The sequence below is a fragment of the Hyaena hyaena genome, unplaced genomic scaffold (genome assembly GCF_003009895.1).
Source record: "Hyaena hyaena isolate Hyena2069 unplaced genomic scaffold, ASM300989v1 scaffold_417, whole genome shotgun sequence".
In the NCBI taxonomy this organism is placed as follows: domain Eukaryota; kingdom Metazoa; phylum Chordata; class Mammalia; order Carnivora; family Hyaenidae; genus Hyaena; species Hyaena hyaena.
Genome location: NW_024081050.1, coordinates 420065 through 481012, shown reverse-complemented (window position 1 = coordinate 481012; position 60948 = coordinate 420065). Strand labels below are relative to the sequence as shown.

At 36.1% G+C, this 60948-nt stretch overlaps 1 protein-coding gene across 3 annotated transcripts; it reads left to right on the top strand.

Annotated features, from left to right (window-relative positions):
- Positions 1–8723: 8723 nt before the first annotated feature.
- On the top strand, positions 8724–58441 carry WASHC3 (WASH complex subunit 3). Of its 3 annotated transcripts, XM_039252497.1 has the most exons (8): positions 8724–8851; positions 9440–9538; positions 11117–11194; positions 16548–16613; positions 18883–18990; positions 22736–22846; positions 42758–42822; positions 57065–58441. In XM_039252497.1, the coding sequence occupies exons 1-8, from the start codon at positions 8801–8803 to the stop codon at positions 57147–57149; spliced, it is 663 nt and encodes a 220-aa protein (XP_039108428.1). In that variant the 5' UTR covers positions 8724–8800; the 3' UTR covers positions 57150–58441. The 3 variants fall into 3 exon arrangements, with proteins under 3 accessions (XP_039108428.1, XP_039108430.1, XP_039108429.1); XM_039252499.1 differs by lacking the exon at positions 11117–11194 and having other exon boundaries at positions 22739–22846; XM_039252498.1 differs by lacking the exon at positions 11117–11194.
- The last annotated feature ends 2507 nt before the right edge of the window (positions 58442–60948 follow it).

The window sequence follows — 60948 nt, the reverse complement described above, 5'->3', positions numbered from 1 at the left end:
TATAGAACTCTAATAAGATTTTCCTGGCACTTTATTTTGAGCAAGTACAAGACCTGGTAATAGATGTAGCTGCTTCAGAGGTCTCACCTCCTCCTGGACTTACCCCACAAATACATTAGATACCAAGGAGCAATTCTAGATTCTATCAGTGTTTTTGACTTAGTCTTTTCCCCATCATTCCACCCACCTGCCACAATAACTATGCTATGCTCTCATGTATATATAATTGTTACAAAACCTTGAGTCATTGTTTGCCAATCTGTTAATGGCAAATGGAGGAGCATGGAATTATTGTAAGGCTTCTCCGTATTATATTCATATTCCCACTATCAAAATCCTTTTTTACCTTTGAAATCATGACCTCCTGGGGTCCTGAAATATTATAAACAGCTCCAAAAATCAAACTTGCCCACAATTCTGGCAGATATTGATTTCAAGTGTTTTACTAATAGCCTCTTCCTCCCCAAAATGCTGTTAACAGGTAGTAAGAGTCGGAATGAGCCAGTCAATGAACCCTTCTCTCCAATTCAGTGAGAGTGGCTTTGAAGATCTCATTCAGAAATCTTGAGAGGGTTCCCACATACATCAAAAGTGTGCCTGTCATCTTGATATCTCTTATGTGACCCCCCCAGGTTTGGCTCTGGAGTTCAAATGAGAGCCAGAATACTTAAACAATTTCTGCAACAACAGATGTTGGCGAGGTTGTGGAGAAAGAGGACCTCTAGCACTGCTGGAATGCAAACTGGTGCTGCCACTCTGGAACACAGCATGGAAGTTCCTCAAAATGTTAATAGAACTGCCCTACGACCCAGTAATTGCACTACTAGGTGTTTATCCATGGATCCAAGTATGCTGTTTCAAAGGGACACATGCACCCCAATGTTTATAGCAGCACTATCAACAATAGCCAAAGTATGGAAGGAGCCCAAATGTCCACTGATGGGTGAATGGATAAAGAAAATGTGGTGTATATATATATACAACGGAGTATTACTTGGCAATCAAATGTATGGAACTAGAGGTTATTATGCTAGGTGAAATTAGAAAAAGACAAATACCATGACTTCACTCATAGGAGGACTTTCAGATACAAAACACGGACATAAGGGAAGGGAAGCAAAAATAATATAAAAACAGGGAGAGGGACAAAACATAAGAGACTCTTAAATGTAGAGAACAAATAGAGGGTTGCTCTATATAAATAGAGGGGTCATGGGAGAGGGGATGGGCTAAATGGGTGAGAGGCATTAAGGAATCTACTCCTGAAATCATTATTGTACCATGTGCCAACTAACTTGGATGTAAATTATAAAAAATAAATTATAGAAAGTTAAAAAAAAACAACAATTCCTGCCTATGTGACATATAAGAGGCAAGACTTTCTAAAGTAGGATGTATTATGGAAAACTAATAGCACCTAGCCTGGAAAATAAAAGGGAGCAAACTCCTATTTTGAATGAAAATTTGGGATTTTAAGATGAATTTCCCAATATACTTCATCATTTCCATTATTAGAATTTTTAATCCTCAACAATGTGTATGTATTCACTCAATGGATACTAAATGTTCAGCCACAATCATTTGGGGTTCCTCAAAATTGTTTTCTATTAAAAAAGTCTTCTCATACTGGAAAATATTGTAAACCACTTTCCTAGCTTGATTGGCTTATACCTTCTGGCCCCATCATTTTTTAAAGGATAATAGCAAAGGTTCTAACAAGATCATTTTGGACTCTGGAAACAAGGCCACAAGAAGAAATGTTGATGTTGAACTTCCAGAGTAGTGTTAAGTGATTTTATGTGGTTGTGATTCAAAATAACCTGACCGCTTTAAGAAGTCCAGGTGCTGAGTCATTTTCTGAAACAGCCAGGGGAGGTTAATTAGAAGCAGCTGATAGTGGCATCACTTGCTGCCTTTTTTTTTTTTTTTAATAAATCGAGAGGGTTATTCTATGAAGAAGACAGAGTGCTATAAAAGGTGTACAAAGCTAAGTAAAGACTCATTTATACTGCCACCAATGAGGAAAAAAATCTGACTTAGTGAATTTAAGATAAAGTACCTTGGCAATATAAGAGTCATAATGGTTACTTCTCTTTTTCATGTTTGTTTATTTTGAGAGAGAAAGAGCAAGAAAGTATGCATGGAGGAGCAGGTGAGAGAGAGAGAGAATCCCAAGCAGGTGCCTCACTGTTAGCAAACCAAACCGTGAGATCATAACCTGAGCCTAAATAAGAGTCAGGCCCTGGGGTGCCTGGGTGGCTCAGTCGGTTAAGCGTCAACTTCAGCTCAGGGCATGATCTCACAGTTCATGGGTTCAAGCCCCGCATCAGGCTCTGTGCTGACAGCCAGCTCAGAGCCTGGAGCCTATTTCAGATTCTGTGTCTCCCTCTCTCTCTGACCCTCCCCTGCTCATGCTGTCTCTCTGTCTCTCTCTCTCTCAGAAATAAATAAAAAACATAAAAAAAGAGGCAGAGAGAGAGGGAGACATAGAATCTTAAGCAGGCTCCAGGCTCTGAGTTGTCACCACACCCGACACAGGGCTGTGAGATCATGACCTGAGCCCCCTCCCCACCGGCGCCCCAGTAGTTCACTTTTATACTAAGTTCTTAACTTAAAAACCAGATATTAACTAACATGTGCATGGCAATGTAAAGAAATGGAAACTGGCCTCTGATCTCAAAGAAATTACAGAGGTTGGCAATATACCACGTGGTCACAAAAAGAATGGTAACATGTACTAGGTATCAAATGAGTGATGAAAGCAAGGAGTGTTGTAAGGATTGAAAGAAGAGAAGTGGCATCATCTTCTAAGGCAGTAAAGTTAAGACACTTGGATTTCTGGGGGCATCAGTTCCTCTGAAGGGGGTGCAGTGCTTCAGGGGTCACTAAAACAGAAAGCTTGATTGAGAGTGTGGATGAGGAGTAATTAGATACATCCCCTTCCAAATACCCTCCCCCTGGCTTGCATACCCAGACAGTTGCTCCTCCTTCCCTTCTGATCACTTGAGAAATTGAATGAGACTCTAGACTCAGGAGTGGGGTGCCTTGGTGAAATTATGACCTAAAACCCACATACTGAAAGGTGAGTATTCTCACTGCTTTCTTAGATTCTGTATTTGTCTTTTTAGCATCCATCACTAATTGTGATGGGCCAATTAACTATAGATTTTTTTTTAAATTTTCTGTATTCTTGAGGCTCTGACTTTTGTGACCTCAAGAGGAGAAACTGCCTCTTCTGGGGCTGGCTAATGCCTAAAAACAGTAAAACAACTTACTTGGAAATACATTTTTCAATATACAAGCCAACCAATCTGGAGTCCTTATCTAACTCGTATACACTGAGCCAACATTTCCCCTGCCCTGTATCAACTCAGGGCCAGGTACAGACAGCTAGGAACAGCTCCCATGCCTGAAAGCTCATCAGAATCATTCACACTGGTCAGTCTTCAACTGCTTCCCCTGCCTTGCTTTGCCTTTCCCACAGAAACCCCAATAACGACTGGCCTATGCTTTCCCCTGGCTTCTGCTTCTTTCTGCCTCCTTGCTAAAATCTGGCATTTTCCCTGTGGCCCTGTGTGGCATGGTGTGCCCCCTTCTCTTGGGAAATGTAAGTAATAAACTCTCAATAGCATTATTCTGTCATCAGTCACCTCCATGAATTAAAACTGGTGGGTACAAATGCAACAGTGAGAGCTTCCCCCACCCCATTCCCTCAAAGAAAGCAGGATCACTAGGCTATGCTGTTTTATTAGGGACCCCCTAACTAAATATCTTTCTATCTCTTCTCATGAAGTAGTCAGCTTTCTAGAGAAGAATCCGGTACCCTGCCATTAGGATATAGGCCTACAACTCAACTATCTGAGTTTGGAAGTTTGAAAAATCAAAACAATTAAAAGAAGTAGCCAAGACATTTAATTCTTAAAACAACTAAAATAATTAGGCTAGAATTCCTTCACTTAACCGAGTCCCAATAGATAATTTGCATCCCTTCATGAGCCATGGGGCAGAGAGAACAGATGAGGACATTTAATTTTATTTTCCCACTCTTATGAATAAACACCACACCCCTCTAACTGATCATCCTGAAGCAGAGCAGGAAGAAACACAGAAGAAAAATAGGAACCAAATTCTCCTTGTTCCACTTGCCTAAGAACCTATCCATGATAAAATTAAATAAGTTATTTTCCAGTAACCTGCTGTGAAAACAAACATACTATTGAAAAATTCATAAGATTTTATTGAAAAATTTCATAAGATATAAGCAGGTGTGTGTGTGTGTGTGTGTGTGCGCGCGTGTGTATAGCTTTGCCCTTTGAAATAAATATTCATTGTAATCTACTTGTTTCATCCTGCCTCCAAAATTCACTATAGTAAATGAAACCTGGTAACACATTCCCAATGAAAGCCTGGAGGAAGAAGTACATACTTCAGAGGATTTCTGGCAGTTAGCCAAGACTTCTAGCTATAGACTGTTTTTAGTAGTCCTGGGTATTCTGTTCTTAAACCGTGAATGGCACTGCTTTCAGGTGCTGTGGATGACTGATGAGCAGTAATCATCAAGGATCCCAGGAGGCAGAGAAGCTGCCACTCTTCTTTCTGTTAACTAGAAATCACATCTAGCATTATGTTTCTCCTTTTTTTTTTTTTAAGAAACCAAACCAGTTTGAAAAAAAATTTGTCACCTGGCCAACCGAGAACAAGTTCATGTTTCTGTAATCCTATATTATATATATGGATGCCTGCTTCTTATAGATGACATACATAACCATGAAGTGACTGGTTTTTTGTTTTTTTCTATTCCTGAGAGCCTCTCCTGGTTCTGAAGAGGAAAGCGAGACTGGCCAGTTGGGGACTTTGCTCAAGGATAGCTGATTGAATGAGTTTACCAAAAATTATGAGTGCCATCTAAATCAAAGAATCGTGGAAGATCAAGCAAGATATGGAAGCATAAGGGTCATTAGGCCCAAAAGTCATTTGACAGATTCTTAAGGATTTACCTTAGGTCAGTCATTGAGACAGGGCCTTACTAGTGAACAGGGCAGAATCTCTGCCTGGAATCAACACTCTAGTAGACGTTTAGGCAAATAGGCAAGTATAAAATGTGCTATGATAAAAGTGATCCAGAGGATGCTATAGAAGCATATATTCAGAGGGACAGTTAGCCTGATGTTGGTAGTTCAGGGAAAGCTTCTCTAAAGATAGGATGATAAGGCTTCTTTACTAGTTAGGACATAAAAAGATGCAAGAAAACTCACATCACTTGTAATAATGACCAGATAAAATAAAATGATAATCATAATTTTCCATGGGGCTGTTGGAAAGCAGTGGATGGAGTAAGACCTTAATGAACTAAATTCTGTAGAGATGTCTGGGTCCAGGGGGACATGAATGAGTAGAGAGGTGTGGCATTACCATAGAGAGAAGGGTCTGGTCTAAGTATAAGTAGGTGGAGGAGCAAGCCTGTGACACTCTGGGAAACTTTGGAGATTCGAGAAGAAACCAGCTGAGATTTTTTGCCAGCGGTATAAGCTGGGAGGACAGGCTTGGATCTAGAAAGACCTCAATTATGAAAACAAATCTCTTAGGACTACAGCCAACCCCCCAAATTTGCTAAGAAAGCAGCAGTAGAGAGAAAGTAAAGTCTTGCACATTCTCATGGTGCTTGGATTTTTGGGCCTTGCTGAAGTTGAAAACAAAGGTGAATCAAAATGTTTGGAAAACAGACTATTCCCCTCTAACTCAAACATTGACAAGATCAAAAAATTCAAGCCTTTGCAGAAGACCAGGAATTGGGCTAATTGCAGGTGAACTCAATCTAATTAAAACTATATCCTAGCCCCCGTTCAACTCAATTTGTAAAGGAGTTCCTCACTTAATTTCTATTGTTCCTTTTTTCCACCACAACATCCAGAATAAAAATTAAAATTATGTAACGTCCCAAAATGTAGGCAATACAATCCATAATCAATAAAAAGGCAATGGAAGCAGACATAATAGGTGAACCAGGTATTGGAATCATTATGTAAGGACTTGAAAGTGACAATTATAAATTTGTTTTAAAAAATATATAGAGGGAAAGATGGGATTCAGGGAATGTCAGGAGAGAAATAGAAACTCCTAAAAATGGACATTTTAGAACTGAAAAATCTAAAAAATTAATTGGATGAGTAGTGTCACAACAAACTTAACACTAGAAAACAAGGCATCAGTAAGTTTGAAGATAGATTGATAAGAATTATCTACTCAGAAGCACAGGGAGAAAAAAATGAGCAGAACACCGATGAACTGGACAGTATCAAGTGATCTAACATACATGTATTTTGGAGTCCCAGAAAAAAAGAAATATGACAGGAAAAAAACTTTGTTTTGAAAACGTAATGGCCAAAAAATCTTTCAAAATTTAATTTAAAACATCAAACCACAGATGTGAGCTCAGCAAACTTCAAGAAGGTTAAATACAAAGAAAATCACATCCAAGTACACAGTATTCAAACTGTTGAAAACAAGGATAAAGGAGATGAGAATAAGTAGGAGTTAGGCAGGCAAGGGTGGTCAGGGAACAAGGGAGATTGTATTCTAGGCAAAGGAGACAACATATTTAATGCCCAGAGAAATTCCTGGTTTTAAGAATTTAGAGAAATTTCGGGGGGTTAAGTGGAGATAATAGTGAAAAGTGAAGTTAGAGAGGTAAGCAAGAGCCATACAGAGGGCCTTCTAAGCACATTAAGGGAAATGAGAAGCAAAATTATATCCTGGATAATATAATCAGATTTGTCTTTATAAACAGTCACTATATGGCTACATTGTGTTTTGTTTGGAGCAACACAGATGGAGGCAGGAAGAGGCTATTACAGTAACCCAGTCATCAAAGAATGTTTAGAACTTGAGATGTGGCAGTGTAGATGGAGAGTTACAAATAGACTCAAGGGCTATGTAGGAGCTGGAAGACATACAGCCTCATGGATGTTTAAGTGCAAAGGAGAATGGAGTAAAAGGTGGCTGTTACAGCTGTCTAACTTTTCCGGGTTTGCCACCCTCATGTCACTCTTATTACTTCGTGCCAAATAGAATGATTGTCTTCAAATACAATTTTGATCATGCTACTTCCCTGCTTAAAGCTCTTCAGTGGCTCCTATTATGTTTCTGCTTGAAATCTTTCCATGACTTCCCACCTTACCCAGAAAGCTAGAGTCCTTACAATGGCTTACAAAGCTCTCCATGATCTGCCCCCGACATAACTCCCCACCTTGCTCACTCTGCTTCAGCTATACTGGTTTCCAATGTGAGATCTGGCCTAGATATAGAAATGTGGGAAACTCCAGAGGTTAGGAAAATGAGAAGGGACCAACAAAAGAAAAATCAGTGGCCAGAGAGCTAAAAGGAAAGTCATGGAAGAGTCAATCATGTCACTCTCCTGCCCAGAATTTCTAATGGCTCCCATCACCTACAGAAAAAACTTTCTAACCTTTCAGTTTAGAATAAGGGGGGAGAGGGACAGAGAGTTAAAATGCAGATTTCTAGACTCACCCCCAGAGGTCCTTGTTTATCTAAAGTTAATTGCTGGAATGTGTACTTTAAGAAGTACTGCCCATTCTCAAAAAATGGATGATGGTAGTCCATGGATCACATATTAGAGAAACATGGACTATAGTATCAAATCTCACACACAAGGCCCCTAATGAGTTGTTCTATGTCTCCTGACTCCTTTCCTACCATTCTCCATTTCTAGGATTTTCTCCTTCAACATTACAAAGCAGCTTTCCATTTCCCCTACATACCATACACCCATGCCTCTCTCTGTACAAAGGTTCACCTCAAATTGTCTGCCTGGATAACTCCATTCAAGTACCTGCTATAAAACTACCTTCTCTGGTTTTCTCAGAGGATTTAAGAGCACCCTTTATCTATGGTATGTTTGCTTGTTTGGGAGTATGCAAGAATACAACATTCTCAGTATTGTTAGCACATCTATGTAGATATGGCACTTCTAGACTCTGTATATCTGCCCTAGACTATAAACTTCATGAAGGCAGAGACTATTCTCCAATCTTTCCAGTACTGAGCATCTTGGTTGGTACATGGAAGGGGATCAATTTTTGGCTTAGTGGCTGTTCCTAGGTCCTATAGGTGCTAAGCTGAACAGTTAAAATCTGAGCCTAGATCTTCAAATTCCTGATGCAAAGTTCTGTCCAGGTGTCTGTTGTACCTTCTTGATGATCTAAGTGTATGTCACTTGCATCGGTCTTTGTCTCACTGGTAGCATTTGACATTTTATTTCATGTTTAAAGTCCTTAGGAAACAAGTTTTGTGTTCTGCTTCAGGGCATAAATCTCTCTAGTCCAGCAGGCTAAAACTGACAACCTCTGTGTTTCCCACAGGACCTAGGAGAGTATCCGGAACTTAGCAGAATTTTAAAAATGTATATTTTTTAATTAACGAATGATTTAGCAATTTATGTAACAGGGCTAAGCAAGGACAACCTCATCCGTACTCACTGTTTTATTATTTTTTTAACTTGCTTTTAAAGATTTTACTGCTAAACCCACAGCCTTGCCCCACCCCGCGCCTTTGCGTCTGACGTCACAGTCCCGACTTGAACTACCAATCCCAGAATGCCGCGCAAAGAGGCGGGTTCTACGGGAGCAGCCGCGTGATTGGCAAGCGGAGGCGTTTCCTTCCGGTGGGAAGGGCCCTGGAGGCGGGGACTAGGGGGAGGTATTTGAACATTATTACCGGGTTGGGCGGGACCCGTCTGGGAGGGGTTTGTGGGTGAGCCCTGGGTCCCCCGCCCGCTGAGGAGATGGATGAGGACGGGCTTCCTCTCATGGGGTCGGGCATAGACCTGACCAAGGTTTGTAAACGACCGAGTTGAACTTAGGCGACCTGGGAGGAGGATGGGGGAAGGAACCCTCGGTTCCCAGGGACACCCCATCTCTCCATATCCAACCGCGTCACTGGCCCCGGGCCTCTCCGGTCCTGCTCTCGGGAGGGAAGAGTCCCACAGTTCACCTTAAAAAGGGGTCCCTCCTGATCCGTTTAAAGGGGTGGTGTACCTTTCCTGCTCTTTGCTTCCCAAATTAGGAGTCGCTCTACGCTCGGGTTACACAGGTTACGCGCGGCGACAGAAGCAAGTTGCGACCTCTAACCCTACCTCTTTTATATGGTCCCCAAGTTTTTTGTGTGTTTATGTGTGTTGCCTTTTTATGTTAAAATTCACAAATATTTGTGAATCCAAAGCGCATACTCAAACTTTGCGGCTTCTGTCATCAGACACCCCACCCCACAGTTTAGGAAAACAGGTTAGTGACTATACGTAGTACTTAGAGTAACTCATGTAATACAGCAAAATGCCCCGTTATGATTATATATAATTGACGTCAAAGGGTTTGCATGGTGTACTTCTTCCTGTACAAATCATGTTTGTTTTTACATAACACAGGTGCCAGCTATTCAACAGAAAAGAACGGTGGCATTTCTAAACCAATTTGTGGTGCACACTGTACAGTTCCTCAACCGCTTTTCTACAGTTTGTGAGGAGGTAGGTCTGATGATACTGGTTTAATGAGGAGCCTAGAAATCATCTTGTACTTTTGAAGGTGGCAGATGAGTAAAACAAGAGTCAGTCTAGGTGCTCATGGACCATGACCTCTTGTCATCCAGTTATTGTGTTGACATACCATAAATCCTCTTTGATTATGTGTCATCAATCACCTTTATGTGCCTAAAGAGAACAAAAGGAATTCCAGGATTTCACAATTGAAAACATTTTTTTATTTTGAAATTTGTTTCTCTTACCCCAAAGATTTACATTTTTCCCCCAAGATATATATCTTTACATGCACATTGTTTTCAGTTCATATTAAAATTATTTTACACCCCTTGATCCAAAAGATGGTTGGGGAAGTAGCCTCAAAATATAACTTCAGTATCAAATATCATTATGAAAATAATAAAAATACTTTTAGCAAATGACTTGTGAAATGAGAATTGAGTACTTATTTAAGATTCAAGGACCCCTGTTTCTTCTTAAAAAGCCAATAAAGAGAATGGGGAAGTAAATGGGAACCCTGGGTTGAAATCAGGTTTAAGAAAGGAGAAAGAGGAGTAAAATGAGATCATTCACAGGTGAGTCAATAAAAATAACATTAATTCATTCTGTCTTATTTATAAGATATAGCTTTAGCAAGTATTTTTTGTTAGATGTGTTGTTATTAACAAAAATTGCTTGGAGACAGGAAAACTATTTTCATTTGTATCACATCTTATTTTTGTCTAGTTAACAATCTCTAGTTAAAATCTCTTCTGCCTTCTCGCTAAAAGAAAACAAAGTGAAATATGATAATCGATACAGTAAGAGACTCAGTTCATTATATATAGTTTTAATTTTTTTTTTATTTTTATTTATTTTTTTAATGTTTTATTTATTTCTAGGAGAGATAGAGAGACATGTGAGCAGGGGAGGGCCAGAGAGAGGGTGTCACAGACTGAAACAGGCTCCAGGCTCTGAGCTGGCAGTCAGCACAGAGCCCGACGCGGGGCTCGAACCCACAAACCGCGAGATCATGACCTAAGCGAAAGTCGGACGCTTAACCGACTAAGCCACCCAGGTGCCCCTATAGTTTTAATTTTTTAATGTTTTATTTATTTTTGAGAGAGAGAAAGCATGAGCAGGGGAGGGTCAGAGAGAGAGGGAGACAGAGAACCCAAAGATAGGCTCCAGGCTCTGAGCTGTCAGCACAGAGCCCGACCCGGGGCTCAAACCTAGGAACCGTGAGATCATGACTTGAGCTGAAGTCAGACGCTTAACCAACTGAGCCACCCATGTGCCCCTAGTTTTAATTTTTTACATGTTTATTTTTGAGATGGTGCATGAGCAGGGGAGGGGCAGAAAGAGGGGGAGACACAGAATCTCAAACACGCTCTAGGCTCAGAGCTGTCAGCACAGAATCCAATGCGATGCGGGGCTCAACCCCACAAACCAGGAGAGCCACCCAGGTATCTAACAGGCCCAGAGGCTAGGTGCTTTCTTCCAGGAGTTTTATCACCTACTGCTGCTTCTCTAAATGGGATATAGAATGGACTGACTAAGGATTTGGTCCTTCACTTTTTATACCAGGGTAGGGTGGAGAGAGACAATTCAAGGATTGTAAGCAGAAAGGAGCAAATACCCCATCCACATACTCCTCATCACCAGGTAAAACAACAACAACAACAACAACAACCAGCAAACACAGATGTGAAGGCAACTTGGTAAAGCTGCCCTGAGGCAGGGATAGCCTTTGCAGTGCTTAACACTTTTCACTGCCTAGGAAATGAGTGCTATTTGGTAAAGACTAAAGCCAATATAACAATAATCCCCTCTTTATTGATTGCTTATGCATTATCAGAGCCTCCTGATTCACTCTTTAACCCCCTTCTGTACCTCTCTCAACTGTCCCTCAACTGTTTTGAATATTTCACTATTCCTTTGTTCTTCCTTGAACCCTCGAAGAAAAAAGTTTCTTGACCAAAAACTCATGAAGTTTAGAGGTAGTTTATTGCCTTTTTCTCTTTAATGGGTGGTGGTCTAGGGTTGACTATAATGACTATAACCCATTATTTACAATTCATACTTTAGTAGTCTGGATATTTATGTCAGTTATAGACTGTTTGCTTGGTGTGATGACAATAACATTTATTTTTGTGTACTTGCTCTGTGTAGGTATTATACTATGTGCTCTACATGCATTTATTCATTACAGCCCAGCCCTGTGAGACAGGTCCAATTATCTCTTTTTTAGAAATATAGAAATTAAGGGGCGCCTGGGTGGCTCAGTGGGTTAAGCGTCCGACTTGACCTCAGGTCATCATCTCGCAGTTTGTGAGTTTGAGCCTGGCACCTGGCTCTGTGCTGACAGTGTGGAGCCTGGAACCTGCTTTAGATTCTGTGTCTCCTCTCTCTCTGCCCCTCCCCCACTTGCACTCAGTCGGTTTCTCTCAAAAATAAACATTTTTTAAAAATTAAAAAAAAAGAAATACATGGTGCAGCTTGTCGATGGTCTTGGGGACCGGCTGCTCCTGCAGGAGACGGTTAGTAGCTGTGGGGCAGAGGAGTGGGATGTTGGTGGAGAGGCTGGAACTGGGTGTGCGTTCCCTGCCTCCCCCCTGCTCCATCCCAACATCTGGAAGAGTTAAATCCAAGGAGGGGATCAAATTGATGGCATCATAGCCCTCACACATGTCTCCCCTCTGCTCTGGGAGAACACGGTCAGCATCCCTTCTTGGGCAAGGTGTGGTTTCTGTTATTAATTAATAAGCTTACATGTTTTTTTTTCTCACTTTGTTTCATTAATGAAATTCTGTTAGCTCATTGCATGTCACCAGTGAAAGAGAAATTCTATAATAAAAAAGTCTCTTTAAGAAAAAAAAAAAAAAAAAAAGAAATACAGAAATTAAGATGTAGAGAGATTTAAATCATTTGCTTACTCATTTATTCATTTATTAGACATATATTTGTTTACATATTATTTATAGCTGCAGTTGCTACTCTAACTTACCCACATTCAAACAGCTAGAAAGGAACAAAGTTGAGGTTCCAACTCTGATCTAATAACTGTAAAAACCAAAAGCATTTCACTCGTCTGTTACGTTGCCCCTTCTGATCTGGATAAGAGGCATGTTTACATCATTTCCAAGTGAGAGGTTGTAATGAGCTATTTCAAAATTTATTTTTTAGATTTGTATTCTCTTCTTTGCTATGCCATATCCATTTGATGTTATATCTTTTTCGATATGATATGATAAATTCCAAGGGCATAATATATGTATTCAAACATCAGGTGCCACTTTTTCCCCTCGAGTTAAGATCAATGTAATTTTTCAAAATGGGCTGTCATTTGTTAATAGCACCTATTAGACCTGTATTCTTGTTTAGTTAAAGCCTTAAGCAGGAGCCAAAATGACTGTTTTCCTCAGCAAAAAAGGAATAAATAAACAAATAGACTTTTTAAAAAAAGAAAGAGAAAAGTGAAAAACTTAACTTTTAAAAAACTTTCTGGACACCAGAGTACTTTATAACTCTTCTAATGACTGAAACCAGGATAAGTAGAAAGGTTGAAAGCCAGAGAAAGGAAGGTAGTTGAATCAGACCCAAGCTACAAAGTTCTTCCTTCACAAATCCCCAGTAAGCATTTCTATTCTGGGCCTCACTCAGAAAAAATCTTATGGTGGCCCATCGGGTGTGCGAATTTAAAACAGAATGGGGTAGAAAGTACAATGCAAGTTCTATGCATATTATAGATAAAACTGAGCAGAAATTTAACCTTATAATGAATTTTAAAGTCAAAGGTACTCTGTAAACAGGGCCATCATATGTGTTATTTTGACTCAGACTTGTAATATGCCTAAAATACTGAGTTCTTAATCATTTTTAAATATTCCAAACTTTTTTCTAAATTCTTTAAGAATAAGAAAAAAAATGCTGAGAATTCTCATATAACCTAAGAAATTTTAGTGTGCTTATCTTCTGCATCTAATTTTTAATCCCACCATCAGACTTAATCTTCAACCAAATAATCTTGCTATATTTACTGCTACAACTTTTACAACTGCTGGGTTTAAGTGCCAAATGAAGCTTAATAAAACCACTGATTGCTTCCCTTTCTGGCTTATAGGACATAACCAACCCAGTGTAATATACCAAGGGAGCCATGATTTTAAAATATTGTTTCTCTTGTTGAGAATTGGGTATGCAAACTGGATATTTTACAAACCTGAAAAGCCACAGTATTTTATTTTTGTTTCCATTTTCAACTATTAACTCCATATTTATTCCTTTCATCCTTTTTTTTGGTCACTTTAATGAATTTCACCACCTTAGAAAGAGGTAGGTGATAAATCAAGAAATTTTCAGCTTGTCTGACAAACTTCAGGTACCTTGCAAATTACCCTATGGTCCCAAAGCAAGACGTTTCACGTTTGCTTTAAATCCTTATAAAGATAGGAGTGCCTGGGTAGCTCAGGCTCAGGTCATGGTCTCACGGTTCATGGGTTTGAGTCCCCCATTGGGCTTTGTGCTTTGGGCCCTGTTCTGACAGCTCAGAGCCTGCTGCAGATTCTGTGTCTCTAGCTCTCTCCGCCCCTCCCCTACTCACGCTCTGTCTCTTCCTTCTCTCTCAAAAATAAACATTAAAAAATTTTTTTAAAAACTCCAGATAAATAACATCTATTTTCGAAAATAGGTCAGAGTAATTTGATTTCTTTTTTTTTTAAGCACTGTAGCATCTTAGTGTTTATAAGAAATGGATTGATTACCTATTAGCTTTGAATAACAAAATTTCTATGTATGCAATGCCTGGGAATTTTTCATCTTGATGTGTATTTTCCTAATTAATGTATATATACACAAATATATATGTGTGTGAATATATATATACACATGTACATACGTGTGTGTGTATATACATATATATTTTTTTTTTTGACAAGTTTTAAGTTCACAGCAATACTGAGCAGAAAGCATTGAGTTCCCATGTGCTCCTTGCTTCCCTGAGTTCAGCAAGCATAACTTCCCCCATTATCAACTTTCCTGGTCATTGTTGTTACACTGTACATTGACACATCGTCACCCAGAGTCTATGGCATCATGTTCTCACAATGTATAATTCTTTCAAACAATGTAAAAATTATTTCTGTCTTTGAAAGATAGTTACTAATTTTGTATCTGGATTTGGAGTTTTTAAGTTCAGATGGTTTTACTCGTATGAAAACTCAGTTTTCTGTTCTTTAAAATTGTCATGATAATAGTTCCTACTTTATGCATTTGGTGTGAGGTTTCAAATGATACATTGCATTTACAGTGTAGCATAGTAAGGTGGATGCTCACACATTTACAATGCTGGTGATTATTGCTTAAAAGTACATTTATATAGAGGCGCCTGGGTCGCTCAGTCAGTTATGCATCAAACTTCGGCTCAGGTCATGATCCTGCCCCACATTGGACTCTGTGCTGACAGCCTAGAGCCTGAAGCTTGCTTCAGGTTTTGTGTCTCCCTCTCTCTCTACCCCTCCCCTATTCACACTCTGTTTCTGTCTCTCTCTCAGAAATAAATAAAAATTTTGAAAAGTATATTATATAAATATACCTAAACAATTAATTCATCTTTTTCTTTTTATGTTTTCACTTTAATCACACCAATGCATGTATTTATAAATAAGCTAGAAATTATTTCACTTTACAAATTAATTTGTTATAGGATTTCTGCAGTTACTAAGCTTTTCTGTAAAATACTGACGAAATATGGAAAAACATAATTTTCATGATTTCCAGGAAAACTCTTATAATTTGGAGAGGAATTCATTCATCTGATGTTTCATAAACCTGTGTTTATATTTATTGTAAAGCATTATATGAACAAATGCTAGAAGTCAAAGTTAAAAGAAATCAAAGCTTTGAGTGCCATTAAAACTAGATTCTAGTGTTAGAAATAAAACATTATAAAATAAAAAAATATATAAAATAAAAAATTGTAGCTTTGTAGATACCAGGATGTTCATCTTAAAAATGTCTTGTGAAAAAGTTCTACATTGTGACTGCTTTCAAGGTTTTTCTCCCCTAAATGTGGACAAAATGACCATTGCTTGGAGTGTTAACATTCTGCTTGAGAGCTAGTCAGGATCTTGATCATAACCCAGAAAGCAGTCAGAATGCTGCATATCTGCCAACTGTCAATGGGCCAACTGCCTTGGGCTTGACACTGAATATAATAATGTTTAAGATTAGGGAGTTTTAAATAAATGCTCTAATGGATCATATTTTATGGTGTTACTTTTACTTGTGTGGCTATATATAGTGTATATACACACATGGGTAATTTAATTGTACAGAATAACTAGAGCATGGGAAGCTTTTGGTTCTGTTTTATCTTGGATGTTGATGGTAGGTTGATTCCTTTTGCTTTTTAGTACTGTTAATTTTTTCTCTTGGTTTTACTTCTTTCTAACATGAACTGCTCATCTGTTAATTTCATCTTCTTTTTATTTTCAGACTTAAAAATTTTTATTTTGGGACTAATTATATATATTTAAGTGTTTAAGTAACTTTTAAAGGCAAATCTTGTTCCAAGCTGTCTTGGGCTAATTTTTATTCTTTTCTGTGAAGAATTCCTTCATTCATCAACAAATAATTATTAGAGTCCTATTAAGTATCAAGTACTGTTCTGGGCATGAGGGATATAGCAGTGAACAAAAAACTCTGTCCCAGAAGAAGTTTACCTTCTGATTCCAATGACTGATTATAGATAGCTCTGATGAGTTTGATAAGGCTGAAAATACAATTTTTGCTTATCTGTGAATACAATTTTATAAAGTAGCTGTGAAGCATGCTAATGGAAGTTACAAAAATTCGTACTTGAGCTCCCATTCCTACTCCTATAAATAAAAGTGTAATACATTGGAAAATGACTAATATTTAAACCATAGTGGGTTCTTGTTGTTTTTCAAATCTGCCCTTTGTTACCCTTGTTAACAGCTCATTTCAGTCAGACTTTGTCCTTCTGATCTTTTTCCAGAAACTGGCAGATCTTTCTCTTCGTATCCAGCAAATTGAAACAACTCTCAATATTTTAGATGCAAAGGTTTGTATTTCTGAATAATTTATAGTATAAGCTTTGCATATACCAACTTTCTCAGTCATACTTAACTTTAATTGAATTGGAAATTAAATTTAGCTCCTGCATCCATGAGGTGGTACAGTGTTTTGTGTTTGTTTTTAATTCATTATAATTGCAAAGGAAATGATACTCATTATGAACTATTAACTGAGTCTGTTTAAATGTACACAGGAATTGAAATTTCTTTCATTATTCTAGTCAAAAGCATGTGAATAACATGTTAACAAATTGGGCTATTTCTATAGTTCATTTGATGGAAAATTCACAGTTATCTTAATAGTAATCATTTGGGGGGCACCTGGGTTGCTCAGTCCATTAAGCGTCCGACTTCGACTGAGGTCATGATCTCACAGTTTGTGGGTTCGAGCCCCACATCGGGCTCTGTGCTGACAGCTAGCTCAGAGCCTGGAGCCTGCTTCAGATTCTGTGTTTCCCTCTTCCTCTGACCCTCCCCTGCTCATGCTGTCTCTCTGTCTCTCAGAAATAAATAAAAACATTTAAAAAAAATTTTTTTTAAATAGTAATCATTTGGTAACACAGTACAAATTAATAAAAGTTCAGATGTCTCCAGAGCAAAATTTGGAGAAAATATCTATTTTCTGTTTTCAAATATCAAATATATTGAATGCTAATGAAGAATACCAGTTTTGAGGTCAGAAGTTACACAATATAACTAGCAAAAATAGAAAACTGTTTTGATTTGAAAGCTTTCAGGTTTTGTGTTTTCCCTGATTATAAAGTAATGGAGACCCTAGTATATTTTTGTCTTTTATAAAAAAAAAAATTGATCTGAAAAAAATGCTTATTGAATATTTATGAGGAAGTAAAATGGCTAATGTCATTAGCATAAAGATTAGAATGTCTAATTTGTACTTTCTACGTCTTGTGGACTTCAGCCGCTATGTTTCTCTCAGCACGTTTCTGTAGCTTGGAAAATTTAGGATACCTGGCCTTGACCATGTTTAAGATACTCTCCTAGCAGCCATACCTATTTGTAACTATTTGGGCCATAGCCACTATGCTAAGTATTGTCATCAGTCAGCAGTTCTCAATGAATATTGCTGCTTCAGACCTGTTTCTTTTCATTATTCTTCATTATGAGTATGTGTCTTATTTTAATGTTTGGGCAATTCTGGAGTTAAAGTCCATAGTCACAAGTTAAGTTACTGTGTAGCTAACTTTAATCATTTCCAGAACCTTAATTATTTCCATAACCATAAAATTAATCCCTAAAGTCAGCCAAACATCTGACAAACATCTATCACTGATAATCAGAACGAAATCAGAAAAGTGGGTTTGCATGGATCTTGCAGATCCAACCTGAAATATATAACCACTGACAACATGCCTATCTTTTGTGTATTAAAAATAACACATTTTAGTAATATTTGGTGATAAATGCTTAAAGAAAGAAAAAGAGAATGGGCTGTCAAACATTAAAATGTGATGACAAGAGTTTTGTCATTTCCCAGATCATTCACATTTAAAATGTGCTACAAAGGACTTTCTTTCTTTCTTTCTTTTTTTTTTTTTTTTTTTTACAAATCATGTTTAATAAAAATCTCTTTACAATAACTTTGTGAGTTAAGTTTTCTTATCCCCACTTTTCAGGGGAGAAAATTGAGGTCTAGGGAGATTTACAGAATGTCACATAGCTTGTGACTTAAACCTACACAATCTGACTCCAAAGCCCTTGCTTTTTATTCCCTGAACTAAGAATCCTTATATTTTAAAAGATAATTCCCAGGAAAAGAATGGTTATAAGCTAAGTCAGATTAATGGAAAATCATTCAGGAATATTTTACTTGTGAATGACTTTCACTTTTAAATAGTTTATGGCATGGAGAATTTCAGACACCAAAGATGAGATTTTATAAACCGTATTTCTTTTTTTTAATGTTTTTTAAAAATGTATTTATTTTTGAGAGAGAGAGAGAGCACGAGCAGGGGAGGGGCAGAGAGAGAGACTGAGACACAGAATCTGAAACAGTCTCCAGGCTTTGAGCTGTCAGCACAGAGCCTGACATGAGGCTCGAACTCACAAACCGTAATATCATGACCTGAGCCAAAGTCAGACGTTCAACCAACTGAGCCACCCAGGTGCCCCTATACACCCTATTTCTATAGGCTTAAGAACTTAAAATAGCTATTTAAAACACACACACCTAGAAACTTACAGTGTTTAAGAGCTAATCTTATCCTCATAATACCAACATTAATTTTCTTTTCTTAGTTGTCATCTATCCCAGGCCTAGATGATGTCACATTTGAAGTTTCTCCTGTAAACACCACTGGTATCACAAATGAATCACATTCTGAAACCACTTCAGAGAAATCACAGGTGAGCATTTTAAGTTCCAGGAAACATGACCAGCTTGTCTTGGTTAAACCAGATAAACATAGCAGCAGGTTTGAAGGAAGAAGCTAAATGAAGATGTAAAACTTTAAATAGTAAGATTTTAAACCCTTAAGATAGAAAATGAAATTTGAAAAGAAATGAGCTGTTTTATTATTATTTTGAGGATCTCTCTGAAGTTAATATTTTCCTTGCCTATGAAAGAGAAACTATTTACAGGACCAGAAGAAATCTTGAGCGTAATAATGTTCTTCAGGTTCTTTATGGACATTTTCCCTTCATTATTATCAGAAGTATACTTTTAAAATGTTTTACTATAAAAACTTTCAAACACACAATAATAAAATAGTACAGTGAATACTTAAATGCCCATTACCCACACTGATTCTCTAATAAAGATTTTGTTACATTTGCTTCATCTATCTTTTTTGTCCCTTGCTAAAACAATGAATCCTGGGCATCATACCATTTCACCACTGTGTAACTCCTTGAGCATCTCTGAAAAGTTCTGGCATTTTCCTGTATAACCACAATGCCTTTATCATACACGATATAATTAACAGTAATTCCCAAGTACCATCTTGTTACTCCAAGTATGCTCCAGGCACCAGCAGCATGGGCATTACCTGGGGAGCTTGTCAGCAACACAGACTCTCAGGCTCCATGCCAGACCTACTGAATCAGAATCTATATTATAAGAAGATACCCAGGGGATTTGTAGTCTCTTAAAATTTGAGAGTACTGGTTTAGAAATACCACACATCTAAAAAGTGTGGGTTTGGATTGATTTGCTCAAATCAGCATCCTAGGAAGGGCCACACTTTGCATTTGGTTCTTATGTCTTAAAGTGTTCATTTATGCTCTGTATACATTTCAATTTTATATTACTTTTTATTCCAAGAAATAAAAATTCTCATTGTTGAACAGACGATCTCTAGTGTATCTCAGTGGGGTATTAAAATGCAAAATAAAATAATCACTAAAATGGTGATCTGTCTAGTGATATTGAACATTTGTACGTTGAGATACTTTTCATAGGATATTTTTTAGGTTATGGTTACTTTGGCTGTGATGATAATGACTACCATGTGGAGGGTGCTTACTGCGTACCTACCAAGCATGCTTCTGAGTGCTTTTCAGAAATTAACTCATTTAATTCTCACAATAGCCCTGTGAAGTAAATACTTCACTTCACACTTCTACTTTACAGACGGGTGAAATGAGGTACATAGAGGTTAAGTAACTTGCCACGGGTCAGAAAATAAGAGTAAGAGCTGGAATTTCAATGCACGCAATCTGGTGCCAAGAGTCCTAGCTCTTATCTGCTAGACTACACTGTCTCCAGCACCTGTGTTGAATTCATTAAATAATATATTGAACACATATGGTACAAAGCTGTGGGAGGAGCCATAAATTTAGTTATAGCCTATATTTGGGGAATGAATTAGATGACCATTTACTTAACAATTAGATATTAGAAAATTAACTTCCATTTAATTTATATAGTAAATTTCATTATGATGGCCATTGGAATATATATAATACACAAGAAGAAATCCAGATGTGTTAGAAGAGTTTAACTTTACAAGGCCCTTTCAGTTAAATATGGACCATGCATTTTCTAAAATAAGGCATGTATAAAAAATATTAAGAAAATGTTTTCACTCTACCTAGTAGTTATTCTTTGGTGAATACCAGCTATCATATGTTTCTATAAATTTTTTAAATGGTATCTGTCTAATTTTGAATATTTTTCTGGGTGTTATTATGAATGCTACCTATAATATATACTTTAAAACTTTTGCAGTTGTGTTGATCCTGCCTATTTAAGGTCTCAAGAAATTGATTACAAGTAATCACAGTTAAATTTTCTAAAATTCAGAATGATTTGATACATTTTGACAATTTTATTTAAAAACTAATATATTAATTCATTTGGAGAATTTATGAAGTTCTTTTGGCTTCCTGAGTTTAAAAAATTGGAGCAAAGTTGCATGTTGATTAGTTTGATAAAATACCTATTCAGCATGTTCTTAATATTTAAATCAACTTCATATTTCTTTACTGTTATTGTTATGATTTATGTAAAATGTTTTGAAATGGACTTAACTACTGCTTAACACATAATTTCCACTGACATTGCAGTCAACTTATCTGATAAAGGGTAACGATACACTTTGTTAACCATTCATTCATTTCAGTCTCTAATCTATATGAGTCAAAGACTCAAGGTTTGCATACCGATTTTTTTGCAACTTTAATTTCATGGTTCAGATCTTATCATTACTCAAAATAGACCATCCAATTGTGCAGATTGAGAATAAAATGAAGGGCAGTTGAGAGATATGATAGAGGATTTAACGGGTCATTCAGATAGCAAAGGTGTAAGAGCTGACATAATTAAACCTTGTTGAGATCTTGGTTATTAGGCAAAGTTAACAGCTGAGTTTTGAAATTCATTGGTCCCATGTGTAATTATTATTTGTTCCATCGTGCTATTCTATGAGTTTATTGTCCGTAATGTTTCTAAAAACATACTTGGGTCATGTTTGAATTTTTTATTTAATTAAGGGTTTTGGGCTTTCTGTATTTATGTATTTTAAAGATGAATTGTATATATATATGGATATATATATCCTCACTTAGTGCCATATAACAGGAGAAATCTAAGGGACTTGCGATGTTTTATTTGCTTCAGAATTTTCAAAAGGTTTAATTTATATCTGAATTATCTGAGGAAAAAACTTAATATATAATTAACATTCATATTCTAAAAGCTATGAACATTTAAAGATAATCTTGATTTATCTACATTTCAGCATAGATATGTAGGCATACAATTGATTTCATTCTGTTAAGGAACTACCTTGTAATGCTAATACATAGATAATAAGTGAGAATTCACAAAAATAAATGTAACAAATGTTCAAGTTGATAGAAGAATCTAGAACTGTATACAGACAGTCCTACCTTTGCACTTTAGTGAGGACAGGATTCCAAAATGGACAATTTTCATTTAACACAGTCCCATACAAAGTGATAACTGCCTATATGATAAAAGCATTTTTATCTAAAAAGATCATTCCCCCATATTCTTCATTATAAGCAGTATTAACATTAATAGTTCCATCCGTGGCTGAAATATATAAAACCAGATAATTTACCTGAGAAATGGGCTACTCTTCCATAAATTCTCTAGGCATTGTTTTCCAGGATGTTAGAATAGCAGTAAGAGTAATCTTACTCATTCTGTTAAGGAACTACCTTAGAGTACGATTACTGAATAAATGAGGAATTCAATTCTATAGATGGTAGATACCTACAAAATCAATTTACTATATGCTAGAGTTGAATAATTGGCAAATCAAATAGTTTTATTAGCTGTATTAAAGGTTTTATTAAAATAACCTGTCCATCTGTAGTTCATATCCACACTCTGGGAACAACTAAAGTAGAATTCTAATATTTTTTAATGCCATGAATATGTTTGCATTTTTTAAGGAACAATATAATGATGACATTAAGTGAACTTCCTCTGAAATCATAAGTATTCATAAATATTTGGAAACATATATCCCATCATTAAATTATTGGTATTTAAATTTAGAGTTATGATTTTTTTTCTGATATTGATTGCTTTAGATTTATAAGAAGAAACATCCCTTTTTAAGTAACATAATGGACCCCTTTTGTGAATTGTCTAAAGATTTACACGCAATACTCTCTACAGCAGAACAGTTTACAAGACTCTGGACCACAGGAAAGTGAAGTAACACCAGAAAATATCTTAACTGTAGCCAAGGACCCAAGATATGCCAGATATCTCAAAATGGTTCAAGTGGTAAGCTAATTTGGTCTGTCTTCTCTGTCTAGCAGCCTCATTTGAAATTCTTAACCCTAGAGGTTTCATTGTTAACTTTTTCTGAGAAAACTGCTAAACCGAGTGACCAAGTTTTCTACTCTTCTTTCCTATGTTTACTTAATGCACTGATAAGGAGTAAACAGAGGTCAAATCTTTCTAGTTAAAATTGATCTCATACTTCAAATTAACATACTTGAATACAGATTTATGTAAATTTTTTGCATTACATAATGTTATCATAGCAAATCTTAGATGTATCCAAGGGATACAATGATGAAAGTGGACTATTTCTTAAATCATATGGCTTTAGCTTAATTCTTATATGCTAACACAGTTTATTTTTATTCTGAATTTCATTTGTCAGTGGCTTGGTCATAGAAAAGAGCCTAAATCTCTCGGCGATTTAAGGTAGAGCTTTTAATATTATATGACCTCAGAATTCATGTTTTTTTCTGAGAAATTATTACGTGGTATGATACCAAAAAATATCTACAGTTGTCTCTAGCAGCAGAAGTTGATTTCTTTTCATTTTTGTAGAAAGTCCTATTGCAGTGGTTGAAAGAACTAGCTCTTCATCATTTTTCTATTAAAAAAATGTTTTTCTAAAATTCTATCAAGCAAAAGAGGTCATAATATTAAAGTTTTGTTTTGATGACCATGACATTATTTATCATCTAAATAATTTAAAAACAAATACTGTCTGACGCCAGAAAGAGTAGATTGGTTCATTTAGGAGTAACAGAAGTGATACTGAGGAGAAGAAAGTACATTTGCTTTTCCTGGCTGTCAGAAGGAGTAGATATATCACTTTCAAAATTCTTCATTGACTGCCAAAAACCCTGGATCCTAGGCTTTCGAAAAAAAGTAAACCAGACTTTGAGATGCAAATATATAAAGTTCTTTAATCAGAATAAAATAGGGCTAGTTTTGAGTGTGAATTATGATTTATGCATTTTTAAAAATTTTTTAATATTTATTTTTGAGAGAGAAAGAGAGACACAGTGTGAGCAGAGAAGGAGTAATGAACTAGCAGAGAGGAGACAAAGAATCCCAGGCAGGAACCACTCTCCACACTATTGGCACAGAGCCCCACACGGCTTGAATCCACAAAGTGTGAAATCATGACCTGAGCTGAAATCAGATGCTTAACTGACTGAACCATCCAGGCACCCTGATAAATAAATTTATAAAGCCAGAACCCAGTAAAACTCTGCTAAGCTTAAAGTATGGACTGTGAAAAACTGGGTTTTCCTCTTTCAAACAGAAGAGGAAACGTTTCAAGGTGACTCTGGAAGGCTCTCTTTTAGTCTTTTCTTGCCTAACATAAACTGTGAAATAGAAACAACCATTTGATGATACCTGTAAGAATGCCTTGAAATCTTTGATAAAAACCTACATTTTAGGATAATTTTTACATTCTTGATAACTGCTTCTGATTTTATAAGAAGTTCAAAAACTCAATTTTCCTTTTTAATATAAATTTGCTGTCCATTTATTCCACAGATATTTATTAAATATTTACTTTAATGTACTATATTAGGAACTGTCTACATTTATTTAGCCAGCTAAGGTTCTCAGACCTCACTTGACATTTTTATTTTTATTTTTAATTACTTAGACAAATCTCATTGCTTTTCAGAAGCATATATATCACTTGTGTGTAAATGACTACTTTTTCTAAGTTTATTTTGAGAAAGAGTGTGCATGCATGTGCATGCGCATGGGCACACATGTGCATGTCAGGGAGGGGCAGAGAGGGAGAGAAAGAATTCCTGCTTAATTCCCAAGCAGGCTCTGCAATGAAGAGCCCAATATGAGTCTCAAACTCACAAACCATGATCATGACCTAGTCAAAACCAAGAGTCAGACACTTAACCACTTAACAGACTGAGCCACCCAGACACTCCTGTAAATAACTCTTTAAATATTCATTTTTCTAATCCTATGGCTTACCATCTCAACTAGGAATAAAAGCCAAAATCCGTCACAAACCTAGGAGATCCTATATGATCTAGCTCCCCTATTATTCTTTTGATCTCGTATTTCCCTCACACTACTCCAGCTTTACTGGCCAGCTTGATGCTCCTTGAATAAATAATATAGACAGTCTCCTGTCTTAGGCCTTTTACATTAGCTATTCTGCTGGAATCTTTTCTGGAAGCTTTTTTTTCTGGAAGCTTTTCTGCAGGTATCTTAATAGTCCACTACTCTGCTTTTTTCAGATTTTTACTCAAATATTACCTTCTCTCTGGTCCCATTCCTTTTACCCCTCCCCTGCTTATTTTCTTCATATAACTGGCCAGTAAGATGTAAAATACTACATATTTCACATACTACATATTTCACTAAAATATAAACTCCAAGAAGGTAGAGAATTTTTTGCGTATTACACTACTTTCAGTTCCTAGAACAATACCTATGAATGAAAATGCCTCTATGTTGTTTTACCTTTTGATAAGGTTTGGTGATAGATTTCTTTTTTACCCCAGCTCAGTAGTTTTTAGACATGAAACATTGTCAAAACATGTTACTGATTCCTATCATATAAATAAGAATCTCTAAACTTGGAACTTGGAGCTAGAACATATATATTTTGAAAATAGCTCCTGCGATTAAGAGCCTTTTAAAAATATTTTACTCTATATATAACATCATTAAAATATTTATTTTAAGAAATAATATATTGTAAGTTTTTGTTTTTGTTTTCCACTATCTAATTCTGTAGCGTTGCTTGACACTTAGCTTCAATCTATCTTTTTACTTGGTGTCACTGAGTATGAGTAGGGGCCCAATTTCTTCTGCCTCAGACTTTTCCTGTTTTTAGCCCAATTTTCCTGATTTCAGTCCTTTGCCTCTCTTCTGCTTTGGTATGGGTGTTTCTAATTCCTAAACATTTCCAAAGTTCTGGAAGTGCTACTTTGTGGTATCCCCTCTTCGGGCACATGGACTTGGCCTTCCTTTGTTGTGCTAAGTCATCAATCATTCTTTTATCTGCTTTTAATTTCCATGCCTTATGGTTCATATATGTCTCTTAGTCATTAAAATTAGTGTTTGTGTTTTATTTCTCTTTGCCTAATTGTTTGGGGGTAGTTCTCAAGAAGAGGGGAGCAACATCTTTGCCCTGCCATCCTAAAACTGCAAGTTCATCCAAGTGAAATTTAATTTTATTGTTTTCAGTTTATTGTGCCAACCTGAATCCCAGAATCTTATTATCCAACTTTTGTTTCCTTCGCCCTATCCTGCATTTCATTCTTAAGACAAAACCACAAACCCTTCTCAATATTAACTCCATGCTTTTCCACCTTTGAATCTAGACTCCCCTTCTCTTGATTACTACATGTTCAAATTCTAGTTACCTAATATGTTTCTTCTGAACCCTCCAACACATGAAGCTAGAGGTAATATCTCCCCTCAGTGATTTGTCCAACCACTTAATTTTTTTATGGAATTTATCACTCTATATCTTGTTCTTTTGATAATTTGTACATATTTTTATTGTCCCTGTTGAAAAGGAACCGTGAGAGAAACTACTGTACCTTAACTCATCTTTGTATTCACTTTAACACTTTACCCATGAAGGCACTCAATATTTATTGTATGTACTGTTTTATCCTGCATACTAACTCTCCTTCCCCACTTTGCATTATCTGGAAACATATAGATACATTCCTGTTTCTTTAAGTTACTGATTTTAAATGTTTTATAGGACCAGATCAAGAATACACCTAGAGGTTTCCCTCAAGGTTGCATGAATCTACAAATCATTATTATGCTCATTAAGCCATATATAAATCTACCATCTTTCTTGTTTCCTAAGAATATCATGAGTGACTGTCAAAATATCCAACCACAAATGTAGTCACATGTTTGACAGTGCCCTTTCCTTGGCACAGTCACTGTCAGAGTTCCTGTCACTTCTGCATCATAACTCAGTTCTGGCTTTTTGCTTAAATTCACGTATGAAATAGCTAAATCAATTTCTTTCATTACATCCTTTATCTGTTGAAGGATGAAGTTTTGTTTTTGTTTTTAAATGCTTTTATTTATTTCTGAGAGAGAGACAGCGTGAGCAGGGGAGGGTCAGAGAGAGAGGGAGACACAGAATCTGAAGCAGGCTCCAGGCTCTGAGCTGGCTGTCAGCACAGAGCCCGATGCGGGGCTCAAACCCACAAACCATGAGATCGTGACCTGAGCCGAAGTTGGATGCTCAACTGACTGAGCCACCCAGGCGCCCCTGGAGGATGAAATTTTGAGCAAGGTGACAGGAACTTATCAGATGCTCTGATTTGAGAAAGATTAAGCTGCCAGTACATGTGGATAGCTAATGTCCCCCATCAAGGCTGTATCTTATGCTTGTGCTTGCTCACAACATGTTTTATGAAGGCCTGATCTAAATCCTCCCATCAGGTCAGGTGATCAAACTCCTTCTGATAATACAACCATTGCCTTCTCTTAGCCTCATTTGGCTGGTGTGTGTGTGTGTGTGTGTGTGTGTGTGTGTGTGTGTTGGGGGAGGGAGGTCCTTTATCCCATGTTTAAGAATCCTTATGTGTGTATATATAATGATTTATAGGTATCTTTCACCTTCCATTATAAAACATTCTAATATATTCCTTTCAAATGCCAGCTCCCATTCATGAATTCCTTTCTATTAAGTGTTAACAATCTCCGAGATTTACTTATTTTGATATTGCAGGTTTGTTCTCTATAAATACACACTTTTTGAGGAGGGAGGGTGCTATTGGATTTGTTTTCTATTTGTTTATATTTCTCCTCTTTAATAATTACCTGCTAGTTCTTCCACTCCTCCTGTCGTATTATTGTTATTACCCATAGTCTTTCAATTTTAAGTGAAGATTATTTTTATACTTTGATTTTAGTTTAAAGCCCCTTGATCATACCTTTGTGGGTCTTGTTAAGCATAATCTTTTGGTTCTTCTGAATGCTTATACTTTCCCAGGAGTATAATCATTTTAGTGTCATAATTCATTACCTAAAATATGGTTCTTGGGCAGCATCTGCATAGCTAGTTGTGCTTCCTATGTCCATATTCTTACAAAACTGTAACTTTAACTGAAACAACAGATGACAGTACCACCTTGCTTTAGAAAAATGCCTCACAGCCATGGAAAAGAATCATTAGAGGCCCATTATAATCTGTACCATTGAATCTTTCAATGTTTGTCATTGACGTGGGAAGAGTCTACATAGCTTTGCATCTCTATGCTTCAGGGCAATACATTGCCTTGCTGCTTTCTGTTTAGTCTTCTAATCAATTGTTCATTCTACTGAGGTGCTTCAGTTCCTTGAGTGTGACTGAGAACAAACAGGACTCAGAGGGACTGGATAGAAAGAAAATGGAATTTGCCCACTTCCTATAAGGAAGAGCCTAACTCCAGCTAATTTGAGAGGGTAGCTTCATTGGAAATTATCTTTCACTTTCCTAACAAAATTATAGATTTTTATTAAAATGTCCAATTTTCCTCAACCTCAGAGGGTGATAAAGTTTCTCTTTGTTTGCCCACTACTAAAAATTTAGTTTTAGTTATTAATGTAGAGAAAGACCAATATCCGCATAATCCATCAAATGAATTGTACTTTGGCTATTGGGATAATCTTGAGTAATTTGTCATCCATTGTGCATATTGCTACATGTTATCAAAGCTGAATTTTAGAAGCCTACGATCTGGAATGTAGGCAATTGTTTGTATTAACAAATGTAGCATGGTCTCAAAAAATCCTGTCTTTCAAAAATCACCATATACCAGCAGTATAAAATCTACTCCTAAAATCCCTCAATAACCATTTCTGTACCCTCAAAAGGGATTTAACAGTGCCATAAACTCTCTCACCTCTTAAGGACAATAAAAGGATTTCTTTCATTTTTAATTGCCTGTATATTTTTGTCATTTAAAAATATGAGTTGCGGGTCACCTGGGTGGTTCAGTCAGTTAAGTGCCCTATTTCGGCTCAGGTCATGATCTCACGGTTTGTGAGTTCGAGCCCTGCATTGAGCTCTGTGCTGACAGCTAGGAGCCTAGAGCCTGCTTCAGATTCTTTGTCTCCCTCTGTCTCTGCCCCTCCCCTCCCACCTTGCTTTCTTTCTCTCTCTCAAAAATAAACATTAAAAAAAAGATGAGTTGCTGCTCCATAAGCAGAGTCTTGTATCAGTAATTCTATTTATGTTGTTTCTTATCTTTTCCAAAGTGTAATGTTCTTCCACTTGTGTCTTAATACTTACTAAGACCTCAACTCTCTTGTAATCTGTACTCTTGCTTCCTTCCTGAATTATTGTCCAGAACCATTTCATTCTCTCTAAGACTGGGAGTAGACAAGTATTTCTCAAACCCTTTAAGCCTCTTCACTAGTATAAAAGCTTGAATTTGCTAACTACCCATGTAATGATCACTCACTTCAGATAGGAAGACATTGACAGTCCTACAAATCACAAATAAAGATTTTTTTTTAATTTTCAAGCTTCTTGGGTATCAGGATGAACTACAGTCTTTTTTTCTAAGCTGCTGTGCAAACTTCCTCTACTTGGGTCCTAGCTATCTCCTGAAACGTACTGCTTTTGTATTTGCCTTGCCTCACTTGCCACATACCTGCAAATCTGCTTAAGAAACTAGGCAATTAAAACTGCTTAATTATTATAAATTTCTTTGAACAGAAGCTAACAATCTTTCAAGTGTCACAAGTTCACAGAAAAATAAACAGTACCTTGCTTTTTGGCCTCTATACCTTTTTCTGTCACTCCTGTATTACTACCCTTTGTGAGATATAATGATGATTACATTTCCAGAAAGTATTTCTCTTTCTTTGACACAATTTGAATTCCTAGGAGTACACCTAGATCCTTACTTCTGGGATGCAACATGATATAGTTTCTTAGCTTTGTCATGGAGTCCTGAGTGATATGTCACCTTTCAAGACTTCAGTTCCCTCATACATAAAATGAGATCTCAAATTCTCTCTAGGTTTATGATCTATTAATTGATCCCCAAATTGAATCTCGTTATTAATGAATGTTCCTGGAACACCTGCTGGCATTTTTGGCATTTTCTGATCTTTTTTTTCCTTTTTAAGAAAATTTTACACAAGATTTTTCAGTGAGTAATACTGTTGTGTTCCAAATGTGGCAGATAATTGATTCTGATTTAATGTTTGTTGTCATAATAGTGCAGCACAAGTCTTTACTAAATTACATATTGCTTTTATAACTTAACTGGAATTGTGTACATAGATCACTTTTCCAACAGTTCTCCCCTTTTTACTGGCAGAGCTTGGTGAATCCTTTGCCAGTAATAAATTGTGCATTGGGAAAGTCCGACTTCCACATTAAGCTAATGACTTGTATTTTTTGAAACCATATTTGCCAAAACAGTCTCTTCGGACACTTGGACTTTTTTAAAGTTCTATTTTCTTTGGCTGGCTTAAAATGTGAATTGAATAATCTCCTTGGTTTTGGTGGTTCTGATGCATCTGTTGCCAGCAGTGGATGTTGGCTTGGGGAAATATGACTTCCATTACCTAAGGATGAAGAATCTCCCACTGATTATTAACGATGTTCATCAGGAAGTTATGCACCTTAGACCTAGGAAAATAATAAAGCATGAATAAGAGGGCTCTTTAGATAAGGTCTAGTTTTTATAAGAGTAATTAAAGGCTTTCAAACCTCATTTGGGATATGACCTTAGTATGACTTCTCTTGGTCTAGAGAATTCCCAGGGTCAGTTCTTCAGCACTGATCAACAGTGTAGTCAGAAGAAGTAGCTGCTGCCAGGGCGCCTGGGTGGCTTAGTCGGTTGAGCGTCCGACTTTCGCTTAGGTCATGATCTCACGGTTCGTGGGTTCGGGCCCCGTGTCGGGCTCTGTGCTGACTGCCAGCTCAGAGCCTGGAGCCTGTTTCAGTCTGTGACTCCCTCTCTCTCTGACCCTCCCCTGTTCGCGCTGTCTCTCTCTCTCCTAGAAATAAAAAAAACAACAAAAAAAAACAAACAAAAAAACAAAAAAGAAGAAGAAGTAGCTGCTGGAGCACCTAGGTGGCTCAGTTGGTTGAGCATCCAACTTTGGCTCCAGTCATGATCTCGTAGTTCATGGGTTTGGACCCCATATCTGGCTTTACTCTGGCAGTATGGAGCCTACTTTGGATTCTCTCTCTCTCTCTCTCTCTCTCTCAGCCCCTCCCCACTCACCTTCTCTCTCTCTAAAAAATAAATACACATAAAAAATTTTTTTAAAAAGGAGGAGCTTCTGGTTCATATATAGTCTGAGTTGTGGAAAGCACTGGTACAGATTTACTTTATGCGATATTTCTGTTTTCATTGTTTTATGACTCTATATTATAATATCATGTGTTTTGTTTCCTGAACAAAGGTCAGTATTTTCTTAATACATAAAGGTTGGGGTGCCAGGGACAACTTTCTGTGGTGTTTTAGCATCATACTGTTCATTGAAGATAAAAGCTGCATGTGCAATAATTGATTTCCTACATCTAAAAATGTGGATAAGTAACAGATACAAGTGAATATTTGCCCATTTAATTAATTGCATGATTTAGCCAACTTTGCAAATTGAAAAGGGAAAATATTCTATCTTTCCCATCAACTAAATGGTCAGCCAGGTCCATTGGACTACAACTAAAAGGAAAAAGCAAAGCTTAACAGAATGGTAACTGAATTGGGGTCAATGGAACTCAAGAAACCACAGTTATCCTTCCTCTACATTCGATCTTATATCAGGTGCAAAAAGGGTTGGATAGAGATTTCCCCAAAGGCAGAAAGCCATGACAGTTAGCCACCAATTGGAGCCCTTGGTGCTTTTCCATACCCTGAGTATCTAGAATACCTAGAAACAGGTAACTTTTTGTTGTATTTTTGGGCCAAGGAAAAAAAAATTACTTATTCTCTGCTAAAGTCACTGAACTAGCCTCTAAGGAAACCATGTGTCAAGAATTATCATGCCTGGGGCGCCTGGGTGGCTTAGTCGGTTAAGCGTCCGACTTTCGCTTAGGTCATGATCTCGCGGTTCGTGGGTTCGAGCCCCGTGTCGGGCTCTGTGCTGACTGCCAGCTCAGAGCCTGGAGCCTATTTCGGAGTCTGTGTCTCCCTCTCTCTCTGACCCTCCCCTGCTCACGCTGTCTCTCTATCTCCCCCCTAGAAATAAATAGAAAATATATAAAAAAATTATAAATAAATTTATAATAAATTTATATTTTATATTTTATATTATAATTTAAAATTTAAAATATAAATTTATAATTAAAAAATTATAATAAATTTATAAATAAATTATAAAAAATTATCATGCCTATTTCACTGGAAAGTGTTTCACTTTCCCAGTAAGATTATAAATTTTCATTAAAAATACCCAATTTTTTCAGTAATTTCTGAATCAATTTATTTCAGAATCAATCATGATTTTTCAATCATAATTTTCATGATTTTTCAATCATAATTTTCATGATTTTTCAAAAGGCAGTTTTGGCTGCCTTTTGAACCTTCCCCAAGTTGCCTTGAGTTCAGAGCCAGTCACTATGTAAACATTTAATATTGAGAAGCATTGCTTTTAAATGATGTACCTGCCCTTTTGTTTATGCTTTCCTATTTTACTTTTCTCATATGTGTTTGTTAGAAAGTGGTAAACAATAATATTGCTAAGTTCAGATTTTAAATTTGCTTTTCCTGATATATTTGTTTTTCTGATTTCTCATTTTCCTTAGAACACTGAAGGAAAAACATGTAGTGGATTGGTACTAAGTTAGATGGTTATCAATATCCATTTGTTAATAGTATATGCACATACCTTATCTATTCCTCATATATTCTTTGCTAATAACACTTTGCCATAAACCTATAGCTCAGAATGTTTTACTACTGATACCACATATTTTTCATTGTAAACTGTCTTTTGAGGCATTCAGTTGCCAAGAAGATGTTGATTTGAATAATTTGTTTCCAGGAACTAGTTGTTTAACCATAACTATTTTTATTTATGGTACTTATAGATTCTGGAAAAATACATTTTGAACTGTGAACCTCAAGAGCATTTAGAATCCTCATATTTGAAGAAGAGTCACATACCAACAAGCTGTTGTACACAGATGTCAGTCTCCTTTAGAGTTGTAGGAGGAGGGGGTGCCTGAGTGACTCAGTCGGTTAAGCGTCTCATTTCAGCTCAGGTCATGATCTCATGGTTCATGAGTTCAAGCCATACATTGGGCTCTGTGCTGACAGCTCAGAGGCTGGAGCCTGTTTCAGATTCTGTGTCTCCCTCTCTCTCTGCCCCTCCCCCATTCATACGCTGTCTCTCTCACTCTCTCAAAAATAAACATTAGAGTTGTAGGAGGAGATCTGGCTGCTGTATGCTTGAATTCTTTGCTTTTTAATAATGTCTCATATAATTAAAAATTAAATTAAAAGAAATTTAAAAAGAGGAGTAAATGTAACATAATTGAGTATACAAACTAATCTTTTAAAAATAATTGAAAATGAAGGATGCTAAATTTGTCCAATCAGTTTTCCTAAGTATAAAAGTATGTATGAAAAGAATATATGTCTTTAGGAATTTATTTCCTGTGTCACATCTGTGTGTCATTGGTATCATAATTAAAATAATTTATATAGGATAGCCTATCTGAAATAATCCTTTCAAGTAGAAAAACATTTAATTCTTTATTTGTTTATTTTGCTCAATGCCAATAAAATTTACTTCATCTGCCTTAAGTTCACTATAACACCGTACCTCCCTAGGTCACCCCCGACAAAAGAAAGAAAAAGCAAACAAGCAAACATAGAGACAACTTTTAGAGGAGAAGCTTAAGGTAGTTTTAAATTTCATAGGAATCACCTTTAAATAATATATAAAATGGGAACCAAAAAAGACAAGGGGCATTTAACTTTTGATTTCATATCTTTCATTCCAACTCATTTAAAAATTGTAACAAGAAGAGCAGTACTCTACTATTAAGGTTCTTAACCTTTTGAAGATACACACTACCAATGACAGTTTTTATACTTACTGAAATGTGTGGTATAGTTCTTTTACTCTGATCAACTGTAATTTTTTAGTCACCCAACTTTGGTTTCTCAGTGCCCTTTTATCTTCTTTCCTACTGACCACCTTTGTCAGAAATAAGGTACCTCACCAAAAAGTTTTCCAAAGTTGTGAGGAGGAAGTAATAGTGATGTCAATTAAGTAGTTACTTACCCTTTTCAGAAATTTTGTGATTCTCGCCTTAAGTATAAATTTGTCTAAGATTATAGTCAATCGGGGTGCCTGGGTGGCTTAGTCGGTTAAGTGTCCGACTTTCGCTTAGGTCATGATCTCGCGGTTCGTGGGTTCGAGCCCTGCGTCGGGCTCTGTGCTGACTGCCGGCTCAGAGCCTGGAGCCTGTTTTAATCTGTGACTCCCTCTCTCTCTGACCCTCCCCTGCTCATGCTGTGTCTCTCTCTCTCTCCTAGAAATAAATAAAACATTAAAAAAAAAAAAAAAAAAAGGTTATAGTCAATCAATGGTCTATAGTAAAAGACCAGAGAAGCAAATGAGCTATAATAAGGAAGTGGGCTTACCTCTTATGGGAAAGAAGTGTCTTAAAGATTTTAGACACCATCAACTTGAGGAAGACATTTAAGCACTATTTTTGACAAGGATGTGATAGCATAAGCATTCGTAATGGGGTAGACGGTCCTGATGTGGAAAATAATTCGTCTTGAATAGATCACAGCAATGTAACATACAATAACATATTTCATTTGTAAGTTGATTTTTTGCTAAGGATTGTTTCATAGCTTGGAAAAAATGCTACTGTGTTAACTGTATGTTTTAAATGGAAGTAGGTTTCAAAATATTAAATTTTATTGAGAAAAAATGGCATTTATTTCTCTACTTGAAGATATCTATATCTTAATACTACAATTTTTAAAAATATCTCTAGACATAAGTACATTTTACCACAGTTTTTCATAATATAAGACAGCATCCCAACTTTTCGTGTTGTTTTCCTAACCCAAGTTCACAAATGACTTATTCAGTTAGTTGTTTAGACTATGTGCTGATGACACACTGATAATAGACACAGGGCCCTTCATTGTGGTTCTGTAGCCAAGTGGAATGGCTAATACTGATCCTATCTCTTTAAGTGGGTACCTGTAAATCCCTATGGGCATTGAATGAGAGACTTATAACATAACATTCACATTACCACTATTGGAAAATTAATTCAAAAGTGACTATTTTGTGATTTCAATCAGTGGAATCATGTTTATAATTAAGTACTAAGAATTCTATTTTTTATAGTTTTTATTGCTGTATTTGGAGATACTTCTTTAAATCTCCTTGACTAAGTACATATAGTAATAAGTTTTCAAAAATGGAACACAAGGCCATCTGAATTTAATTACACTTTTAAGTAGTGAATTCCAATATGATTTGTTAGAGAAATTCTTTTTAAGTTTTTATTCCTAGAAAGTAGAAATATAGTTAAATTTAGGAAATTTTAATGAATACATATTTCAAAGAACAAATATCATTTCAGTAAAATGTGGTATAGCAAAACTATAATGGAGTTCTAGCATTAATTAGCCTACAAAGTCAGTCTTTAAATTTTAGATATAATTTTTGCATTATAATGCACCAAATTACTCTTAAATCAACAAATACTTTGTAGCTACAAAATGCAAAGAAAACACACAATGCACCATGATCATTACACCTAATATTTTTCATGTTACAAGAGTATCCAGGGGGAAAATCAATCAGATGGGGAAATTGATGTAGCTGTATTTTGAATCTACTCATAACAATAGATCCTTCACCCTTTGAAATAATTTCCTTAAAGGTTTTTCTTGATAGGCATTTAAGTTAACGTTAGTTCCCATACCTAAAAGGCACATAGAGAATTGCTAATGTATTTATTTTTATGAATAAAGTAATAGTAACTACCTTACCAATTTCCTGGAGTCCTGGCCAGTGTCATTTTTGTCTATTTTACCATGTGATTTGTTCCTTCATCTTTAAAGATATCTGATGGGCACTCAGTGAAAAATATATTCTCACTGTGAACTTATGTCTTGAGATAATCATTGAAAAAGGAATAATTTACTCTTTGTTCCACTATAACCCACTGTGTATAGCACTACTCAAGATATGTGAACCTCTTTTTCCCCCACATATTTAGGTTCAAATCAGCAACCCTTTGTTGGAACATTATTGGAGTTAATATCAGACTCTAGCATTTTCTAAATCTGTACAAGTCATTTTTTTTAGATAGCCATATTCATTTTACAGTGATTAAAATGTTATTTAAATTCATCTTGTATCCCTTCCTGAAAACTTCCAGAAGGAGATCATTGAGCATGTGCTTGCTTTTGTGTTAGGGTTTGTTTGGTAAACATTTACTGTTATATAGAATATTTCACCTGAAAATTGTATTCTAATTATAGCACTGTACTTAATATATTTCATAAAAGGCAATGTAGATATTTTTAAGAAAGCACTGTTGAAAATCAGAAAGTAAAGAAATAGTTGAGTTCATTTGACTAAGTTAGTTTTAAGTAAACAACCTAATTAGAGGACTGGTTACCTTTTTTCCAACCCATAGCATCTTTTTAATTCATACTCATTCCCTTTCCCTGCAAATAAAAAAAGTAGTATCCACTGGTCAACTCAACAGATATTTTTCTTTTTAATTGTTGACCTAGGTAGGGGGAAAAACCTTCATATTTTATATTTTTTCTAACTGAATTGTTGTGATTCAAGCTTATAAACTGAGAGGAAAAACTAAAGAATAGGAGCATTTTTTGTTACTTTAAAAAAGGAAAGTCATTTATCTCTATTAGATTGAGTAAGGGCTATTTTTCCTCCCCTTCTAATCTAAAACTTTAGAAAAACTTCAACATGGTTTATAAAAGAGTTTAGTAGCTTGTCTTTCATTAACACAATAACAAATAAGTGTAAACATTGGCAACCTTCAGTTTTTGTGATATAAGAAACTGGTAACTGTTAGTATTGCCATCATAATTTCATTAGTGTGGCTTCTTTACACACTTTCTCCAGTGACGCAAATACAGACATAATTTTTTGGAACAGCAAACTTATGGCTGCCTTCTCTCTTCTTCATTACTTATGTTGGACAAAGTGCCGTTATCACTTGCCAAAAATAATCCCACAGTTCAATAGACTTCAGTTCTGAGGTCTCTCGTGTCCTCCTCAGACCACCAGTAGCTTTGTCTCTTGGAGATCAGAAATTGGACACTTCTTTTTGATGTTTAGCAAACCCGGCTCTGTTCCTTAACCCCTAAGGAAGAATATATCAAAACAACAAATTTTCTAAGCAACATCACTGGAAACATAGCAGCAAATCCCTTTGGAATGCATCGTTTGGAACACAAGCCAAATTACTTTTGTGTCAAGTTTTATGAGACTTGTATTAAGGTGATGATAGTGTTAAAGTCTCTATTAGGCTAAGATATTATAAGTTATTTGTATTTTCTTTTATCTATACCCATATCCACAAATGACTATAAAGAGTCACCAAATTTTGGTAATATCTATTTTATACTGTAAACAGCTTTAAGAAAGGAAAGGTAAAATATGGAGCTTACAGATTTAGGTTTCTGTTATTTTTATACTATAACTAAGTCCATGAAACTAGTGTTAAAATAGGGAGCTTATCTAATTCTGCCAACTTCTCTTCCCCCATTACTCCTTACCCACTGCCTCCCCTCACCTCCATGTCATACTTTTTTTTTTTGCTATCTTTTATGAAATGTTTTTTTTCAACCACATTTCTCCTCCTTTCTGTTTTTTTCGGCTTCGTAACATATTTGTATAACCTTTCCAGTGATATCCTGTGGATTATGCTGAAGTATAATAAGTCATATAGTTGCATTTGTAGAAAGACCTTATACCGTCAAACCATAGTTAATAAAAACAGAGGTGTTTTTAAAGAAGTGAACATAAAATTCTGCTCTTTTTCCATATCTCTCCTTAGCGGTTTAATGTCTTTTTATGAAATGTTCTAAATTCCTGCTTTTTTGTTCCAAATGTGTCTGTTCGCACTGGATGCCCCTAAGCAAATAACTGCCTTTTTTTCCTTTATTTTGTTCTTAAACTTCAAAAGCTAACAAGAGGCCCAAAGTTTTATCTTCTACATTCTTTGCCTTCCAAACCTACCATATTTTACTTTTTAGAATTTCTTACAGATTGCTCCATGGAACAGTTTTACTTTTAGGAGTGTGACTTTGAAGTGAATTATACAAAGGTGCTATTTATTTTCATCTTTCTAACATTTAGGGTGCCTTTAAGTGTCCATTGCTTTCTGAGTCTTAATAGATTACATTTTACTAATTTATAATTTAAACATAACAGCTATGAAGATGAATGTATAAAAGGGCCTGTAAATGACAGTCTTGCTTTTGCTGCCTCTCAGGAGAGAGAGTCATCCTGGTAATCTATAAATTTGAAGGACAGCCTGTTTTCCCAATCTCTTTTAACTTAGCAAGCTGTAGAGAACTGGACTTTTCCTCCTGCATTGCTGAAATAAGAAATTATGGTTGTAGAAGGCAACTTAGGACTCATATTTTCCAGACATTTTTCAAAAAGTAAATAAGAATTAAATGTTAATACATTTTCTGATTTTAAAAATGAGGATTATAGTTACTAATGGTCTGAATTTAATTTGGCAAGATCTGTAACATTTTTGTGAGAGATATATGGTCATTAAATTTGAAGACTTTTCATATTAATTTATAATCCATTTGATTCTCACATTTTTACATATACTTGCCTACGTTTAAATGCAGATTTTATTGGGTGAAATGTAAAATAAAATCAGCATTGTTAGGGAGGGAACTATCTAGACAAGTGTATATTCTTAAAAATATGTTTGAGAAAACTTATGTAAGATAGATTATTTAAACATTGTGTATATTTCTAAGTCTTTGTGTTTTCATTATAATTAAAACTTCTGTCTCATCTTTAAGACTCACCTCAGCAGATCCTTTGCTGGTCCTCAACTCAGTCTGCCTTTCCTTGGGTCTAACATTACCCATTATAGAGACCTCTGTATCAATTACATGATTGTACTGTGATTACTAACAAGTACATCTATTTAGGCTACTCCCTGAGAGCAGGGACTGATTATGTCTTTTCTTAGCATAAAGCACTATCCTGCCACGGTGTTATTAACCATTGAAGGTATGGGATTGTGGTATCAGAATTCTACCACTAACCCTATAATTTTAATCTTTTAAGACTAGAAAACACAAGGGACAACTGCAAAAGAACGCAGGAGAATCTTAACTGGGTTGGTGCCAGAAACTTCAGGGCAGAGCTCTGAGAAATTGGACTGAACTGTCAATGTTCCTAAAAGGCCTCTTCTATACCTCAGATTCAAAATTGAATGTCACACAACTGGCTAGTGACATGGAAGGCCTGACGGGAAGAGTATGCAGCACCAGTGAAGAAGTGATTGAGCTTTTTCCCATGTGGTCCCTGACTCAGCTTACCCCTTTGGCCATATGGGATGAAAAGATAAGATGGAGAGGGTCCCAACCATGTGTACAACCTTTTAAAATTTTTTTTTTTAATGTTTTATTTATTTCTAGGAGAGAGAGAGAGAGAGGGAGTCACAGACTGAAACAGGCTCCAGGCTCTGAGCTGGCAGTCAGCACAGAGCCCGACGCGGGGCTCGAACCCACGAACCGCGAGATCATGACCTAAGCGAAAGTCGGACGCTTAACCGACTAAGCCACCCAGGCGCCCCTTTGTGTACAACCTTTTAAAGCACAGTGATTCCACTTTTGAAAGTGATATAAGCAAGGTTCTCAAATTTAACACATCATATTAGTGTTTCCTCATCTTTTGGAATGATGTGAATAGCATGAAGAGACTTGACTGTATCTTCTTTCCTTAGAGCTTTCTACGTGAGCTTTCAATAAATGTTTATTTATCATGAGATCAGTTGCCTTTTCAAGTAAATTTGTATTTATTTCTGACATATCCTCTTCTTACTATTTTGATGTTCTTATCCTGAATTTTGAGATTCACGTGTTCTTAGTATTTTTGTGACTTGTACACTGCTAGCATTATCATTACTTAGTGTTTGTATTGGTGTAGGCAAGATGTATAAATAGTCCCAGGAGAGTTCTTGAATTTTATTTGACCTTTGTGCATAATGTATCCAAATGGAGTTGGACCATTATGAAAAGAACATTAACATAACTAACTATACTTAAGAATAGAAAGCTCTCAGGTCGCCTTGGTGGCTCAATGGTTAAGCATCTGACTTCAGCTCAGGTCATGATCTCACAGTTGTGGTTTGAGTTTGAGCCCCACAGCAGGCTCTGTGCTGACAGCTCAGAGCCTGGAGCCTGCTTCAGATTCTGTGTCTCCCTCTCTGTCTGCCACTCCCCCACTCACACTCTGCCTCTCTCTCTCTCAAAAATAAATAAACATTAAAAAAAAAAAAGCTCTGAGGTCTTTATTTGAAAAGACATTTATTCATCTTGTTAAGTATTGTACCATTGCAGCCAAAGTTTTAGTCATTTGAGTTATCACCTTTTTTTTGGTGATACAAAAAAGTGAGAATATGATATCTGACTTGCGTACAGCACAATTAGTAATGGATAAGTGCAAATGATTTAATTTGGGGTTTTGTGCTATTGATAGCACTGATTCCATGAAGTCAGTTAAAATGTGTACCTTATTAGAGGCACCTGGGTGGCTCAGTCAGTTAAGCATCTGACTTCAGCTCACATCACGATTTTGTAGTTCATGGATTCGAACCCCGCATGGAGCTCTATGCTGACAGCACAGAGTATGGAGGCTGCTTCGAGTTCTGTCTCTCTCTCTCTCTCTCTTCCCCTCCACTGCTCTCTCTCTCTCGCTCTCTTTCTCTCTCTCTCTCTCTCTCTCTCTCAAAAATAAACATTAAAAGAAATTTTTTAAAATGTGTACCTTGTTAGATTATTCAAGTGCTACATACATACTAATATAAAAGCAAAATAAGAGCAATTTTAAATAATGAGGCATCTATAAGGTCTTGTTTTGGGGGTATGTGGAGACCTACAAAGGAGACTTTTTTTTTTTTAATTTATTTTTGAGACAGAGAAAGACAGAGCATGAGCAGGGGAGGGGCAGAGAGAGAGGGAGACACAGAATCCCAAACAGGCTCCAGGCTCTGAGCTGTCAGCACAGAGCCCGACGCAGGGCTCGAACGCACAGACCACGAGATCATGACCTGAGCCAAAGTCGGCCACCCAATCGACTGAGCCACTCAGGGGCCCCTAAAGGAGGCTTTTTAAAGCTTCTATTTATTTTTTTTCTAGTTTTATTGAGAAATAATTGACATACATCACTGTATAGCTTAAGGCATACAGCCTTGATTTACATCTATTGTGAAATGATTACCACAGTAGGTTTAGTTAGCATCCATCATCTCATGTAGATACTGTGAAAAGAAAAAAAGATCTCCCTGTGATGAGAATTCTTAGGATCTACTCTCCTAACAAATTTCCTATATATCACACAGCAATGTTAGCTGTAGTCATCATGTTGTACATTACATCCTTAGTGCTTGTTTATCTTTAACAGGAAGTTTGTACCTTTTGACCACTTCTCCAATTTCCCTTACTTCTTTCCAACCCCTGCCTCTGGTAACCACAAATCTGATCTCTTTTTCTGAGTTTGGTGGTTTTGCTTTGTTTCTAGATTCTACATAGAATGAGATCATACAGAATTTGTCTTTATGTGTCTGACATATTTCACCTAGCATAATGCCTTCAAGGTCCATCCATGTTGTAATAAATGGTAGTATTTTATAATTTTTTGTAATCAAATAAAATTCCATTGTTTGTGTATATAACACAATTGTTTCTCCATTCATCCATTGATTGATACTTAGGTTGTTTCCATGTCTTGACTATCATAAACAATACTTGTATGAAAATAGGGCTACAGGATGTATTTCTGAGTTAGTTTATTCATTTCCTTTGGATATATTCCCAGCACTGGAATTGCTAGATCATATGGTAGTTCTTTTTTTAATTTTTTGAGGAATCTTCATACTGTTTTCTACAGTGGCTGTGCCAATTTACAGTCCCACCAACAGTGCACAAAGTTTCCTTTATTCTCTTAACTCTTATCTTTTCAGTGATGGCCATTCTAACAAGGCATTGAGGCAATATTGCATTGTGATTTTTAATTTGCATTTCTCCAGTAACTAGGGATGTTGAGCATCTTTTCATGTACTTGTTGGTCATTCATATATCTTCTTTGGAAAAATGCCTATCCAGGTCATTTACCCATTTTTAAATTGCATTATTCGTGTTTTTTTGCTGTTGAGTTGTATAAGTTCTTTATGTAGTTTGGATATTAACCACTTATCAGATATGTGGTTTCTAAATACCTAAAGATTTCTGTAGTTATTTTATTTTCACTTTTTAATGGTTTCTTTTGCTGTCAAAAATATTTTTAGTTTGATATAGTCTCATTTACTTACAAATGTTGTTGCTCATGCTTTAGGTGTGATTTCCACAAAAATCGTTATAAAGACCCATGTCAAGGAACTTTTTTCCTATATTTTCTTCTAAGAGTTTGATGGCTTCAAATTTTACATATAAATTTTTAATCCATTTTGAGTTAATTTTTGCAAGTAGCGTAAAGATCAGGTTTTATTCTTTTACATGTGACTGTCCAATTTTCCCAGCACCATTAATTGAAGAGACTGTCTTTTCTCCACTGAGTATTCTTAGCTCCCTCATCAAATATTAGTTGACCATCTGTATTTGGGTTTATTTCTGGCCTCTCAGTTGTGCTTCATTGGTCTATTTATCTGTTTTTATGAAGGAGGCATTTTTAATAATTGATTATCTTGTGTCCTTTGCTTAGGGTGTTCCAGTGATGGCAATAAGAAACAAAATGATATCGGAAGGACTAGACCCAGATCTTCTTGAGTAAGTAATTCTTCTAATATAATATACCAATATATTGAATTTATCATTTACAATAAAAATATTCCAAGGTCTGTTTTTTCCACTAAACAGTGTTTTATGGTTGAAGTAGCCACCTTCATAAAGAGTATCTCTGCTAATATTACAAAATTGAAAAATCTAACCTATGCTACTAAAACCAGCCTTTGCATATTTTAGGAGCAGTTTCAATAGATCATTGATGATCATATATATACCTATATGTGTATATATATATCCCCAAAAGAGATGGAATTTGATGACAGTTTTGCTGCACAGGAGTAATGTCCACTTGAAGCAGGTTTTTTTTCTTTCATACTACCTTTTTTTCCTTTTTATTCTATTTCCTTCCTTCCTTCCTTCCTTCCTTCCTTCCTTCCTTCCTTCCTTCCCTTTCTTTCTTTCTTTCTTTCTTTCTTTCTTTCTTTCTTTCTTTCTTTCTTTTCTTAAATATATACCAGATTTTTTAAGACCTTGTATATAAGAAATTTACTCTACCATGATCTGAGTTGAGCCAGATTGAGAAATAAAGTAAAGCCACTCTAGGTCCACATTAATAATTATTATGAAACTAGATATCTGTTTGTGTGAATTTTATAAAAAAAATTTTTGAGAAATGCTGACAAATTGTGGCTCAGAAATTTGACAATAATTTATTCCATCCAAGCAAACCTGGCTACATAGCTCATTCTGAATAAAATATATCTTAATGGATTATTCAGAGCTAGTCTGTTTTTCAAGTATCTAGATACTTGTAAAAAGTCCTGTTTGGGGTTTTAGTTCACCCCAATGTATTTGGTTATGTTATCCAGACATTCATATTATACTAGCAGCATACTTTGAAATTTTTCTTGGCTCTCAGCCCTTCAAGAAAATGTGTGCATTTTGGAGTTGAAACACCATAAAACAATCTTTTTCTCATACCTTATCTTTTAAAAATAATATTTAAGAATTTTTTAAGTCTGTAAGAACAGATTCCCAGCATGTATCTACATTTAGTATATATCCAAGTAGCAAGCAGTTCAAGTACAGTGGCATATATTGGTGATTTGAACTAAAGCATCTCCAGGACATTTGGCAGTTGTTCTGGAAATTGTTTCTGACACACACTTGAAAAGCAGATGGATTGTGACATATATTTTAATGTGAATTGAACATATGGGTCCAATGCATCTTGGTATTCTTTGGAATATATGTTATAAATATATTTAACATTGACCATGACCTCTTTTTTGCTTCTGGAAATACACAGTAGATCTTTTATAATAACAGAGAGCTAAAAGGACCTTTAAAATATGATTTTTCTCTCTAGAGAAAATGTAATGGAAAACTAACAGTCCAATAAGTATCAACATATGTTGAATATCCAGTTTCTTTACCCCCTACTGGCTTCATTTTATCCTCTGCCCAGCCTAAATCTACTTCATAATCCTTTACTTCAATCAGCTCCCACACCAGGAACTTGAAAGTCATCCTTGATTTTACCCTCTTCCCTGTCCCTGACTATGTCACTCACTATGATTTTTTTCATTTTTAATCTCTCACAGCTGACCACATCCCTCATCATTCCTTACCTGAATTATTATAATAGCTCCCCATTGGTTTCCTTATTCTCTTTCAGTCTGTTCTTATTTTATTCTTATTTCAAAAGTTTCTGTGACTCTCAACTGCCTTTAACACAGAGTTTAACAACTTAAAATTGCATTTAGATGCTTTTATCATCAAGACCCAGACTCTTTTGCTTCATTTCTTGACACTCTCCCGTATATTCCTATCTCCTGGAGCTGTAGCAGACTATTTGCAGTTCTCTGAATTCTCATATTCCCTTTTGATGTCTTCAAAATCTTTTTTACCTCTCCTTGGAACTCGCTGGCCTGGATAATTTCATATTAATTAAGACTCCATTTAGGTATCACCATGGGAGGAAGTCCATGGATGACTACCAAGGGGAGAATGCCCAACACCCCAAAACTTCATTGATGTATCTCGTTTAGAAGTTTGAAGGCTGTCATTGTCCGTAAATGTTGAGAAACCTTCAGTTGCAAGGTGGTGCCAAGTTTTGGGGTAGAATTCCAGTAACAGTTAACATTGTCTTACAGACAAGCTGCTCCTCAACCACAGCCTGGAGCCTGAATTCGGATCCATTTCCTCATAAGTACATGCCATTGGTCACAAGGATTGGAATGGGGGTGACTCACTATAACCTATCACTGCTACTACTAGAAAACCAGCTTCAGCATTTAGCTAGATACGATAAGTGAAATCAACCATCTTGTTAAAGAGGAATCCTGTCACTTTAGGAATCATCTTTATAGAAAATTAGGAAGCCTGACTTTAGGAGAAAAGTCAGAGATGCCGAAGGAGAGAAAATGTGCCATCTGAGGGAAAAGTGCACTTTTATTGAGAATCTTAGTACAAATTAAGCCCCAGCCAAGAACTTTCAGTAAAGACTGTTTTGTTTTTCCTTTAAAGTATAAGCATACGCTTTTTTTATATTAGCCTTAAGTGGTAAGACCAACTCATACAATGCTTAGAATAAGTCTAGATCTGTCTGCACTGAGCAAAGAGCAAAGCTGAAGTTGATATAGAAATAAATACTCATCAAAAAACATTATTATTTCATTGACTTGTGTGGATAAAAATTTGGAAGCTACGAGTACATAATTTTAAAATAAAACAGTTTATATAACAAAGGAGAAAAAAGACCTGGCTATTTTCCTAGAAAAATGACTGTCATTGAATTTTAGAAACTCTATGAAACTGAAGAAAATGCCTGATAGTTACCAAATAAAATTGTTTGCTACTTCTAAATGATTAATTATTTTTGAAACTCCCAAGTTTTTGAAAATAACAATAGCGCTTATATAACCAAGAATTATTCCTGTTTAGCTTGTAAAAATTAGTTTCCAGTGCCACTGAAATAAAGATATGTAAAGGAATAACTCTGTCACCATCATACTCTAAAGAGTTTAAGGGGAGGGACACGTGGTGGTTCAGTTTGTTAAGTGTCCAAGTTTTGATTTTGGCACAGGTCATCATCTCACAGTTCCGTGGGATGGAGCCCCACATTGGGCTCTATGCTGACAGCACAGACCCTGCTTGGGATTCTCTCTCTCAAAATAAACACACACACACACACACACACACACACTAGTTCAGGGGTGCCTGGGTGGTTCAGTCAGTTAAGAGTCTTGACTCTGGCTCAAGTCATAATCTTCACAGGTCATGTTTTCCAGCTCCACATAAGACTCTGTGCTAACATCTTGGACCTTGGAGTCTGCCTCAGATTCTGTGTCTCTCTTTCTCAAAAATAAACAAACATTAAAAAATATAGTTTAAGGGGAGAGAAAATGGAAATTTTTTGAGGTTAATCTATTCTAGTTTTGCATTCAGAACTATAGAAGAGTAAATTCTTTTAATCAATGCAAATTTTCTTATCAGGAAAAAAATATTTTCTCCCTTTCCCTGGTCCTTTGTATACTTTTATGTCCTAGAATTGTGGTTACTATTATTACCTAGTAATTACTACTTTTACTATTCTAGGATATATAGACTAGCCTCTGGACCTGCCCAGCAAGAGATGAAATTCATAATAGTCATGGCTCAGCCTAAGGCAGACTCTAGAAATGGTCTGCATATTCTGATTCAGTGCCCTGCCACTGTCTAGCAGTATGACCCTGGACTATTTAATTGCTCTGTGCATAAATTTACTCATCAGTAAAATGGTAAATAGGACTTCACCCTTCACAGAGTTGTTCAGACTAAGTTAGAGAATGATGTAAGCACTTAACACAGCTCTGGACAAGCAGTAAATGTCCAGTAAATGTTAGTTGTGATTTATGAATGTTTTAATGAGGGAATAGGTATCAATGGATTTTCCAGGCTTATGGATAGCAACTTATTTATAATCCTCTAGTTGCCTGTATACCATTGTGTTTTCAACAAAGACATATTTAACATACACAGAGTAGTTATCCTTTTGACTTATGCTGTTTTCTCAAACCGAAAAATGTATATTTTAAACTTTGCAGTAGAGAACAGACTTCTGAAGTTGAAATTCAGCTGGTTAGTCACACTCTTAGTAGTAGTATGTGTGGGGGTGGGTACAGTTTGTAGCATTTTTTGAGGTAAAAATGGTATATAATATTTTGTAAGTTTCAGGTGTACAACATTGTAATTTGACATCTGTATACTCTGTATATACTACAAAGTGATCACATACCTCACTCTATTCACTCATTTTGCCCACCCCCACCCTGCTCTCTTTCTGGTAACCTTTCTGTTTTCTGTACCTATGAGTTAAATTTGTATTATTTTGTTAATTCATTGGTTTGCTTTTTTTTTTTTATTTTAGATTGCACATGTGAGTAAAATCATTTGATATTTGTCTTCCTCCGTCTGACTTATTTAACTTAGCATAATACCTTCATGGTCCATCCATACTGTTGTAAATGGCAAGATTTCATCCTTTTTTTATAGCTGAGTAGTATTCATTATATGTATACATATACATATACATATATGTATATATATATATATATACACACTACAACCTCTTTAACCACTCATCCAATGATGGACATTTAAATTGTTTCCGTTTCTTGGTTATTATAAGTAATGCTGCATGAACATAGTGGTGCAAATATCTTTGCAGCATTTTTGTATTCTTTGGATAAATACCCAGAAGTCAAATAGCTGGATCATATCTTCTTAATTTTTTGAGAAATATCCATACTGTTTTCCAACATGGCTGTGCCAATTTACATTTCCATCAGTAGTTTATGAAGCTTACCTTTTCTCCAGATCCTAAGCAATACTTGTTATTACTTGTCTTTTCAATAATACCCATTCAACCCAGTGGCAGATGATATATCATTGTGGTTTTGATTTGCATTTCTCTAATAATTAGCTATGTTGAAGGTGCTTTCATGTGCCTTTTGGTCATCTGTATGTCTTCTTTGAGAAAATGTCTACTCAGATCCTCAGCCCATTTTTGAATCAGGTTGTTTGTTATTTTGTTGTTGAGTTTTATAAGTCCTTCATATATTTTAGATATTAATCCTTTGTCAGATATATGATTTACAAAAATCTCCTCCCATTCAGTAGGTTACCTTTACCCCTGTGCAGGGGGCATTTTAGTTTGATGTAATCCCATTTGTTTGTTTTGCTTCTGTTTCCTTTGTTTTTGGAGTCAGATCCACAAAAATATTTGTGTATTTGGAGCTTATTGTGTATATTTCCTGTCTAGGAATTTTATGGTTTCATGTCTGACATTCTTGTCTTTAATTGTCTTTGAGTTACCTTTTGTGTGTAGTATAACATAGTGGTCTAGTTTCATTCTTTTGCATATGATTGTCCAGTTTTTTCAACATCATTTATTGAAGAGACTGCCTTTTCTCCAATATATATTTTTGACTCTTTCTCATAAATCAATTATCCATATATGTGTGGATTTAATTTTGGGCTGTCAATTCTGTTCCTTTGATTTGTGTGTCTGTTTTTTTTCTAATAGCAAACTGTTTTGATTACTATGGCTCTGTACGATAGTTTAAAATTGGAGCAGGATACCTTCAGCTTCGTTCTTTCTCAAGATTGCTTTAGCTTTTAGGGCTAGGTTCCATACAAATTTTAGAATTATTTGTTCCAAAAGGCCATTGGAATTTCAATAGGGAATGAATAGAATCTGTAGACTGCTTTGGATAGTATGGACATTTTAACAATATTAATTCTTCCAATCCATGACCATGGGATATCTTTCCTTTTCTTTGTGTCTTCTTCAGTTTCTTCCATCAGTGTCTTATAGTTTTCAGTATACAGGTCTTTCAACTCAAGTTATATTTAGGAATTTTATTCTTTTTTGTGAAACTGTGTTTTTTAATGTTTTATTTATTTCTGAGAGAGAGAAAGTGCAGGTGGGGCAGGGGCAGAGAGAGGGGGACAGAGGATCCAAAGCAGACTCTGTGCTGACAGCAGTGAGCCCAGTGTGGGACTTGAATTTGCAAATTGTGAGGTCATGACCTGAGTCGTAGTTGGGCACTCAACCATCTGAGCCACCCAGGTACCCCAGTCTTCTTGGTGAAATTGTAAATGGGATTGTTTTCTCAGTTTCTCTTTCTGATAATTTATTAGATTATAGAAACACCACAAATTTCCATATGTTGATTATGTATCGTGCTACTTTACTAATAGCATTAGAACATTTATTAGTTCTAATAGTATTTTGGTGCTATTGTTTGAGTTTTCTATGTATAGTACCATGTCATCCACAAATAGTGACAAATTTACTTTCTTTCCAATTTGATGCCTTTTATTTCTTTTTCTCATCTAAGTGTTATGGCTAGGATTTCCAATACCATGTTGAATAAAAGTGGGGATAGTGGGCATCCTGGTCTTATTCCTAATTTTAGAGGAAAAAAGCTTTCAGCATTTTACTATTGACTGATGTTAGCTATAGATTTGTTATATATGGCTTTCAGTATGTTGACATGTGTTCCCTCTATATCTACTTTGTTAAGAGATATTATAAGTGGTTGTTGAATTTTATCGCGTGATTTTTCTGCATTTGTTGAGATGATAATATGATTTTTGTCCTTCATTTTACTAATGTAGCATATAACACTGATTTATATGTGGATTTTGAATCATTCTTGCATACCTGGAATAAATCCCATTTGATCATGCTATATGATCCTTTTAATATATTATTGAATTCAATTTGCTAATATTTTGTTGAAGATATTTGCATCTATGTTCATCAGGGGATATTAGCCTGTAATGTGTGTGTGTTTGTATGTGTGTGTGCATATGTGTGTGGTGTCTTTGTCTGATTTTGGTATTAGAGTAATGCTGGCCTCCTAAAATAAATTTGGAGGCATTCCCTCCTCTTCAGGTTTTGAAAGGGTTTGAAAAGGATAGATATTAATTCTTTGAATGTTTGGTAGAATTCACTGTGAGTGAAGCTATCTAGTCCTGGACTTTTTTTGAATCACTCTTCTTATTGGTAACTGATCTATTTAGATTTTCTTTCTCTTTAGTCTTGGAACATGGAATATTTCTAGGAATTTACTTATTTCTTCTAGGTTGTCCAATTTTTTTGGTGTGTAATCATTCTTAGCAATCTCTTATGATCCTTTGTATTTTTGTGGTGTGGTTGTAATTTCTCTTTCCTTTCTGATTTTATTAGAGACTCTTGTCTTTTATTCTTTGTTAGTCTAGCTAGAGTCTTGTCAATTTTGTTTATCTTTTCAGAGAACCAGCTCTTAATTTCATTGATCTTTTCTAGTTTTTATTCTGTTATTTCCAGTCTGATCTTTAATATTTCCTTCCTTCTAGTGACTTTGAGCTTCATTTTTTCTTCTTTTTCTTACTCTTTCAGGTGTAAAGTTAGATGATTTATTTGAGATTTTGTTTTTTCTTGTTGTAGGCCTGTTTTGCTATGATCTTCCTTCTTAGAACTACTTTTGCTACATCCCAAAGATTTTGATATATCATATACTTTTTTTCATTTGTCTCTGGGCATTTTTTAAATTTATTCTTTGATTTCTTTTAAGTTTATTTATTTGAGAGAGAGAAAGAGAGTACAGCAGGGGAGGGGCAGAAGAAGGTGGGGAGAGAATCCTAAGATGGCTCCGCACTATCAGTGCAGAACTTGATGCAAGGCTTGAACCCACAAACACAAGATCATGACCTGAGCCAAAGTCAGACACTTAACCAACTGAGCCACCCAGGTACCCCTCTTCTTTCATTTCTTTGATGACCCAGTGGTTGTTCAGTAGCATGTTGTTAATCTCCACATTTTGTAGTTTTTCCATTAATTCTTATAATGGATTCTACTTTCATACCATTGTGAGTGGAGAAGATGTTTGATAAAATTTCAGTCTTCTTAAATTTATTGAGATTTGTTTTGTGGCCTAACATGTGATCTATCCATATGCAGTTGAGAAGCATGGATATTCCATTGCTTTTGGATGGAGGATTCTATATATCTTAAGTACATCTGGTCTAATGTGTCATATAAGGCTGATACTTCCTTATAAATTTTCTGTTTGGGTGATCTGTCCATTCATGTAAGTGGGTGTTGCATATTGATTTGGCTAATGAAAACATCTAATTGAGTCAAGTTATTATGCAGGCGTTGAACTGAACAAACTCATTGACATTTGTCCTGGAGATATTTAAGCAAAAGACATTTATACCTCCTTCCAGACTATGGAATGACTGGTTATGGTTGCCAGAAATAAAAGTAACTACCTCAGCCTACTTATCACTCTTACCAGAGGGGATTTATTTGTGTTAACCAAAAGGATACTGGAAAGCAAGAAAACTTTCTGTTAATTATATTGAAAGGATGTCCAGCCCTCTAAGGGAATTCCTTCTCTGCCAGTGATCTTTGTCTATGTCCTGCTACACAACAATGTAATGGATTAAAGTTTGGGCTTTGGCTCAGGGTTGAGGATGGGATAGACCTCAATTCTCCAAATGAACAATTCCAAAAATAGTTTTACTGCTTCCATTTTTTAAATTCTTACTGAGCTGGAATCCCATTCAATGTAATTATCAATTTTCAACCACTGGCTGGCAGACTGGCTGGCAGACTTTCTATAAAGTACAGGACAGGAAAAAACAATGTAAAAATATTGTCATTGGTCCAGTGTTAGAGACCTTGATCACAAGAGTGAGACAAAAAATAGAAATATTAAAGAGATAGTATTAAAAAGCAGTTTTGGCCTGCCAATGACTAGTAAGCAAAAGATAAAGGAGCAGTTGGGAAGTAAAGGACTCCAAGATAAATGGCAAAAGCCAGTCTTACAGGTGGGCTGACTTTCTTTTTCTTTATAGTATTAGGCATTACATTGTTTCCCTGGCTGCAAGAATCTATGTACCACAACAAAGGACAGGATATACCTATGTTGATGGGCATTCAGAAGAAAAAGACCAAAGCATGTGTAGTTTGAGTAAATGTAATACTGAAATAAGTCTCACTAGCTACTATAATATCAAAGTCTAAATTGTCATTTTTATAACCACTCCAGAGGCCTTTATATAGTCAGTAGAATCTTGGTTCAGGAATTTAGTGTTTTGCTTTTTCCTGCAAGACCATCCATTGCCATTGCCTAGAGCTATGACAGAACATGCTTCATTGACAACAGTATCATGTGACATTATAGCTCTATGTGTGCTATAGTTGATATTGAAAAGTGATTTGAATGATAATTACTATACTCTTTCCCTGTAAACTCCTACTTAGCAATATTTTTACTAACAGTGTTTTTGTCAGTCTGCTTTAAATTCAATGGTTTTAGGTTTAAAGAAAATGAAAAATATTTTTAAACTATCTGCACTAAAAAATGTTTTTGCAGAGTATGTTTATATGGTTTTTGTGTCCTTATCCTTAAAGTGGCTGTGGTTTTAAGCACAAGTATAAATATCTCCTTAACGAAAACAAATTAGACCAACAATATTTGTATATTAGGACTTTTCATATTCAGAATAGTAAAAACCAGCTCAACCTAGCTTAAACAAAAAGGGAAGTTACTGATTCACATAGCGAAGAAGGTCCAAAGAGTAGGGCAGGATCTAGGGGCTCAGCGTCATCATTGCTTGCTGGCTGTCTGACCGGTGTTCTCTCTTTCCTAGCACCCATTCCACCTTTACTCCTTGGCATAATCATTCACATCTCTCCTACTACAGATGAGCTTACTGCTTGAAGACAAGGAATTAGCAGTTATCAAGACTTTAACATTGCTAGTTTTGCTAACTGAACAAAATAAACTATGGAATAGCATACCTCATTTCTAGGGAAACATTGGCCCTGCTTGGGTCTTGTGCCCTCCCTTGAATCAATCTCCCTTCCCAGGGGAAGATTCTTAATGATTGGCCAAGCCTGGATTATGTGACTGAAACAAGGAAGGGTATAGGGAAATAATGGGGGCAACAGGGATTGTGATTGACATCCTTATTTGATTCACATAAGTGGGAGAAAGGTGAGTATCAAAAAGAACTTGCACATGGCATCTGATAAGCTAAAAAGTACTGATTTGTATATGTTTAGTTCTTCCTTCCCCTTTCCTTTCTAAATTTTGTTCATTTTTTTTGTTAAAGTCAGCCTAATAACTTTAATAAGTAACTTAAAAATACTTATTTTAGGGGCACCTAGGGGGCTCAGTTGGTAAACATCCAACTTCAGCTGGGCTCATGAGTTTGTGAGTTCAAGCCCCACATTGGGCTCTGTGGTGACAGCTCAGAGCCCGGAACCTGCTTCAGATTCTGTGTCTCCCTCTCTCTCTGCCATTCCCCTTCTTACACTCTGTCTCTCTCTGTCTCTCAAAAAATGAATAAATGTTTTAAAAAATTTTATATTTATTTTAAAAGATAATTATTCTAAGTAATGAGTTTAAAGCTAAACTTCTACAATTTTTATTTTGTTAAGACTTTTTAGATAATCTTGGGGTGCCTGGGTGGCTCAGTTGGTTGGGCAGCCGACTTCAGCTCAGGTCATGATCTCATGACTTGTGGGTTCGAGCCGAGCCATGCGTTGGGCCCTGTGCTGACAGCTTGGAACCTGGAGACTGCTTCGGATTCTGTGTCTTCCACTCTCTCTGCCCCTCCCCGGCTCGCTCCCGTGCGTGGGTGCACTCTCTCTCTTTCTCTCTCTCTCAAAAAATAAACACTAAAAAAATTTTTTAAAAAAGACTTTTTAGATAATCTTAGTGCCACAAATTATATAAGTATGCTTATTAAAATGTAGCTACCAACCTAGAGAGTTTTTTTTTTTATCATTGACCCACCGTAGATTGAGATTTTTAAAAAACATGCATGATACATCGTGAAGGTTCGTCTGACTTTATATGTGTTTCTGTATTTTGCTGATAAACTCTTTTTCAGTGATTCACTTATATATTTAAGATAGACTGTTTTAAAGTCCTCATCTTCAAATTTTAGTAGTGAATCATCTCAATTTTGCGAAACTAAACTTTAGGCCAGTACTTTAAGGTAGTAACTTTTTCAAATATATCTTTAAAACTTCTTTGCACGAAGGGCACCTGGGTGGCTCAGTCAGTTAAAAGTCCATCTTAAGCTCAGGTCCTGATTTCATGGTTTGTAAGTTCAAGCCTGCATGGGGCTCTCTGCTGTCAGCACAGAGCCCTCTTTGGATCCTCTGTCTCCCTTTCTTCTGCCCCTAACCACCTCCTTCTCAAAAATAAATAAACATTAAAGAAAAACTTTGCATGAAAGACAACCTAAAAGGCTCATATTACAGGATCAAGAAAGAGCACTTCTGATCCTAAGACAAAAAGCTAAATTTTTGTTCCCACTAAGGATATGCTGGAAGTGCTGGTATTATTATAAGTCTTATTATTGACATTTCTATAAAGCTTTTTAACTTAGAGAATGCTTTCATTTGATATATATTACTTCATTTGATTCTCATGGTTATCTTGAAGTTTTTCTCTTTTTTTTATACCCAAAAGGAACTAGTATATGCTTTTTCATTTGTCTCCCTAGCAATTCCAAGCCAAAGTAGCATAAAATTTATTTTTAAATAAATGAATACAAACAATAACACATATTGACAAAAACAGGAAGAAAATTGAACCCTTGGAATCCCACCAACCCCGTTGGTGGAAATGTAAGATGATATAACTGCTATGGAAAATGGTATTTCAATTCCTCAAGAAATTAAGCACAGAATTACCATATGGTTGAGCAATTCCACTTCTAGATATATACCCAAAAGAAGGAAAAGCAGGGACTCAAACATGTATTTGTATACCATGTTCATAGTAGCATTATTCACAGTAGCCCAAAGTTGGAAGAATCCAAAGGCCCATCCACAGGTGAATGGATAAATAAAATGTAATATATGCGTAAAAAGGAATATTATTTATCCTAAAAAAAGAAGGAAATTCTCATACCTATTACTCCTACCATATGCTCTAATTTCATCAAATTTTAACTGTAATTACTTTATACTCTAGTTCCCAAATGCAGCATGCATTCCCATTTTTTTCTTTATTCAGAACACTCTCCTCCTCACTTATTCCTACCTTTTCTGTTTCTGAGAAACTCCTACTTATATCCTAAAAGCCTTCACAAGTGTCTCCACTTCTCTGGAATCTTCTCTGACCAAACTTCATAAAATGAATTAACTTTCTCTTTTTACATAACCATAGTTATTACAACTGTATTTATGTAAATCACATTGTATAATAATAATTTATACTTCTGTTTGCCTCTAAAATATCCCCCTAAAATATCAGTTTCTTCAGGGCAGGAACTACTTGTTATTCATTTCTGTATCTCTAGCACCTAACACAGTTCCTGGCAAAATTGTGGGTATGTGGTGGTGGTGATGATGATGATGATGATGATGACGATGACTACGACGACGATGATGACAACAACAATGATGACAGAAGATAGGATTTATTTAATATACTTACTATGTGCCAGATATTATTTGACATACTTTACATATAATAATTAATTTTAATCATCATAGTAATCCAGTCAGTTCGTTGTATCCTAAGTAGTACCTAGCTTCCCCAAAGTTGCCCAAATATGTAGCAAGACTGGGATTTGAATCCAATAAGTCTGGCTCCAGAATATGTGTTCTTAACGACCATGCTATACAGCTCTGATGACCACATGTATTAAAAATGCTTACACACATAAATTAATTATATAATTTCAGCTCCTTCTAGGCTTAAGCTGCTTTTACCCTTAAGCAGCATTTATTTTAGGGGTATCATATACATTCTTTTATTTGTTTGAGCTGCCATAGATACAATTTTTATGTAGTATTCAAATTCCCTGTGGTAATTTTTTTCCTTTTGAACAAAGTAAAGGTGATAAGAAATCACAAATATAGTGAAGAGAAATTTACTTGGAAAACGTGCCCACTATTCATGCCTAATAGTTCCAGAGTTCTTCCTTCTATGGAGAGCAATGAAGACTCTGGTCTCATGTTAGTATTTTAGGCAGATGGAGTATTAGTCAAAGCCTAGAAAATGCCTTACCCAGCTAAGTTTTACTGTATTGAGTGTATATGATTTCCTCATAGGTATAATCTAAAACTGCAGCAGAGCAAATGGTTTATGTTTGACCCATTGCTGGGGAGCAATGCCAGCATTTCTTTCTGTTTTGTAGTATGACAGATATGATGTTAAAAACCATAAGCCAAAACTCAGCCATAATTTTTAATAACTAAATGTGCATGGTACATTTTTTTAAATTTTAGTGACAGTGATTTTATTTATGACAAAGAAGACTTTTATTGGTTGGTGTCCTAAATCTTTAATAAGAATCAAGGAGCCTGAGGGAGAAATAAGTCTGGTAGTTCTCAATTATTAAGACAGAGCAGCTATATTATTCTTCTATTCTCTTTTAGTTTCCCCAAAAGTATACTTTACTTCCTTAACTTATTTTCTCTGTAAGAGTGAATAGAGGCTGAATGATAGTATTACCATATTGATTAGATAATTTACTAGCAAACACTATGGAACTTATGTAGTTGAATGTTTGGTTTGTTATAAAATTTCATTTGGTTTATTATATGTCCCTGCAAAGTTGAGTTTAATCATTCTCCCATCTCCTTGTTTTACCTAGGGAATCTCCAAGACATTATTTTCACCAGTTCATACTCTTTACATTCATTCTATGAAGATAAAATATAAGTGAAAACATTCAACAAACATTAAAAACCTTCTGTTACCAGCTCCTCTTCTCCCCTGCAAAAATTCCATATTGCCTATGTTTCTTAATGGCCATTCTTTAACTCTCTTCAGTTTCTAAATTTCTTTCTGCAGCTTTCCTGGAACATGAAGATTTTCCTTTTCTTTCCATTTCTAGCTTTCCTTTCTTTGTGCCTCCTGTATACTTGGAGGCTACAGAGATGTAGCACTGGTCATGCCAGCCTCTCCACATCTCTCATCTCTGTCTGTAGTTGAGTCTTCATGGAATGAGAAGCAGAAAGTGCTAAACTAGCACATGCTGTAAGGACTGGCAAGAGAAAACAGCACTGTGGCCCATACAGGAATAGCACTAATAATCCTCAGGGTGCTGGAAAAGCCAGAGAAGCATGCTGTGGAGGAGACTGGGGGACTCTCTCAGCTAAGGACGCAGACTTGGCGGATTTATTAACAGCAATATTCTAGGATGAACCTAGGTTACAGTTAGTAAAGCTTTTTTTCAACTGGAAAAACCAAACTGTTTCCTTCTCTTTCAGGAGGCCAGATGCTCCAGTGCCTGATGGTGAAGGTGAAAAAAATACAGAAGAAAGTTCAGATAGTGAATCTTCTTTTAGTGACTAAGCTTAATTTGATAACAATTACATATACATGTGTGGCTATAATACATTTACATTCTATAAGAGAACCTGAACTTGAACTCTTAGTCATAAAAACATCAAATGACCATATATCTACCACCAAACTCCCTTTATGTTAAAAAAAAATAAAGCATTTATTATCTACCAAAATACTGAAAAATAGAATAACCAAAATAAAGTGCCTTTAGTGCTGCAGATACCAAGGTGGGAGACTTCAGGATGTGATGAGCATTGAAAATGAAGTCAGTGTGAGTTTGGTGATCAAAAATAGACTCAATGCAAATAAGTGAATTTGGCTAAGTGAGTTATTCAATTTTTGTGACTATTTTAGCATGAAAAGCATTACTGCATTTGTATTATAAGAATTGCTAAAGAAGTTTCTGGCAGAGACTAATATTGGATTTAAATTTTTGGTGACAACTTGAAGCTTATATGTCATAGAAATTATGAATTTGGAATTTATTGGTAGTATTTATTAGCATATAGAGCTTTTCACCACTTGTTCATTAGTTCATATACTATCAAAATGTCAGATATTCTTAGAACATTATCAGATAGAAGTTGAATTGAAGGTAGTTTCAGTGTGTTTCAGAGTGAGCAGGCATCATGTCATCAACTCTTATTGCCTGAAGAGAAAAAAATTTTTAATATAAAATGCTGTCCACACTTCACCTTGCAAATAATTCTTCGTGAATAATTATTTGTGTGCAGTCTAGAAAATCTCTAAAATACTTACATGGAAAGATATATAAATGCATTTGATTAATGGTGCTCATCTTAGTTTAGCCCACCTGAAAGTAGACCCTGAGAAAAGGACTTGAGGGTAAGTATGGCATTTGTGAGGTGATCATAGGAAGCAAAAGCAAGAGAACAGGAAGAGCAAGAGGAAGAAAACCCATACAAAAATGTATTATCAAGGTTGCCATTATGAACTTTAAGACCTGAGAAGTTTACAAAACGCCTCGTCAAAATATTCATGTAATACAGATAAGATAATTATTGACTAGTTTCCATCCCCAGCACTTCTGGTCTATACTTTTATACGGGAAGGCAGGCTACCCCAACATTGAGAAAGAACTTGGAACAGAAAGCAGAAAAATGCATGGCTCACACTTGTGGTAGGATTTCACTAGCAAAAAAGGACAAGTAAGTCTGAGTTCCGAACTGTCTAAATGTAGTTGTGGCTGATATCAGAAGTTGACAAGGGGATGTGATGTTTGGCAAAAGAGATGTCTGTTGTTGAATAAACAAAATAAATAATTCAGAACTGCTTGAGTCCCATGCTAAGTCCATTCTATCACTGAGTCTTCAAAGCGGTGGTCAGCAACAGTCTATAAAAGACTACCCAGGAAGATTAGATGAGCTACAGTTCTGTTACTACAACTAAACCCAAGGCCAAAATATATTCATCATCTCTTTCCTCTACCAGCCATTTGAGATTTTCATTGCTCTCTGCCAGAAATTCAGCTAGTCTAGTTTGGTTGACTGCCAGAGTGGCCCAGACCTTCATCCCTTCAGGGATCTAGGGTCTTGGTTACTTTGCCCTTTTTAGGCTATGATTATCACAACTGTTTGTTCACTGTTCACATCAGGCATGGAAACATCAAGACATGCCCCCAGTGAATCACCCAAGTTCCAGACATATTCTCTCTGTTTCTTTTTGTAGTCACATTTCTAGCTCCTCATGTTAAACAGCATATTAATTCCCCTTTCTTGCCTATTGTCCCACAGACATGAGCAACCCAACAGGACCAGTTGCCATCTGTAGCTTCAGTTTTGTGGAGTCCTTACAGTGCTTCCTGGGGGAAGTGTACCAGCTTATTTCCCTTACCCTGTCAGGATGCAGGACCTCCAATCCAGCAAAGCCTAAGGTGGTAGGAATGGGAAACACATTCTACAGTAGCTCACTGGGAATGGCGGTAAGAAAGGCCAATCGTATTTCCTTCCTCTTGGTTCCTGCACCTCGCAGTTGGGAACAGGGAATCATATACTGTCCATTGGTATACTGCATGTATCCTATCCTGGAAAATAGGACCTTCATCCTACAGGATATCATATCTGAGCTGATGCCTAAGCTGACCCTATAAAAGGCCATTTCATTGTTCTACTAGATTAACTGCTTCTGGATAATGCTGTATATGTAGGACCATGGATCTAATAATTCATGTTCTTTGTTAGCTATAAAACAGTTCCTTGATCCGTGGCAGTGTAATGCAGGATACTATGTTGGTAATTCTGTAGACTATTAGGTAGCAATGACAGCAGAGGTACTGCTGGAAAGGAAGGCAAGCCACTATTAAGAGTACAATTAATTAGTATAGGAATGAATTAATTCCTCCTTCAGCATGAAAGGAAATTAATGCACACAACTTGCTACCAAGTAGCTAGTTGGTTTTGATAAAGGAATGGTCCCAAATTATTGGTTTCTGCTGCTGACAGAGTACATATTCAGTAGTGGTAGTAACTAAAGCAGCCTTAATGAGAGAAAAAACAAGATGTTGGGTCCATACATGACCTCCTCCTATCTCTATCACCATGATTACTACATTCATGGGTTTATTGTACAAGCCTAGAGTGGGTAAAGACAAGACTGGCTGAAATCTATTGGAATCACTCTATCTGCCTAATCTTTGTTTTTTCAGGTGAGTTGACATTCCATGATACAAAAATCTGCACATTTTGCCATAATCAAAAAGACTGTTTTTTAATCATTAACTCAAGCCATGTCTTTCTCTATCAACATGGCTGACCAAGGGCACTATTTGAAGCTCTGTCCATCAGGAAGATTTTTGCCTCACCAGTAATCTATACTGCCCCCTCTAAGAGAGGCTATAGTGTAGAAGCCAGCCATTGTCATCTCACACCAATTTATCAAGCTGGTCCATCCCTGAACAAGGCCTAATTTTTCCTTATCTGTCACTTGGTATGTTAGTATTGCACAAAATAGCCATAGTTCTTCACTTCCCCCATCTCCATGTTTTTTGCCATATACTTCTGCATTGCCTTCCTTCTCTGGGTGGAGCATTCTGCCTCGCCTTTTGACTCTGAACTTAGCCATGTGATTCTGCTTTGGGCCAGTAGAATGTTAGCACACGTGATTCAAGCAGAGGCTTGAAAAATACTTGGATGATTGGTCTTGCCTTCTCTTGTGCCCCTGCCACTGACATAGGAACATAACTGGGATAGTCTGATGGAGAACAAAAGACATGTGGAGCAGAGCTAAGTTGTTCCAGTCATCCAGCAGCCAAGCCCAAAATGTGAGCAAGCCTAGCCAAGATTAGAACATATGCCTAGCCAATTCCCAGCAGGCCCTAGATGTGTGAATAATAATCTTCATTGTTGATTCTCATAAGGACTTTTTTGGTTATTATATGGCATTACTGTAGCAATAAATAACTGATACAACTGATGATAGGGAATTCCCCATGAGATCATAAGAATAGGTTGAAGAATATGCATTAGTGTAAGAGACCTAAGTGATAAAGGAATCTAGGCTACCTGTCCATGTAACTTACACATGCCCTCTGCACTTGATCAGGTTTGATCCCAAATGTATCATTTCCATCAAATGATAGATTGCTACTGGGACTATCTGACCTGATGTTTTGGTGAATCTGATAACATCCGCCTCATGCTGGGTAGCTCTAGTTAATCACTTGATATCAGATTTTTAGTTTCTGTTTGGTATGGAGGTATGCCAGGAACTGTTTTTCAAACAATGAAAAGGCATGACTTTGCTCCAGAACCTAAGATCTGTGATGTTAACTTTAATTAGAGTTTGC

Excerpts from the sequence above, each read along its gene's own strand:
- WASHC3 (XM_039252497.1), top strand. The coding sequence starts at position 8,801 with ATGGATGAGGACGGGCTTCCTCTCATGGGGTCGGGCATAGACCTGACC. Across the intron at positions 18,991-22,735 it reads CCACTTCAGAGAAATCACAG|CAGAACAGTTTACAAGACTC; the intron begins GTGAGCATTTTA and ends TACTCTCTACAG. Across the intron at positions 22,847-42,757 it reads ATCTCAAAATGGTTCAAGTG|GGTGTTCCAGTGATGGCAAT; the intron begins GTAAGCTAATTT and ends TCCTTTGCTTAG.